We start from the raw sequence: 72,089 nt of genomic DNA on the forward strand, positions 1-72,089 counted from the left end.
CCTCCTCGTATGAAAATCCTTCACAGAAAACCCAAAGGGATCAAAATTAATAGAGACAAAGTTATCAGTGGTAAATTTGCGAACGAACACCAAATTTTTAACTAAGTGAGGGGCATGAAGTACATTGTTTAAGTGTAAAGGAGGACACAGGGAAGACAATGTCGTGTGACCATAGCCATGAATTAGAATTGATTGACCATTACCAATAATTATACCACGTTTATTGCTCTTATTAAAATAAGATGTGAGGTTACCTTGTTTGGATGTCATGCGAGAAATGGCACCGGTGTCCATGTACCAATTTGCATCTAGAGGAGTGATCCCAAAAGTATGCATCACAGGTTCAATTTTTGTAGGAGTAGGCCTTCTGAGGTCGAGGGCCAAGAACACCCGCTCGTGATGGATGTTGTTGTCCATAATTGGGTCGGAACCAAGAAGTTGAAGGATATGAACACGGTGGTATAGCCCAAGGAACCCATGATTCCATCCACGGCCAATGTTTCCCCGCTGACTGCTGCCTAGTGTGGCGGTTGTTGCCGCCTCCTAGCTGACCACCACATCCTGTATTACCATCGCTGCTGGCAGCTTCTTTGCCGCCTCCACGACCACCATTATTGTCGTGATACTTTCTGCCATTATTGCTTCGGTTGTGGTTTCTCTTCCCACCATTAGTATTGCAGTTGGAAGAGGAATTATCAGGAACATCAGGAGGAACCTCAGACGAGCGAACAACTAAGACAGCGGAGGAGCTTTGGGCCGCTTTCTTAGCACGGCCAGCCTCCTCAAGAGTGAGCATCGAACGGGCTTAATAAAATTGAGGCAAAGGGTCACATTGGCGAATAAGAGTGACCACACCTTAGTAGGGCTCGGTAAGGCCAGAGACCAGTTGAAATACTAGTCGATCGTTAGCGACTGAAGAGTCGACATTCTTGAGTTGATCCGCCAGAGATTTGAGATGTTGACAATAGGCAGAGACATTCAGAAAATCTGTCATCTCTACATGAGTGAAGTCGTACTCAAGGGTGACAGCACGAGAGTGTTTATTATCTTGAAATATGTCACGTAAGTGATTCCAAGCCTCCATCGTCGTGGTGTCGAGTTCAAGAATTGTATGCAAAAGATCATGAGATATGGTAGAATAGAGCCATTAGAGAACGGTGGCGTCAAGGGTGGACCACAACTCTTTGTCCTCCTCTTGTTAAGGTCGTTTCTCCATGCCCGCTGCCGGAGGAATAATATGATCAATTACCCCGATGGATCTTGCATAAATTTTAAAGAGTTTCGCCCATGTGGAATATTGTACGTTCTCCATCTCAAGAGTGATGGGAACATGCATGGTTCTTGATGTTGGATACAGCAAGAGTAGGATGAAAGGAAGATTTGGAGTTAGACATGGTGATTTAGAAGAGAGGAAGAGGGAGAGGAGATGGGCGGCGGCAGTCGGAATCCGAGAAAAATGAAGAAGGTCGGATCGTGCCCTAGATAGCTGATACCATGAAAGAGATTAATCCCTTGATTTATTTCATTAACCTCATCAGTTTATATACACAAAATACAAGAGTATAATTAGGCTATAATTAAGAAAATTAAATATCTATATATTAGGAACTAAATTTATACAATCTCTTACGATCTGTCAAAATATATTTTCATTTATTCTAACAAATTAGTTAAGTAAAGGAGTTCTAAAAGTCTACTAACAAGATCTTCTATGTGCACATGTAGTTCTTGTTCCTCTGTTTTCTGTCATTGATTATGCGCACTTGATAACCAAGTAACAAAATTTATCATATCAAAAAAGGCAATACCTTCAATTTAGAGTTTTGTGTTGCAACTTCATTGAATTTTCTCCTTTCATTATTGACACTCCGACCTTGATCTTCAGGATCAAGTGCAACAGATTTCTCCTTTTTGATCTCCTCTAACTGTCTCCTTGTCAGATGCTTCTTTGACCCCTTCTCCTTTTGTCGATCAACATCACTAATGGCTAAACACTAACACTTTGAATGTTACAATGTTTTGATTCAGACACATGTAATGGAGACAACAAACGCCAATTTGGCTCTCCAACAGGTGTTAACATCTCAACAACTTCATCGCACAGGTTCATTTCAGTTGTTGAATCTTGCTTCGTCATTTTTCAAAATACTGCGAATCAAAAAAGTCAATGCACATCACTAACAACTAAAATAGCATCAACTGACGAATATGCATTAGCAAAAAAATTGTTCTCTTATTGAAAAAATTAGAAAAAAAATGTTTAGAATTCTGTAATATACAGAGACAATGATTTAAGATTATCCTTTTCACCTTAATCCCTTAAATTAAGGTAAAAATATAATTAGTTATGGCATTAAATAATAAATTATAACTATCTACTTAAATTATTTAAAACTGCTACATATGTCAAAAAAACATTCATATTTGTAAAATTCAAAAAAAAGTCTTTAAGAATGGTCTTTTCAAGTAAATTTCTCCTTAAAGGGGGTGGTCTTTTCTTTTTTCTTTTTTTTTTGGTGTGTTCCTTGATAGATAAACTTTAAGTTTAAAATTTTTTATCTCATGAACAATATTTTTGACTTTTGACCTTAAAATTTCTCCCATTAAATAAATCAAAATCAAAAATTTAAGATCATCCATCTTTAAAGTCATTTCCTATTTGAAGGGGTCTCTCAAATGACATTTCCTCTGATTGTCATTAACCAAAATATCTAAGAAAAAGGGTTTAAAATGCTCTTAAATTATGTGAAATGAAAAATGCCCTCCGTTTATATTTTGATCCAAATATGCCCCTATCATCAATATTTTAGTTTTAAAATATCTTTTTTATTAATAGTTTGGTTCAAAAATACTTCTATTATTACTAAATGGGCCAAAAATATTCTTTTCGAATAAATATATTATTAATTTTCTTTTTAAACACATATTATTCCTAAAAAGAACAATACTTTTAAGGAATCTTATGCTTGTTTTCTTTCTTTTAAAATTACTTTAACTAATAAAAATATAGGAAATAATTTTTTTCTTCTCAATATAATTTTATCAATTAAAATAAAATGACTTTATGTACCTTTTTAATGAATAATATATGTTATATATATAACATCATAATTCATTGTAAACTCATCATTAATTTTTATTAGATAGTAATAAAAAAATAATTATAATAAAATAAGAAATATTTTAATTATATTTTTTAAAATTAAAGTAGGATAAATATTTGCCGAGAAAAAATATTATTAGAAAATAAATGTCTTCAAAAATTAAATAAATAATATATTTATTTGGAAAAAGGACATGTTTGGCCATTAAGTAACAATAAGGACATTTTTGGACCAAAGTATTGACGACAAGGGTATTTTTAGACCAACATATAAATGAAGGACATTTTTCTTCATTTCACATAGCTTAAGGGCATTTTTTTACCAGAAATATCTATTTCCTTTTACCCCTATAAAGTTATTTTGCTGTTAAAAGAAGTTCAAATTAAAATATGGACAAATAACATAAATCTCATTAGTTTAGGAGTAAATTGTTTTCCTTTACATGAATTTTCAATATTACAAATCTTATCAGAATTCAGACTATTGATAATTGGATCAAAATTAGATGTAATTTATTCTAGATACGCTGTATCCGACTGGATTCACATATATCTGACTCTGTCGCTCGCCTCTCTACTATCTCGGTCGCCACTCTCCTTTCTCGCTCGCTTCTCTCTCTATCTTGCTAGTCTCTCTCTCTCTCTATTTGTATCTGTATTTCAAATTGTATCTGGAATTTATCTAGTATTCCGAATACATGTATCTAATGTGATTCGCATGTATCTGAGATACACAAACTCTCCCGCTCACTTCTCTCCTATCTCACTAGCCTCTCTCTTTATGAATTTGTATTTTTAGAGTGTATTTGATAGCAAAAATACATATATATAGGTGTATCTTATTTGAAATCTGACATAAAATTATTTATTAGTGAGATAATATGTAATTTTTTAAATCTATAAAAAGAATTAATAAATATGATAGGAATATTTGTGTAATTAAGCAATTTTCCTTAAAAATTTTGAGGCTTTTCACTTGTAGAGAGTTAATTAAGACAACTTTTACTAACTTTTCAAAGTTTATAAACAAATGCTATTTATTCTATTTTAAAGGAGAAATTATATTTTTGATCTGCTTAGCATATAAAATTAGAAATCTCCTATTATTCAAAAACTCTTATTTTAAAAAGTTTAAATCGGCACTTTAGTGTTTGGAATGAGTCTTTTTATTAATAAAAATAAGCACTTTTAGTTTCTCCACAGCTTGTCCGAACTAACAGGCTAAAAAGTATAAGCTAAAAATTTATTTAGATAATTGCCAAAGTATACGAATACCTTAGATGTCTAAGCAAATTAAAATCATAATGGAAATTCACTTAAAGTACTCTCTTCCTCTATTGCCTATGTCAAAAGTATGTGTCGAGTATTACTAATACAATTTTAGGAGGGGGGGGGGGGGGGATGAAAATTCTTAAACTAGTAGAGCACAAAATGATTCTGAACTAAGAAAAAATAGCGACTAATTGAATCATTTCTTCTAATAAGAAGAATAGTAAAAGAAAATTTTCATTTTCCTCATAGTAAACTTTATCAATTACATACCAAAATTGAAGGCATGATCCACATGTCTCTATGCCCAATATATAGTACTTACCTCTTATTTTCAGTTTTTATTTAGTAATTCTATTAAGATCTTGAGTAACATTATGTAACCCTTCTTTGCCCTCCAACATCTTGTGAGGAGGGAAAAGATGAAAATTCAAGGGACCATCTCCACTAACATAAACAACCTTAAACACATCATATTTCAAATCTAGTGAAAACCCATCAAAATAAGGAAGAACACTCCTAGAATCTTGATTCAATATGTAATTGTAGCAACATTGTAAGGATTTCCACACGAAAACCGCGGCTACTTTAGGTAGTTGATGGCACTTCAAGCAAACCCCAGATACCGCGCCATCCATCTTGTGGAACCGGTCCTTGAAAATGGCTAAGCACGCGTATGTAAAATCTTCGAGTGACATTTCGTGAAGGGAGAAAGAGGCAGAGTTCATGGAAACTATATCCCCTGTGTAGAATTTCGCGGCGGGTGAATGATCCTTTGATTCTCCAGCATATGCATCAAAGAAGCCATGTTCTAGTAGAATTGCCATGCTTGATACACTTGTTAACATGGAAAGCTGATCAATGGAAATGGAGCAACATTAATTAGTAATGTAACAAGTTGATTTTCATGTCGAATAATAGCTTAAAATAAAGACTAGTAAGGTCATGCCATTTCCACATAATAATATAGAGTAGCTCCACCCAATAAGAAAGGAAAAAATCCAATACAATTAAAGGTTAGGGTAGAACTTAAATTTATAAGTTATTTAATTGATTACTCGTTTCAGAATCTCATTAAATTGGAATCTTCCTAGGTTAAAGATCATGAATACTCTAATTTAAATGATTATTTGCTGACTCTAATCTTATTTTTACCACAATACCCTGAATGTAAGGAAAAGAAACAGAAATAAAGGTTTTTCTTATTCAGAATTAATAGAAAATTTGTATTATTATAAAATATGATTTTTTCCATGTTATTTCCACTTAACCAGCTTATAGGGATAATGCATGGTGAGAAACTGATTCTCATTGAAATATTGAAAATAGCCACTAAATATTTTTCAATGGAAAAATAGTGAGTTTTTAGTAGTGAAAGAAAAGAGAGATTAGAATAAAAAAGTGAAAACTTATAAGGGGGAAAACACTTTATATCTGGAAAAAAAAATATATTGATTGAGTTTAAATTTTGTGCACCGATAATTCTATTATTATTGTCATGCTTTAACATATTTGTTAACATTGATAGTTGATGAAAGAAAATGGATGAGCATTGGCAATTTAACAAGTGTGTATGGCATCAACAAATTACCACTCATGACTCACTCAATAAAAGAACCTTAAAGTAATATTTGTGCTTTATTTGAAACTAGTGAATGAAAGGAAATTTAAAATATTTATCTTTGCTTGATTGGCATAAAAGATGAAAAGAATGGCAAGAGGTAAAGTTCTTCATATTTGAACAAAAAGGTTTTCAAATTAACTTTTTAAGTTTTGTGCGCTAATATTATATAATTTTTCACCTCATCGGATTTTTTAATTTTATATTCATTAGGTTTTGAGACACTGATTAATTAATTTAGATTTGCGTCACGTAAGACCTAGAGAAAATATTCCTAGCAAGATTTTTTTTATTCTCCGGACTCAAATCCGAAATCTCTAATTAAGGAAGGATCCTGTTCATTCAACCTTTTATGATCAATGCATGAAGTTACATTGATAACAACAACTGAAATGATGAAAATTAAACTATTCTTTATTCTATTCAGGCTATTCCTTTCCGACAAATGATATTCATGAGCTAAGTTTTTTCCCTTTCATAAGCGCATATTATCCTATAATAAAATTAAACTTACAAGAGTTGCAGCCAGTGAGTCCTTATTCTCACTAGATCTCTTTATCCATGCTCCATACCATACCATCTGCACTCCCAAATATACATTATTAACAATCAAGCTAGAAAAAAATATACATAGCTACATGATCAAAAAGGTGCTATTAAATTCTCTTTGTCAAATAATTATACAATGTATATAATATAAAAATAATTTTTTTTGGTATATGTAAAGGATTATTGAACCCCCTTTAACATAAGAAAACTAGAAAAGGAAACTTCTAGTGTAGCAAATGTGGTTCACAAGCTGCTTTAGGTTGTAATAGTTTCGAATTTTAGGCATAATATTCCCACATATTTTATGTTGAATTCCTTCACAAAAGGCATGGTATATTTTTCCCCTTTTTTCTGAATCAGTACCTTTTAAAAATTTTGACTTCATCGTGCTCTTTCAATTTATCTCAAAAAAAAGTCTTCAATGAAAAAACTAGGTGGGAAAAATTGCAATTTATTTTTCAAATTTTGATTTTTTTTTTTTTAATCGCAAGCACGATTATATAGCCAAAGGCAATAGGTCGCGCCCAAAATCATCCCAAGTACTAAACTATTTTCTTGGAAAGATCCTACTAAGAAGAGAAACTAATAAAGCTACTAGTACCAGGTGAACTCATATTGACCAAAGTAAAAAAGAAGAAAATGGTAAAAAGATTCGCATGGTGCTCACCGAACCTCCGTAATATTTAACAAGTCGAGTCTTATGCCGGTCATATAAAAAAAAAGACTGAAAAAACAAGTCCATGACTCGACATTGATAGAATGCAACCTCCAACTCCCTACATGTTCGATTGATCCAAAGATTTGTCCTTCTAGCCATAGTACGTCGATTACCCATAACCGTACAAGGTAGTTACCATATTTTCCAAATTTTTCAGAACTTAAAAAAACAATTTGAGTAAAACTATTCAACAAATAAAACTCAATACTCAATAGGGTGATTGTTTACTGAAATCACAAATGACCTAAATTCCACAAAGTAAGAGAATTTTTTTTTTTTAAAAAAAAGGAACAAATTAAAGTTGATTAATTATGCATACATACCATATTCCCATGAATGCTTCTAAAAATAGCACTATGTACACATCCAAGACTTTGAGTAGAAAAAGAGAAATGCTTGAGAGCTTCCAAAAGATCATCCACAATCACAATTGTTGGCCTGAATATGAAGAAACTTGTATCCAAGTTTCTGCTATTATATGGGAAAAAACAAGCCATAATTAATATTCTATTTTCTTCTTGTTGTTCTTTTTCTTGATTTAACTTGATTTCTTTATTTGATCTTCCTCTCTTATTTTGTCTTTAACTCTTCTAATCATGAATTAATTGCATTTGTACAAGAAAAAAGAAAAGGGCATAGGAAATTTGGATTTTGTTGGACTGATTAATCAAACAAGGCATGCAATGAGTCATATATTAATATTTTCTTTGGTTGGCCAATGTAGTATTTTAAAGAATTTTAGTACTGCCAGACAAACATGTTGGAAGGATCCCATTTGGTCTTACACTTTGACTAGAATCATAATTAAGAGTGACTAGTTTGAATAATTTGTTCTCAATTTGATCACTTCTAACAATTTAATATTGGGTTTATATATGTTTTGTGCATCCTCCTGATGTAAAAAAACATGTCATTATCAAGGTGTATTTATTAATTATGACATGTAATTGTAATATTAATATGATAATCTTAAATAATAAAGTAATAGAATGATTATATTCAATTAAGTCACCTAGAAGAGGTAAAAATAATTCACTGTCTGCATATAATATAACTCAATCTGTTTTAATAATAACGAATTTAGCTTATGTAGATTGACATTGCATGTCAGAATTTTTATACTATCAAGTTGTTTAAAAAAATAGTTTCATGTAAATATTCAAAATAGTCAAAGATTATTATGTTGAAACTATGAATCGATATATCGATAACCTGGTCAAGTAAATTAAAATACATTTAAAAAATAAAATATGTGTATACGAGGATAAAAATCCAACTCCAAATGATTCGCTTAAACAAATAAAAACAGTCAAAATTGTTAGCAACTTTTGTTGAACATTCCCGCAGCCCAACTTGGACTAGCAATTTGTAATTTCTGTTCAATTTAATGGGAACGTGATAGACTAATATGAATTTAAAATCTTTCATATTTCACCAAAATAAATAAATAATAGTTGAATGATCAACTTGCGCATCTCAATTGTTCTTTGGAAAAATTATCACATATTTATAAGCTTTTGTAGTGCGTATTAGAATTAAATATTGTTTCATTAATCATATTCTGGATTTTCAAGGTGCTTAGCAATCATGTATTTGGTTTAATAACCACAATAAAAATTAGCAAGGGAATTTTTATTGCGTATGCAAATTTTCTAAAATTTAAAATTTTGCACATAATTTTAAATTTTGCAAAGCAAGGAAAAAAGAACTCATATTGATTGCAAAAGTAATTATCCAAGCTTACTTTACCAATCAAAATTATTAAAAAAAAAACACCTTCCATAAAACAATCGCTTGGTTGTCCAGACCCAAAAAACAACTCTTTCTCCAAATGGCTACACCAGGTGCTCAATTCATATTTGGTAAAAATTTTGATAGTTTTTGAAATTCATTATGTCCAAATTAAATTTTATTTTTAATCAACCTCTACTAAAATTAATAATTTTAAGTTTGGGTCTAAACACCATTTTACAAAACCAAGACTTTTTTTATATTGGAGTACATAATAGTTGAGTAATCAAACAGAGAAATGAAGAAGAGAGAAGCAGATCAATTAGAGCTGTAAAGGAGTATGGGCTGTGCATATTGAGTATGGGCTGTGTCAATTAGAGTTGTGCAGGAGCATGGGCTGTGCACATTCAAGAATCTAATTAATTATACATTTTCATTTATTTTATGTACAAAACTTGTATAAAGCAGCAAGAGTGCAAAGAAATAAATACAAAAAATTTGCTCAAAAATCTCTCATCTTCAAATTTCTTACATAGTATCAGAGCAATAGAATTTTTTTTTCTGATCTAGTATTTTCATCATCTTCCAGTTCTTCCTTCATTGTTACAATAGGATACAACACCATTGTTACACAAAATGAAACTCAATCTGGAAATGAGAATCAAATTGATGCCAGTCACCCCTTGTATTTTCATTTCTTAGATTCACCAGGCATAAGCTTAGTGAACTTCACCTTTGACGGAAGAGGTTTTCTGGAATGGAGAAGAACCATCCTCATAGCTCTGTCAGCCAAAAATAAGTTGGGGTTTATAGATGGTACCTGCAAAATTCCAGAACCAAATTCATCACAATATCAAGCATGGAGTAGATATAATGATATGGTGACTTCATGGCTACTGAACTCTCTGTTCAAGGAAATAACTGATAATGTTATTTACTCAAAAACTGCAAAGAATCTTTATACAGATTTGGAACAAAGGTTTGGACAGTCAAATGGAACTAAACTTTTTCATTTGCAAATGGAATATAGTGATCTTGTTCAAGCTAACACTGATGTTGCAAGTTACTACACAAAAATGAAGAGATTATGGGATGATTTGGACTCTCTCAATTCAGATAATAAGTGTAACTGTAACTACATATGTGGAGGAAAACAAAAGTTAACTAAATCTCTAGAAGATGAAAGGCTAATCAAGTTTATCATGGAGTTAAATGAAGCTTATGTCCCAGCAAGGAGTAACATTATAATGATTAAACCCTCCCTAACCTTAATCATGCATATTCCCTTCTCTTGCAGGATGAAAATCAAAGAAAAATCCATGTTAATGAAAATGCTATAACTGGTTCATCTTCTTTTATGGTAAGAAGATAGGGAACTGAAATTATTCAATCTCATGTAAATAACCAAGGATATGTTGCTAATTCTAAAAACCAGAAATTTCAGTCACGCAATCAAAGAACTTGGGAAAATAGATTACCACAAAGATTTTCAGATAATAGAATCAACTTGTTCTGCACTCACTGTAAGAAAACCAACCATATCAGGGAAAATTGTTACAGGTTGATTGGTTTTCCACCCGATTTCAAATTCACTAATACCAAACCAAAGAACTTTCAACCCGCAATCAAAAGCAATGTTGTCTCAACTGAGGAGGTAAAGGGAGCTAACTACTACAACTCAAATATGGGGCAATTCTTGACTAAAGAGAAATATGCTCAGGCAGTCCAATATTACAAAGAAAACAAGACAGCAAAATTATCAGGTTCAACAATACCAACTGATATCAATGCTACTGGAAATGCCAATACTGAAACTGGTATTACTTATCACATGCTTTTACTTGTCTTGCCACTAAGAATTCTAGTTCTTGGATTATAGATTCAGGGGCATCTGAGAATATGTGTTTCAACCCTAAAGTTTTCAATTTTTTGACTTCTTTTTCTTCTCCTATGTTCATTATTCTCCCTAATCTGTCTCAAGTCATTATTACACAGAGAGGAAGTATTTCCTTCTTTGCAGATGTCATTCTTGAAAATTTTCTACTTGTGCCATCCTTTAGATATAATCTATTGTCAGTGGACAAATTTATTAAATAATTTCAGTCGATTCTTCTATTCACTTCTATTGGATGTCTTTTGTAGGCCCCTTTTATGAAGAGGGCTCAAGCTTTTGGTGAGGCTAAAGATGGACTCTTCTTACTTCAACCTAGTAGTACTACTCATAGCTATTATTTTAGGCAATCAAAGGATATCTTATTTCCAAACAAATGTCCTAAATTTCTTTCAGTTTCTTTCTGTTTCAATTAAGTCAAAATCCGATGTAATACTGTGGCACAAACGATTGGGGCATTTTCCTTTTCATTCAATGAAAAACATCAGTTTCATTAATTTTTCTTCTCTTTCTGAATGCACTTGTGATGCTTGTCCCTTGGCAAGACAATCTAGATTATCCTTTCCTATTAGTCATATCAAGTCTAATAGAATTTTCGAGCTTATTCACATAGATATTTGGGGTCCTTATAAAGAACCTACACATGATGGTTTTAAATATTTTCTTACTATTGTTGATGATTTAGTAGGGGAACTTGGATTTATTTGCTGAAAACTAAGAATGATGCTTTTCATGTACTAAAGAATTTTCTGTCAATGGTGCAAAGGCAAATCAGTGTTAAGGTGAAGATGATAAGTTCTGACAATGCTCTTGAATTGGAAAAAAGCAATGAGTCAGTAGCTTTTCTATTTTCTGAAGGGATAGTTCACCAAATATTTTGTGCTTTAACTCCACAACAAAATAGAGTTGTGAAGAGGAAAAATAGACATTTGTTGGAGGTTTCTAGAGATTTACTTTTTCAGTCAAAACTTCCTATTCATTATTGGGGTGAATGCATCCTCATTGCCACTCATCTTATAAACAGAATACCCTCCGAAGTTTTAAATGAAAAAACACCTTATGAAGTAATATTTAATAAGAGACCAGATTATGAAAGACTAAGGGTATTTGGTTGTTTGACATATGTTTCTACTCTATCTTATAACAGAGAAAAATTTGATCCTAGGGACAAACCTTGTGTCTTTTTAGGTTATTCCGATACTGAAAAAGGATACAAGTATTTGGACTTAGAGACTAGAAAAATTGTTATTTCAAGAGACGTACATTTTCTTGAGGAAATTTTTCCTTTCACTTCATGTTCAAATGATCAGGAATCTGTTTTCCCCATTTCACCTCAATCTTTCAACACTGATGAATCAACTGATGGTAATTTGTATATCTCAAATGGTGAAATCACAAACAATTTCTTTCCTAATTCTAGTTATGTCATTCCATCCAGACCACCTAATATATCTAGAACTCTCTCTACTAGTCAACATTCTCCCTCTTCTCCTGTTCCTACTTCTCGTATTCACCTTCAGTTTTCAAGTTCTTTCTCACCTCCTCCACCTACAAGAAAAACAGCAAGAGTCTCTAGAAAACCAGCCTATCTTGATAACTATATTTTAGTAATTTGATCCTGATAAATGTGACTAAGGCATGTTTTACTACACCAATACATTCTTCTACCTTCTCCTTTTCATCTTTATCACTTCAAAATCAACATATCCTTCGGTCCTTATCTTAAATTTCAGAACCTAGTAATTATGCAAAGGTTGCTAATCATCCTGGTTGGAGGGACGCTATGAGTAAGGAAATTGAGGCACTGGAAAGGAACAAAACTTGGGAAATAGTTTTATTGCCACAAGGTAAGAAGGCATTACATTGTAAATGGGTCTACAAAGTCAAACATTTATCAGGCGGGACTGTGGAAAGGTTAAGGTCTCGACTTGTTATCAGAGGAGATGTTCAAAGAGAAGGAATCGATGACAACGAAACTTTCTCCCCTGTTGTCAAGATGACTACTGTTAGGTGTCTTCTTGTTGCGGCAGTAAAGAAAAGTTGGCCTCTTTATCAGCTAGATGTAAACAATGTTTTCTTACATGGTGATTTGAACAAAGAGATGAATGTGAAATTTCTTGCTAAATTAGTTTCACCTAGTCCTCAACATGTTTGAAAGCTCAGAAAATCCCTTTATGGTTTAAAACAAGCTCACGGCAATGGTATGCTTGACTTGTAGGGGAACTCAGTTTTAAAGGTTATTTATCTTCCTAAATGACTATTCCTTATTTTTCAAACAGTCGAGGGACTCTATCACTTTAATGGTTGTTTGTGTGGATGACATAGTCATCACCGGCAACAATTCAACAGAAATTTCAGATATCAAAGCATTTTTACATTATGAGTCAACGAAAGTTCACCCTTGATCTCCTCTCTGAATATGATTGTTCCCATATCACCAAGGTTTCCTCACCTTTGGATCCCTCAATCAAGTTAGGGATTGATTCTAGACATCTCCTCGATGATCCCACTACTTACAGGCGACTCGTGGGCAAGTTGAACTACTTGAAATATACTCGCCCTAATCTTTCTTTCGCGGTATTGATACTTAGCCAGCATATGTAAAGTCCTAGACTTGCCCATTTTTCAGATGCTTTTCGTGTTCTTCGTTACCTCAAAGAAAATCCCAATCAAGGTCTTCTCATAAACTCATCTCCTTCACTTTCTCTTCTTGCTTTTTGCGATGCTGATTGGGTATCTTTTCCCGACTCGTCATTCTGTTAGTGATTTTTTCATAAGCTTGGGAGGGTCCCCTATCTCTTGGAAGTCAAAGAAATAAGTTTTCATATCCCTATCTTCCGCAGAGGCGGAATATAGATCTATTCGATGAGTCACTACTGAAATCACTTGGTTGACTCGCCTTCTCACTGGCCTTTCAGTTGCACCACCTTTGCCAGTCCCGATTCATTTCGACAGTCAAGCAGCACTGCACATTGCTCGGAATTCCATTTTTCATGAATGTACTAAACAACCCATGCTCAATGTGCACAGTCCATGCTCCTTCACAGCTCTAATTGACACGGCCCATGCTCCTTCACAGCTCTAATTAATCTAATTCTCTCTTCTTCTCTATTTCAGCATCTTCTTTATTTCTCTGTTTGATTACTCGACCATTCTCTACTCCAATATTCTAAAGATAAGGTAACATGTAATGAAGGGAATTTTTAACTCAATAAGCTGAAAAAACATACTCCTATATTATATATATATATATTATAAAAGCATGAATATAAATGTTGATTGACCAAAATATCCACTAAAAGTTGATTTACTTATTTGTTTTTTTAAGTTAAAATTTTCTCCATCTAAAAAATTACTAATGGGTATAAATGTAATTTTGCAATAAGACTAAATAAAACATATTTCTATTAGAACTAAGTTTATTGTAGAATACATATTATCCTATTAATACTAGAAACTTAACATTAAATCTATTTCAAATAAACTATGGGTACAGAATTTCTACACGTTTAATAATATTGGTCAATCAAAATATTCATTAAATATTGAACGACTTGTATATCCTTAAGGAGTAATATTTAATAGTTATAACTTTAATTAATTTCAAAGTCCTACATATTTGCATAATAATTAAATAATAATTATTTAAAGAAAATAGTAAATGACAATTTTGTCTATTGTAGAAAAATAGTAAATGATAATTTTATCTATTATAGAGTCTTTCAATAAAGGCAATGTTCAATCAACAATTCAATGAGATACAACCTTCTGTCATTAACCTTTTTTTCCTAAATTCAATATGATTCGAGACCCAACTCCTGGATTTCGGGTCGGATCGAGGTTGGATCCCGAGTCAGAAATTGAGGTAAGATTTTGGGGTATCAGGGTTGGGTCTCGAGTTAGGTGTTAGGGTGGGGTTTTGTGTCAGATTTTGGATTCGGGTTTCAAATCGAGAGTCAAGGTCGAGTTCCAAGTCAAATATCAAAGTGGGTCCTTAATCGATCGTCGAGGTTGAGTTTTAGGAATTAGATACCGGTTCAAAAGTTGAATCTCATGGTCGGGTCATGATTCGAAAGTCGGATCCCAAATCAAAAGTTTGAGTTGGGTCCTATGTTAGAAGTCGAGATGGGGTCCTAGGTCAGATCCAGTTCACAAGTCAAATCCAGGGTATGATGTCGGGGTTGAATCTTGAGTCGAAAGTCGGGCCGAGTCAGGAGTCGAAAGTCAAGGTTGGTCTCATGTCGTATGTTGGGGTTGGTTGGGGTCGATTCAGATCTTGATTCAAAAGTCGGGTACAGGGTTGAATCTTAGGTCAAAAGCTGTGTCCCGATTCGGGATTCGAATCAGGTCCTAGGTAGAAAGTTGGTGTCGGAAGTATGATCCCAAATTAGTGTTGGGTGTCAAGTGTCGAGGTCAAATGTCGGGGTTGAGTTTCGAGTCTGGTCTAGAGTCGAATATCGAGATTGGATCTCAAGTTAGAACTCGGGTCTCGGGTCGAGTCTTAGAACAAGTGTTGGGTTGGGAGTCAGGGTCAAATCTTGGTTAGAAAGCAAAATTCCAATTCAGGTGTCAGGTGTCGAGGTCGGATGTCGGGGTCAAGTCCCGAGTTGGGTGTCGGGATGGAACTCCGAAGTAGTCATCTGAATTCTCTTTTGTATGATAATTGATAAGGAATAACGTGCAAAGCACGTTCATAAACACTAGTATATATATATATATATATATAATTGAATATCTTTAACATGAAAAAATATAAATTTTAAATTTTAGATTTTCTTTTAAAAATAAATAAATATTTTTTTGTCTTCCAACTCAACCACGGAGTGTAACCAATAATATAGGGTGGATATAAGTTTTTCCAATCGGCATTTCACGGTACACCGTTGTATTGAAATTTTATTAAATATGCATATAGAGCCAATGAGCAAATTAAAAATATGGATTATAATTATATAAATGACTTCAATATAAAAACTTATTATTTTGTTCACATTTTTAATTATTGAGCTTACAATTTTTTTTTGCGTAGGCCACTTACGAGAGATATGATGAAAATTAGTACCGTGACCTGGGTGTGTTTTGTATATATTATATTATATATATCCCTGTCAATTGAAGAATATTGAACGCAAACCAGTTTGTAACATAGAAGTCAAATATACGTTAGAAAGATGAAAATTATTAAAGGCAACAAGTTTGTCACTTAGTGCCATAGATTTTCTCAGTCACTATCAATCACTTCACCATGTATATGAAAAATATCCAACCTCATTCATTGAACCTCTCTACTCTTTCCTTCTATATAAGTAAAAGTATTAATTTATGAATAGTCAAGAATAGAATCTACAACTCCTAGTTCAAATTGAATATTATCATGTTCTATGTATATATTTTTTGTCACTTTCATCCTTCATTTCATTTTATGTGGCATCGTTTGACTAAACATGATATTTAAAAAAAAGACTTTTAAAATTTATGATCTATAACAATTCTTAGATATTTATGTCGTATATCATTTCATTAAGCGTAAAAAGGGAATTTTAAAATTAAATTATTTCTGATTATAATAAAATAATTGTTAGAATATATGAAAATATATTCTGACAGATTGTAACAAATTGCATATATTTAATTTTTAATATAGAGATATTTAATTTATTTAGTTTCTAATATAGAAATATTTAGTTTCCTTAATTATAGCTTAATTATACTCTTGTATTTGTGTATATAAACTATTGAGGATAATGAAATAAATCAAGAGATTAATCTCTTTCATGATATAAGATTTCTAGGGCATGATCCAACCTTCTTCTTCTTCTCGGATTCCTGCTACCGCCGCCCCCCTCCTCTCCCTCTTCCTCTCTTCTCAATCACCATGTCTAACTCCAAATCTTCCTTTCATCCTGCTCTTATTGTATCCAACATCAAGAGCCATGTTCCCATCACTCTTGAAATAGAGAACGTACTATATTCCACTTAGGCAGAACTCTTTAAGATTCATGCAAGATCACATCGGATGATTGATCATATTATTCCTCCGACAGCGGGCACGGAGAAACGACCTCAACAAGAGGAAGACAAAGAACTGTGGTCCACCCTGGACGTCGCCGTTCTCCAATGGCTCTATTCTACTATCTCTCATAATCTTTTGCATACAATTTTTGAACCCGACACCACGGTGATGGAGGCTTAGAATCGCTCGCGTGAGATATTCCAAGATAACAAACACTCTAGTGCTGTCACCCTAGAGTACGACTTCACTCATGTCGACATGAAAGATTTTTCGACGTCTCTGCCTATTGTCAACATCTCAAATCTCTGGCGGATTAATTCAAGAATGTTGGCTCCCCGGTCGCTAACGATCGACTAGTTCTTCAACTAGTCTCTAGCCTTACCGAGCCCTACCAAGGTGTGGCCACTCTTATTCGCCAACATGACCCGTTGCCTCAAATTTATTAAGCCTGTTCCATGCTAAGAAAGCGGCCCAAATCTCATTCACTGCCTTAGTTGCTCGCTCATTCGAGGGTCCTCCTGATGTTCCTGATAATTCATCTTCCAACCGCAATTCTAATGGTGGGAAGAAGAACCACAAGCGAAGCAATAATGGGGAAATATATCGCGGCAACATAGTGGTTGTGGAGGCAGCAAAGGAGCTACCAGCAACGGCGGTAATGCAAGCCGTGGTGGTCAGTTGGGAGGCAGCAACAGCCGCGGCACTGGGCAGCAGTCAGCGGGGCAGAACCCTCCGTGCTCTTCTCTATGGCCTGGCGGACAGCAGTGGCCGTGGATGGCATCATGGGGTCCTTGGGCTATACCACCGTGTCCATATCCTTCAAATTCTTGGTCCTGACCCAATTATGGACTACAACATCCACCACGAGCGGGTGTTCTTGGGCCTCGACCTCAATAGGCCTACACGACAGCTCCTAGTCCTACGGACATTGAAGCCGCCATGCATACTCTTGGAATCACTCCACCGGATGGAAATTGGTACATGGACACTGGTGTCATTTCTCACATGACATCCACGTAAGGTAACCTCACATCTTATTTTAATAAGAACAATAAACGTGGTATAATTATTGGTAATGGTCAATCAATTCCAATTCATGGCTATGGTTACACAACTTTTTCTTCCCCGTGTCCTCCCTTGAACTTAAACAATGTCCTTCATGCCTCTCACCTAGTTAAAAATTTGGTGTTCGTCCGCAAAATTACCAGTGATAACTCTGTCTCTATTAATTTGGATCCCTTTGGGTTTTCTGTGAAGGATTTTCAGACGGAGAGGCTGGTAATGAGGTGTAACAGTCGAAAAGAGCTTTATCCAATCACAAATCTAGTCACTTCACCATCTACTTTTGCTGCTTTGGCACCATCTCTTTGGCATGTTCGTTTGAGTCACTCGGGAGCACCTGTGTTAAATTCCAATTGATTGATTGTAATTCAAGTAGAGATGTTCGTATTTTTCATTCTTGTGATCTTAGAAAATATGTTAAGTTGTCATTTTATGCTTCGAATTCTAGCTCTCTTATGCCACTTGATATTATACATAGTGATCTTTGGACAGCACCTGTTTTGAGTTCCTCAGGCCATCGATATTATGTCTTGTTTATGGATGATTATTCTAAATTCTTGTGGACGTTTCCTTTATCGCACAAATCACAAACCTTTTCCACATTTTTAACTTTTAAGATATTTATTCGAACTCACTTTGAGCGGGACATCAAGAATATTCAATGTGATAATGGCAAAGAATTTAATAATGGCCCCTTTTGGGACTTCTGTAGAGCCAATGGTCTGTCGTTTCGATTGTGATTCATGTCCTCATACATCTTCTCAAAACGGATAAATCGAAAGACAAATCCGTATGATTAATAACATAGTTCATACCTTATTGGCCCATGCTTCCCTTCCTCCTTACTTTTGGCATCATGCTTTGCAAATGACAACTTATCTTCTCAACATCCTTCCTCATAAACTGGTAAACTATCAATCCCCTGTTCACATTTTTTATCGAAAGGATTCCTCTTATTTCCATATTCGTGTATTTGGGTGTTTATGTTATCTTCTCATTCCCCCGACACTCATAAACAAACTTCAACCCCGTGTGTTTTTTTGGGATATCCGTCATCATCGTAGGTATAAATATTTTGATTTGTCATCTCAAAAAATCATCATTAGCCATCACATAATATTTGATGAGACACAATTTCCTTTTGTCAAGTTACATACTCCTCAAAATCACACATACCAATTTTTAGACGATAGACCATCTCCCTATGTGGTTCGTTATCTCACTACCTCCACAAATCCGTCGGATCACCATCTTTCTCCCAAACCGCTGCCCATCCCGCCGTGCCCAACCAGTGGATCTGCCCCCTCACCTGGGCAGATTGTTCATTCGTTGCCTGCTGGGTCAGCTCCAACGTCTTCTTCCGCTCTCACACCTAACTCTCCTCCTCCATCCACTCCTGTCTCTCCCTCTAGTCTGCCTACCGGTCCTGTTACTAGGAGTCAGCATGGGATCTATAAGCCTAAGAGGTCCTTCAATCTTCTTATATCCGTCTTGAAGTCCCCTCTACCCCGTAACCCTGTGTCTGCTCTTCATGATCCAAATTGGAAAATAGCTATGGATGATGAATATAATGCTCTTATTCAAAATAAGATGTAGGAGTTGGTGCCCCGTCCTCCAAATGTTAATGTTATTCGGTGTATGTGGATTTTTGCTCATAAAAACAAATCTGATGGTTCGTTTGAGCGACATAAAGCTTGTCTCATAGGTGATGGTAAAACCCAACAGGTTGGCATGGATTGTGGTGAGACATTTAGTCCAGTTGTCAAACCGGCGACTATTCATGCGGTTCTTAGTTTAACTCTCTCCAAGGCATGACCGATTCATCAACTTGACGTCAAAAATGCTTTCTTACATGGTGAACTCAAGGAGACTGTTTACATGTATCAACCTTTGGGTTATTGGGATCCTGATAGACCTAATCATATGTGTTTGCTGAAGAAATCTCTTCATGGGCTGAAACAAGCTCCGCGGGCTTGGTATAAGCGATTTGTTGATTATGTCCGTACCCTTAGGTTTTCTCACAGTAAGACCGATCATTCCTTATTTTTTTATCTTCAAGATACTTCTATGGCTTATCTTTTATTGTATGTCGATGATATTATTTTAACTGCTTCCTCTGATGCGTTCCGCCGGTATATCATATCGCTTCTTAGCTCTAAATTTGCTATGAAGGATTTTGGCCAGTTGAGTTATTTCTTGGGCATTGTTGTCACTCGTCATGCAGGTGGTTTATTTTTATCTCAAAGGAAGTATGTAGCCGAGATCATTAATCGAGATGGCATGTCATCGTGTAAGCCATCTCCTACTTTGGTTTCTCCAAAATCGAAGCTCGGGGCTACTACGAGCATATTGTTTGAGGACCCATCTCTTTATCGGAGTCTTGCAGGGGCACTGCAATATCTCACATTCACGAGACCGAATATTACTTATGTTGTGCAACAGGTATGCTTATTCATGCATGACCCACGACAGGAGCACATGAACACTCTCAAGCACATCATGGCTACCTACAAGGTACTTTGGGTTATGGTCTTCACTTTTATTCCTCTTCCACAACCACTCTTTTCTCGTATACTGATGCTGATTTGGGTGGGTGCCCCGATACACGACGTTCGACTTTGGGTTGTTGTGTCTTTATAGGTGATAACTTGATCTCATGATCCGCCAAACGTCAAGCTGCTTTGTCCAGTTCGAGTGCAGAGGCAGAATACCGAGGGGTTGCCAATGTGGTTTTTGAGTCGTGTTGGTTGCGAAACTTGCTTTTGGAACTTCATTGTCCTATTCCACGGGCCACTTTGGTTTACTGTTATAATGTTAGTGCCATTTATCTGGTTGGTAATCCTGTTCAACATCAACGCACTAAGCACATTGAGATAGATATACATTTTGTACGGAAAAAGGTGGCTCGTGGCCAGGTTCGACTGTTACATGTCCCTTCTCGTTATTAGATTGTAGATATCTTCACCAAAGGTCTTCCGTTGGTGTTATTTGAAGATTTTCGGGACAGTCTTAGCATTCGGCGACCTCCCGCTTCGACTGCGGGGGTGTGTTAGAATATATTCTGATAAATTGTAATAAATTGTATATATTTAGTTCCTAATATAGAGATATTTAGTTTATTTAATTCCTAATATAGAGATATTTAGTTTCCTTAATTATAGCCTAATTATACTCTTGTATTTGTGTATATAAACTATTGGTTAATGAAATAAATCAAGGGATTAATCTCTTTCATTAACATCTTATTTTTAAACGAATTAAAAAAAGAAAGAGTATCACGTAAAATAAAAAGAGAGTACTAAATTCGTCCCTCAGGTGTGTGATTTCTCGGAGGAGTGATCGAAATTTATTGTTAAAGTCCATGAAGAGCCGTGTTGAAGTTTTGCAGTGCTAATGTGGCAATTTACTCCAATTTATCTGGTTGTCCACAAAAAGAATGACCTTTACAACCTGTTTGGATATTGTATTACGTTGTTAGTTTAAAATATAATATTTATTTTAATTATTATTTAAATTTTATTATATCATATGCTGAATTCATTATTAAATATTGATGAAAAAAATCATTTTGTTTAATGATCTATTTAATATGATCGCATCGTTATTTTGTTCTTTTCTTATTTTTGTCTTTACTTATTATTTTATAATTTTATTTATCATTTATCCTACATTTTCTATAATAACTCTACCTCATATGCTAATTTTCTTATAGGTTATCTTTTAAATTGTTGATGTGTGATATTATGCAACAACGATAAACGATACAATCTATTCAAATGTTATATTCATTAAAACAATACAGTATAATACAATATAATATAACACATTATAAAACAATACAATACAACATAACACATTATGAAACGCACATATAACAACCATCCAATCAGAGTGTTAGTGGTCAACCATTTAGAATACCTCAACCCCACATGTCAAGGAAATAAAGATAAAACCTTTTCTTTTTCTTTGCGATAATCACCTAGTTCCCCAAAATCTCAATCTCGAGTTTGTAAGTTGAATTTTGAGATAACAGCAAGTAATTGAGCCACTTATCTACAAGATTAATCAGCTAAATCAATGGCAAATTGCCAACTTCCCTTGAACGTAAGCACCCTCCCACTAGGTATATATTGCAAACTCAAAATTCATATCTCGATACAATTCTTAATTCAGGAACTAAAAATGATATTAAGCAATTGAAGTTAGATGTATGCGCATATTTGCTAGTCTTTTATACTCAAAGTGGACCTTCAAATACATGGAGGAGCTGTCCTAAAATTATTAGAGCTGCCAAAATGGATTGGTCCAACCCAATTTAACTCCACCATTGAAAGACTAATGACTTAAAAGGGACAAGGTCAAGAGCTAGGCTAGCGCGTTTTGACAGCTCCAGCTATCATTATTTCCAGAGCAGAGTACTATTTCTGTCCTTGAAACTTCAAGTCTCAGATTCAGGAAATGAAATTGCCATTAAAAAAGCTTCATTTTTTAAATGCTTTAACAAATGATTAGTATTCAACTCGATACACCTTGTATTCAAGAAAATGACAAGATTACAAGAACGTACAAAAGTAAAATATGGTGAACGTCGACAACAATGTTATATCATGTCCCAACTATTTCCATGTATATAATCTACTTGCAGTAACAGATCAAAAGGATGCTCTCAGAGCCTTAAGTCAGTCTTTAGGCATTCTCTTTGTCCATAGAGCAATATCATCTGATTGAGATTATGAGTTAGTCACTATAATATGAAATATTCTGTATATATATATATATATATTTTACAAAAGAAATCTATTTCATCAATAATTTGGATATAAAAGGTAGTAACTGTAAAAGTTGTGAAAATGCAGGTTAGCATATGGTAACTAACAGTTGATACTAGTTCCAAGTAGCAAAAACTGATACAATACTAAATAGTTGGAGTTAAAAAGTTGAATGTTGTAGGAATAAGGCGCTAAAGAAAACTAATTCTCATCCTAAAACGACATAGGTACTAGTTTAGATCACTAAACTCGAGAAACGATTATTTTTTATAAAGAAAACATTTTTGTCATGCCAAACACAGCAATCTTTGACCAATCAGATTTCATCTAGAATAGTGTATGTAATAACAAGGCGGAAGAAGCTTCTACATCAAGGCCTATAATTTGACATTCCGTGAAAGACTATCATTAAGCTTGTCCTTCTATATCATGTGACTAGCTGTTTAATCAGCGATCACTGAGGTCATGATTGAATACTTTTGGTCATACCGACAGAAATACTATTGATGATTAGCATTTTCAAATGATGTCTAAATTCACTTGTTTCGGAGTGCATAGAATGAGAACATTGAAATCAATTAGATTCTTACTAAAATCCACTACACCATTGAAGAGCTAATTTGTATACCACAATTATTGAGAAGTACATGCTTCTTGGTTTATAGTCATCTATTATGACTCCTAATATTCTCTAATGAAAATCGATAGTTTAAGGAAGTTCTATCATAGAAGACGCGTTCGAGATATTATCATACCTCTTTATAGGTTAACAGGGACCCTCAATCCATCATGTGCAAGTTGAACTGGTATACCTTCTCTGCAAGCAAATAATCTTGTAAAGTTCCAGAGAATCTGCTAAATCATAAAATCTGCAATCCCCCCTTCCTCTATAGAAACACTAAGGATATACCTTCTAGACCATTCCACAAGGAATTCATTATCTTTGTGGTGGTCAAATTCATGAGTCATTCCAATAAGTAGAGCCCTCTTTGGGCATAGCATCTTCAACGCCTCGAGAGTCTGGAAAATTAAATATTTTCAGATGTTAAAATAGGGCATGAATAACACAAAGGTCAAATAGAGAGTTCCTCTAAAGTAAACACACCTGAGTAAGGCAAAGGTGAACATTGTGGGAACCGTTCTGCACATATTGAACACAAAAAAGCATACAATTTAAGAATATAAATCAAGAAAAAGGAAGAATAAGACCTAACTAGCCTAAATAAAAAGAACCCTCCCCAGAATCCTTAACAATGGCATATCTTGCATATATCAATCCTAGATGGAAAATATACCCCCAAAAAAGGAGAAAAAGAGAGAAGCAATTTTAAAATTGTTGAATGAGCTGAGAATTAAGGTTTATCAGGGTCCAGCAACCATTTATAGCCGGGTGCATCAGCGCAAAAACAAGTATGTACTTTTCTTAAAAGGATAATACATAAATATCGCCATCGACTTGTCCCTGAAATTCAACTACAGTGAACACCATTTTTCAATAAGAAGTTCTCTCCATTTTTGGTGGCGACCTTATATATTAGGAAAGATGGAAGTGAAGTGGGCAAAAAAAAAAAAGGGGGGGGGGGGGGTAAATGACACGTGGCAGCTCACTTATAGACCACCATGTTCTCATCTTATTATGGTTATATACTTCTCAGGATGGCAGGAGATGCAGTTCAAACAATGACAAGAAGTAATAGGTCTCCTGCAAAGTTTAAAGGTGTAGTTGGATCTTCAGAACAAGTTGAAAGGGATCCTTGTGTATTATCCCTTTCTTAAATCGGCTGAAAATTCCATTTCTACTACTGTTAAAAAAAAATCTGCCCCATGCAGCACTTTCAACTATCCCTTAACTAGTTCTAACCATGAATACCACTTCATATGGAATTCCTACAATTCCTCCTTTCTAGTTTCTAATATCAAATTTCCCAAACATATTTTGTCAACCAATAGAAGCTTGGTGCATAACATTTATTCATAGCATGAGTAGCGCTTGGATGGTAGGACACAAATAGCTAGTAGGAGATCTGTTATATTCTGAATAGATGGGGTATTTATAATTAGGATGGAACTCAATGGGTAATCCATTTTACCCAATTTTCCACCACGAGAGTCCAGACTTGTGATTTAATGGTTAATAGATGATGGTATAATCCACAAATTTATTGACAAGGGATGATTGTATGCAAAACGATACTGCATCTTTTGAACACTAATCAACAATGTTAAAGTTTAATGACTGCAGAAATGCAGAGGTTCATAGTCAAAGAGAGAGAGAGAGAGAGAGAAGAATTATGCTCCTAATAGTTGATAAGAGAGAAGAGTTATGGTGGGAGATGGATGGTATCAGAGGGGTATGTGAAGGGGCTTGGGTGATTTGTGGGGACTTCAACATCACTAGATATGCCACAGAAAAGAAGAATAACAGGGGGTTTCTAGGGCAATGCGAGAATTCTCAGAAACCATAGAAGATTTTGAGCTTGTCAATCCTCCTTTACTTGGAGGAAAATATACTTGGGCAAAAGAAAATCTTCACGAGAGTTCTTCAAGATTAGATAGATTTCTCTTCTCACTGATGGGATGAGGATGAGGAATTCAATTGCGTGCCTGTCCTTTTAAAGTGTGGGGAATGGGATTTTACAAAGTCCTATATCAAATTTGAAAATTGGTGGATGGAGGTGAAAGGATTTGAGAGAGTAGAGGGGTGGTGGAAATCCTTTTGAAATATCAGGAAGGCCTGATTTTATCTTGGCTAGCAAACTTAAATTATTAATAACCAAGTTGAAGGAATGGAACATTGCTTATGAAGGGAACATGAAGAAGAAGAAGATCACGCTTCTTAATCAAATTAACAGTTTTGATGTTTTGCAGGAACGAAGAGCTCTAAATGAAAACGAGTTGCTGGAACGGGCGTCACTACATATGGAATTCCAGGATATGGCAAAAAAAAAAAAAAACAGAAGAGATCTCACGGAGGTAGAGGTCCAAAACTTTATGGTTGAAGCAAGGAGATAAAAACATCAAGGTTTTGTTTGGAGAGCCACTTGGTAATTGGAATTAATGTAATTACTAGGGTAATAATTATCAACCTAGTAATTACTAATTAAACAACCTAGTAATTACGCTAACGTGTTTGCTTGCCACAATGTAATTACAGTGTAATTACAAGTTTACTATTTGGTTGCATAAGTGCAATCATAAAATTATATTAAATTTTAAGAATAAAAGTTAATTATCTAAAATTAAAATTTATATTAGACAAATAAGGGCCTTTATAATTGATATTAAATTAAATATTTAAGATATATATTGTCTTTTGAAAATATATTAATTAATAAACATATGTTCTTAACTAGTATTATAGTTTTCAAATTAGTATATTTTAATTAAAATAATCATAAAAACTAAAAGTACAAGATTTCTATGAACATCATGAAATGTATGTTTGACAAAAAAAGATTAATATTATAAATATAATGTCATAAAATTATATTTGACAAAAAGATAATCTATCAAGTATAATTAAAAATCGGAAAAGGGTCAAAATTACCTTCGAACTATTCGAAATAGCTCAAATATACCCTTCAACTATTTTTGGGATCAAATATACCATCGCCATTACTAAAAGAGACCACAAATACCCTTCCACTTAGCGGTTGACCATTAAAGTTGACTTGACAGTGCCACATGGAAAACAATATCCACATGGACGGCCACGTCAACTTCTCTCCCTCTTCCTCTTTCGTTTATGGGTATTTTTTACCCCTTTTCTATAATTTTAATTTTTCTAAATTTCCTACACCACCACATACTCCTGAAATAAAGAAGAAGAGGGAGAGAGGCTGATGTGGTCGTTCATGTGGATATTTTTTTTCATGTGACACTGTCACGTCAGCTTTAACGGTCAACCGTTAAGTAGAAGGGTATTTGTGGTATCTTTTGATAACGGTGAGGGTATATTTGATCCCAAAAATAGTTGAAGGGTATATTTGAGCTATTTCGAATAGTTCGAGGGTAATTTTGACCCTTTTTGCATTAAAAAATAAATAGCTTGCAATGTGAAATATCAAGTCAAATATTCCTAAAACAAATGAAACTGAAAATATAGCATAAGTTCTATATTCAAAACGAAAAACTTAACATAATACTCTTATGTCAAATTTCAACATAACGTACATAAATATGATTTAAAAGTAAAGGAAAACGTAAGTCTATAATCTTGTTCAACAATGAATTTTACTTTAATTTAAAAATTATGCTAATGAAAAAAAAAACTAAAATAGAATAAATAAATAAATAAATAATACGAAAAAATTGTGTGGAATCACATGAAGTAAAGGTTGGAATAAGAAGAAAATGAATATTAATAATATAAAATATATTTTTAGAAAATATTAGACTAATAAAAATATTTTAAAAAAAAATAGAAATAAAAAATAAATTAAAACAAAAAAAATAAAAATAGAAATAAAAGGAAGAAAGAATTTTAAAAAGTTTTATGTAATTACATGGTGTAATTACACCCAATTCATTAATCTCCCTTGGGAATTGAGGAGTATAATCACTCTCTTTCAATTACACCCGATTCCTCTCTTACCAAGTAATTACTTGGTCTACTAAACATGCCAAAGAGTTTATTTATTACACCTAATTACACCAAATCTCAATTCCATTGTGGCTTTCCAAACAGGCCCCAAGTCTTTTTAGAAAATAAATTCTCCCGGAAGATCCAATCATATAGATAAGTTGGAGGTACGGGGGAACCTAAACACTGATTTAGTAGGGATTAGGAATGAATTGTGGCCCATCATAATCTCTCTACTAAAGAAAGAAAGTTGGAGACCTCAATTCTCCTATCTGTTGGGTTTTGGGTCTTTTTCCCTTCCTATGTGGATAAATAAAAGTCTAATTTGGTCCAACCTACTTTTGTCCATAAGTCCAATACTATGGAGCATATGTAAGACCTCTCTACGTCTTATTTCTATTTTTCACAAGAGAAAAGATTAGCAGCCACAAATGAGAGAAAAAGAGACTGCCGATTTTCGTCCAAAACTTTCAGCCTTAGTAGCCAACTTCAAATCGCGATTCCCGCTTCGTTTCTTGTCTGATTGAACTGATTTTTGGATAGCTTATTCCTTTCAACTTAGTCTTTGATTGAGAACTAAAAGAGGTGAATTCGGAGTCTTATAGCACCAGATTTCAGGTCGTGAACAGTAGCTGCATTTTTGGTGATTTCACTCCTTTTTTCTCTAGTTCTTTGGTGCTATCTTGCAGTTATTGTTGCTCATCGTTTGGCACTTCTTTGGTGGACATTTTGAAGAACATATTGTAACTCTTGTTGATTATAGAGGAGCTTTGGTCCCGTGGTTTTACTCTTCACTCCAAAGAGGTTTTCCACATAAAATTTGGTGTCTCGTTTGGTTGATTTAGTTGTCTTGCCATATTTATTTTTGTTGACATACTTGCTGCCAAAAAATTGTTTGAGCTTGAATTTGTTTGTCTCATCTTGGTTCAAATAAAAGGAAAAGTTTAGACTTGGGTACTCTTCCGCTATAGCCTTGTCGTGCATATTTGTTAGTGCTTGTCTTTCCCCAACAAAGTGGTATCAGAGCTTGAGGTTATTGTTGATTATTTGAATGATGGAGGCAAATATGAGCAAGATCTCATCTCTTCATTTAAGACATCACTCTTAGCATATTCCATAGTTCCAATACCACTGGGAGTAGAATTAGTCAAGGAAACCCAAAGAGTTTCCCAAGAGTCTGGCAAAGTGCTAAAGAGCTAGAGTCCCTGTATTTTTTTATCAAATTTTACACCCATTCCGGATAGCTGGTCAAGGACACCCTGAAAATTATTTATATGATCAGAAATAGGATTGCCCTCTTTATATCTGATATTCACCAATTGTTTTAGCAGGAATAACTTGTTATTGCCAGTTTTCGAAGCACAAAGTGGTATCAGAGCTTGAGGTTATTGTTGATTGTTTATTTGAATGATGTAGACAAATATGAGCAAGATGGTGTGTTTTGAATGATAGTAATTATCATATTTGAAAAGACAAGATGAAAGATCTTCTATTTGTCAAGAAAATGCATTTACCCGTGTTTGCTTCTAATAAACCTCAGTCTATGAATGATGAGGAATGCGAATTTGAGCACCTACAGGTTTGCGGCTATATTAGACAATGGGTTGAAAATAATGACAGAAGTCATATTGTGAATGAGACACATGTTAGAAGTCTATTGGATAAGCTCGAGACACTTTATGCTTCGAGACTGGCAATAACAAGTTATTCCTACTAAAACAATAGATGAATACCAGATATAAAGAGGGCAATCCTATTTCTGATCATATATATGATTTTCAGGGTGTCCTTGACCAGCTGTCCATAATGGGTGTAAAGTTTGATAAAGAAATATAGGGACTCTGGCTTCCTAACACTCTACCAGAGTCTCTTGGGAAAGTCTTTGGGTTTCCTTGAGTAATTATGCTCGCAGTGGTGTTGTAACTATGGAATATGCTAAGAGTGGTGTCTTAAATGAAGAGACGAGAAGAAAATCTCAAGGCACATCTTCTTTAATTTCACACTTCGATGTTTTGGTTAATGAAGACAGGGGGAGAAGCAAGTTTAGAGGTCACAATGACAGAGATAAAATTAGAAGTAAGTCAAAATCTAAATACAAGAATTTTACATGTAACTATTGCCACAAGAATGGGCACACGAAGAAACATTGCTACAGGTACAAGAGACATGAGACAACAAAAGAAAGATGGCGATAATGAAATCCGTGTTGCTATTATTGCTAAAGATGTTCTTCTTGTTGCTTGTGGTGAAAGTGTCATTAATCTTATTTGTGATGAGTCTAGATTGTTTGTGGATTCTGGTGTTACTTCTCATGTCACGCCAAAGAAGAGATTATTTTCTTCTTATACTTCAAGTAATTTTAGAATGTTGAAAATGGGCAATGATGATGAGGTTGAGGTACTTGGCATTGACACAGTTTGCTTGGAAAGTAACAATGGTTCGAGATTGGTTCTCAACAATGTCAAATGCTCCAGATGTTCGCTTAAATTTGATTTATGTAGGAAATCTTGATGATGAGGGTTATTTCAACACCATTGGTGCTAGCCAGTGGAAGCTCACTAAAGGTTCAATGGTTGTGGCTCGAGGTGACAAGTTGTCTAACTTGTATGTATTCCAGGGCTCCATTTCTAGAGACTCAGTAAACTTGGTAGAGAATGATACTTCATCAGAGTTACGGCATCAAAGGCTAAGTCATATGAGTGAGAGGAGGATTGATATTTTGGCTAATAAGAATTTGCTTTTTGGAGTGAAACAAGCAAAGTTGAAGAAATGTGTTCATTGCTTAGCCGGTAACTAAAAAAGAGTTTCCTTTTAGAGTCACCAGCTTTCAAGAAAGCTTGATTTGCTGGAGTTGGTACATTCTGATTTGTGTGGTCCTTTTAAGGTAAGGTTTCATGGTGATGCAGTTACTTTGTAACTTTTATTAATGATCATTCTCGCAAACTCTGAGTATTTTCTTTGAAGTCCAAAGATCAAATACTTGATGTGTTCAAGAATTTTCAGGCCTTGGTTAAGAGACAAACAAAGAAGAAACCGAAATGCATTCTCTCAGATAATGGTGGTGAATGTATTGGTCCTTTTGAAAAATATTGCAGAGAACAGGGTATTCGGCATCAGAAAACTCCTCCAAAGATTCCTCGGTTAAATGGTTTATCAAACAGGATGAACAACACTCTAATTGAGAGGGTTAGATGTTCGCTTTCAGATGCTAAGCCGCCAGATTCTTTTTGGGCAGAAGCACTTAATACTACTGTTTATATTATCAATGTAATTCCTACTATTGCTTTGAATGTTGATGTCCCTGACAGAGTTTGGTCTGGTAAGAATGTCTCTTATGATCATCTTATATTATTTGGGTGCAAATACTTTGTGCATGTTCCTAAGAATGAGAGATCAAAATTGGATGTTAAAACTAGGCAGTGTATCTTTGTTGGTTATGGTCAAAATGAATTGGCTACTCTTTCTATGATCCAGTTGGGAAGAAACTTGTTAGAAGCTGTGATGTTGTGTTCTTTGAATACCAACCAATTGAAGATCTTGACAAAGCTGAGAAAGTTGATCCTCAGAGCAGTGAGAGCTTAGTTAATTTAATCCAGTTCCTTTGTCTATTGCACCTAGGGCTACGTATCAGTTGTTTTGGTTCGATTTTGAAGTTTATCAGTTTGACTTATCGATTATCGATTTGTAGACATGCTAAATCATTATAGAACCATAAAGATATTGGTTTATTAGTTATCAGTTTACTGGTTATTGATCATATCGATTTGGTTATCGGTTTAAACGTTAAGATATGACACACAAAAAAAATCATTGAAAATCACTTAGAAACAAGGTAACAAACCAAGTGAATCATGCACATGAATTGATAGATTGCATCTTGCTCAAAAGCAAATACTGTCACATTGTAGAATAATCGAGAGTCTGAAACAACCAAAATAAGAGTATGAAACTAAAGCCTAAGTCAAGGACTTTATATACCGAACGGTATAAATATAATTTATCAATTTATTATCGGATTATTAGTTAACCCATTAAGAAAAAAATCATTAAAAGTTGATAATCCGATAATAAAAATATCAAAATTGTTATCAAAACTGCTAAACCAATAACCCATACCGATGAATCAATAACTTTTTTTCGGTTCAGTTTTGAACGACCCTAATTGCACCAGTAGAAAATCATCAAAATAATGAAAATCAAGTTGATAATAAAGATGGTGATCATATTCGGAATGAACAGTATGATGTTGATGCTCCAGTACAAAATGATGTGGTTGGTCGGCAACGAGCTGTTATTGATGCCCTAGAGAGTTCTCTTAAAAGATCTACTAGAGAGAAAATACCTTTATCTCGTTATTCTCCCAATGAATATGTACACTTGGCCGATGGGGGAGAACTTGAGAGTCTTGACGAGGCCATGGAAAGTGAAGAAAAAGAAAAGTGGTTTGATGTCATGAGAATCATAACTTTTATTTGTTTAAGCTACCTAAAGACAAAAAAGCTTTGAAAAACAAGTGGGTTTTCAGGGTGAAACATGAAGATGGTAACCTAATTCCCAGTACAATGCTAGATTAGTTGTAAAGGGATTTAACTAGGAAAAGGAAGTTGATTTTGATGAGATATTTTCTCTATTTGTGAAAATGTCATCCATTCGCATGGTTCTAGGCTTAGCTGCAAGTCTGGATTAAGAGGTTGAGCAAATGGATGTTAAATCTGCTTTTTTACATGGTGACTTAGATGAAGAAATTTATATGGAGCAACCCGATGGCTTTGAAGTCAAGGGAACAAAAAATTATGTTTGCAAACTGAAGAAGAGCTTGTATGGTCTAAAAGAAGCTCCCAGGCAATGGTACAAGAAGTTTGGTTTTTTAAGAGTCGACAGGTCTTCAAGAAGACTTCTTCGGACCATTGAATTTTTGTGCAAAAATTCTTTGATAGTGACTTTATCATTGTTTTGCTTTATGTTGATGACATGCTTGTTGGTCATAATGTTTGCAGGATTCAAAAGTTGAAGCAAGAGTTGAATAAGTGTTTTGCTATGAAAGACTTAGAACCAGCAAGGCAGATTCTTGGCATGCAGATTGTCTATGATAGAGAGGCCAAGAAGTTGTAGTTATCACAAGAGAAATACATTCAAAAAGTACTTCATAGGTTTAACATTGACAAAGCTAAGGTTGGTAGTACACCTTTAGCTATGCGCGTCAAATTGAGCACGAAGCATTGTCCTTCCAATGATGGTAAGAAGAAAGATATGAAGAAAGTTCCTTATGCTTCAGTCGTTGGTAGTTTGATGAATGCAATGGTGTGTACAAGACCAGATATTGCTCATATTGTTGGCATTGTTAACCGTTTTCTTTCTAATCTAGGAAGAGGGCATTGGAATGCTGTGAAGTGGATTATGAGATATCTTTGTGGCACTATATAGCCCGTGATGTTAATACTCATAAGTTTACTTCAGGCTACTTGATTACTTTTGTAGGGGGAGTTGTGTCTTGGCAATCTAGGTTCCAAAAATGTGTTGCTCTATCTACTACAGAAGCTGAGTTTATTGTTGCTGTTGAAGCTTGTAAAGAGTTGCACTGGACGAAGATATCTTTGGGGGAACTTGATTGTACTCAGGAGAGGTATGTGCTTTATTGTGACAGTCAAAGTGTTATTCACCTTGGTAGGAATTCTATATTTCATGATCGGTCTAAACACATTGAATACTAAAAGAGTTTCCAAATTATTATTTTTTTAAAAAAATCTGAACCATGTGTCAAAGACTCAAATCATGGTTTACCATATGCAGTGCCCAAATCTGAAGTATGAAAATTAACATTAGAAAAGCGTACATTTAGACTGTAAAGAGAGAGAAAGAGAGAGAGAGAGAGAGTTTCCTTTTCTCCCTATTTTCTTTTTGTGTGGGGTCAACTCGCACACACTTGAGCTCATTGAATATACTTAACTAATTCATCGGCTAAATTATTACGGTTTACAAGCCAAACACAGGTGTCATGTATACCTACTCAACAAAGGAGCAATGGGCTAACATTGATTGTTGTAGCTAGGAAACAGAAATGGGTCTCCAAGTTATTACTCCCTACTCCTCAACCACTCAAGCCATACCCCTTTAAGACTACATTTCATTTTTTCTAAATAGCAAGTTGTGCAATCTCTAAGCTGGTAGTTCATGTTTTGAGGATCATTTGAGGAAAAACTATACTATCTCTAACACCCAAGGATGTGTCTTAGTGATCAATAAAGCAGGAATGGACCATGGGATGCCGAGGTTCAAATCCCAGAAGACGCAAAGACCAGCTTATTCTCTTTCCATCTGTTTTAACTTTGATGGACAGAGTTATCCAGTATTTGTACTTGTGGGAGGTAGCTGGTGCTAAGTAGATTAGCCAAGGCGTGCACATATAAACCCAAATACCATAGCTATCCAAAAAAAAAAAAAAATATATATATATATAGTACAACATATATGCAAATGGAAGACATTTAGTAACCATGCTATTAAAGTGAGATCTGGAAGAATAACCAACAATGAGAATGCACAGACGTAATACTCTGCTATGCATCCTAGTTAACAACCAAAGCATGTTCATGTGGTCATATACCACATAGATTATGCAAGTGGTGACCACTGCTTTTAAATTTAATCCATAGAAACGCATTAGAATGAATAACAGGCTCTTTATGGGCTTCAACGGCAAGATGTAGTCAAATAATTGAAATTTTATAATGCCTAAACTGACCTTATAGAGTGTGTCCAAAATAAGCAGATCTAATTGTTGACCACTATCTTTTGAAATGTCTGCAAAAGAGAATTCTTCCTTAACAAGACTCAACCTTCAATTATCAAGAATATACACATTTCCATCCAATGAGAACTAGGCCAGGAGGCTTCAACTATCCTCAAGTCCAGTGACTGGATGAAATATTAAGTTCCTTAGGTGAAAGGGTAAGATCCACAATGATCAAATTCAAACTCCACACATCAGAGGGTAAGATCCACAATGATCAAATTCAAACTCCACACATCAGAGGGATAGAGATAATACTCACAGGATACAGTAGTTGGAAGAAAGCGTGAAACATCAGATATATATGCAACTCTGAATTTTTTACCAAAAAGAAACCCTAAGCACACGTAATCTTCGCCATGCATTACCTACATCCAAACTCTACAAGTTAAAACAAGAAAAGACACAAGGAAATATAGAGTACATTCAAATAAAAGAATGTATGGTGAAACTCACTGGCAACGGAACAAATTCTAGTCCTGATGCAACAAACGTCTTTTCACAATCATTTTCAATAATCTGCCAATCAAGTTGTGCTACACGTCTAATTTCCTGGCCTTCCTTAAGTTTCTTCTGGACTAAGTAAGGAAATTTCTGAACAAGGCTGTTTCAGAAAAAGAATTAAAGGAGAATCAAGAAAATTGCACGAGAAGCAAATGGTGCATAAGTGAAACATGATTATATATAAAATCCAAAGATGATACAGAAGAGCGTGCCATGTTTAGTACACATGCACATATTTTCAATGTTATTACTTTGCTGTCAATGCAATAATTATTTGTTAGGGGAAATCTGGAGAATAGGTACTTTTTATTAATGAATCAAGGAAAAAAAGGAAATTGTATGGCAGAAGTAACAACAGAAATGAATAGTAGGAACCCAATAAATTACAACTTTTACATCCTTTCATGCAAGTAAGAAGTTTTATCCGTAGCTTTGAAGAAGAAAAAAACTTTATTTAAGTCAACGAAAACTTGTATCACAGACTTCAACAGTAAAACCACTAAATTAGTTAAAACAATGTACAGTCATGGAACTAATAATAAACGCACAAAGTCCAAATCATGACAGGATGTTCAACTAGATGTTAAGTGTATCTTCCAAATTGGGGAGGAATTGACACATAGACTTACAATCCATCTTTTCCTTCATCGTCATTCTTTCTTTCTCTCGTTATTGATTTTTGGTTGCCATGGAGGAGATGGTCCTTATTAGAGGGATTAGCTTCAAGTCCACCAGGCAATTTTGTTGAAATGCAATACTAAACTCCATAACATTTATAGAATTATAGATTGACTACTACTGACGGATTGGAAAGACTGTGGTTATCACCGCTAGACATATAAAAGCAGCAAAATTTTCAAAAAAGTACCTATCCATTGAATATTGAGTCAGGTACACTGGTGTCGGATCAATATCATTTGTCGGGCTAAAGGGTTGCACTGCACGGATATCATCCAAGCCGAGAGTTGCATCAGCATGCTCATGAGTCAAAATAATCTGATAATATCACAACCCTTGGCTAAGTATACTGTGTTCCAAATAGACAGCTCTATATAGAATAGCAAAAAAAAATTGAAAGACCTTTCTATCTCAAAAATCAGCGAGCTACTTCAATCATATACCCATCTCTTATCACAGTTCTCTAGATTTTTTACATCTTCTTTTAATGGAGAACACCATCATTTAGTTAAATTTAGTCCAAACAATAAGAGAAGTATGGTAATGACTAATATTTTTAGTGATTTCTGATCAATAACAAAGCAGAAGTCCAAACAATTAGAGAAATATGGTAATGACTAATATTTTTAGCGCTTTCTGATCAATAACAAAGCAGATGGTTGAACTGGATCTCCATCTGCTATGTAGCTGATACCCAAAAGTAAAATAACAACAACAACAACAACAACCACCCAGTGGAATCCCACTAAGTGGGGTCTGGAGAGGGTAGAGTGTACGCGGATCTTACCACTACCTCGAGGAGGTAGAGAGGTTGTTTCCGAAAGACCAAACCCAGGTAACAGAATAATAAATAGTAAATACAACATAGCGTTAATAGGAAAGTCTATAATGAAGAAACAACTCTCAGCAAAAAAGTGATAATACGACACACTACACACACAAAACGCTGATCCTCTACTAATTTCCTCCCTCTACTAACCTTCTACCCTAATACATGTTCTCCACTCCTTCCTATCTAGGGTCAAGTCCTCAATAATATGGAGTTGTGCCAAATCTTGGTAAATCGCTTCTCCCCAATACTTCTTCTGCCTACCTCTACCCCTCTGACTCCCCCCTACAACCATCCTCTCACACTTCCTCACTGGGGCGTCAACGCACCTTCTTTGCACATGTCCAAACCATTTCAGTCCCGTTTCCCTCATCTTATCCGCCACAGAGGCCACTCCTACCTTCTCTCGAATAACCTCATTCCTAATCATGTCGCTCCTAGTATGACCACACATCCATCTCAACATCCTCATCTCCGTAACATTCATCTTCTGAACGTGAGAGTTCTTCACTGGTCAACATTCCACCCCATACAATAAGGACGGTCTAACCATCACTCTATAAAACTTCCCTTTAAGTTTGGGCGGTACCTTCTTATCGCACAAGACTCCAGACGCAAGCCTCCATTTCGTCCATGCTACCCAAATGCGGTGTGTGACATCACTGTTGATGTCCCCACTACCCTGGATTACGGACCCAAGATACTTAAAGTATTCTCTCTTGGGAATAGGTTGTGTGGCAAGCCTCACTTCTGCGTCTGCTTCATCTACCACACCACCGAATTTGCACTCTAAATACTCTGTTTTGGTCCTGCTCAACCTAAATCCTTCGGATTCCAGAGTCTATCTCCAAACCTCCAACCTAACATTAACTTTGTCCCGCGTCTTATCAACCAATAATATGTCGTCTGCAAAGAAAATAAAAAATCTTTTATTTTGTATATTGAAATATGTTACTCCCTCCGTCCCAATTTATATGACTTAGTTTGACTTGGTACGGAGTTTCAGAAAAAAAGGAAGACTTTTGAAATTGTGGTCGAAAATAAGTCATAGATGTTTGTGTGGCTGTAAATCATTTCATTAAGGGTGAAATGGGCATTTTAAAGTTAAATTATTACTAAATGTAGAAATGTGTCATTCTTTTTGTGTCTGACTAAAAAGAAAAGCGAGTCATATAAACTGGGACACAAGGAGTAATAAATTTCGTTCACATCGATATTTGTTTTCAAATAGAGAGGCAAACTAAGGCCATTAGATGTCAGATTTGTTTCTCGTGAACAAAAACTAGGAAATTTTGTGTTCGCTCAAATAGGGAAAATTTGTGTTCTCTTTTTATTTTCTGTACCTAGAATTCTGGTTCGAAAATATTCGACCTTTGTTATTGAGGTTTCCATTTTTAGCAAGTTGAGTCGAGCTGGTGCAGACCATGAAAGACTGTGAAAGCAAATTCAAGATGCCCTACATATGCAGCCTCGTAATAAATTTTATTCCAAACATAAGTTGAAGGAAAAATATTGAACTAATGAATGTCCTACAAACCTTTATGTGTTAAATTGGATTTTTCCTATATTTATTCCTTTCCCAAACATTTGAGCAACAAGGTTAAAATACAAAAGTACAAGAAGTTATCTAAATTTCTACTATATTAAAATCACTGACAAGTCTAAAGGACCGACTAAAAACATATTCCCAATTACCAGTCAATTTAAGATGAATCCTTTGAAACTCTTGATCAAGAATTCTGGAGAATAAGCTTAGTGTTGTATGTCGACTTATAGTTTTGGTGATTTAAAGGATGTTTTGGTCCTAAAAGCTGGTCAAACTTGCTTTTGAGCAATTTTTTAACTTAATTTGGTGTTTGCTTGACATTTAAAATGCCTTTAAGTTAGGTGTTTTGAAGCCAAAATAAGCTAAAAGGTGTAAGTTGGTCACCCTCAACTTATTAAGTACTTTTTTACTTAACAACTTTTTTAGTTTGACCAAAAAAATTACTTTATTATCCCTTAAGTATTTTATAAACTCCAAAATACCCTTTCCTTATAGAAACCCTACGTAGGACTCTTTTCAAACCAGAATTCTTGAGCCATCTTTCTCCAAGACTCTTTCCTCAAGAGACTTTCTCAAGAGGAAGTAACTTTCTTTAAATACATCGTAATCTCTTTCTTGTCTTCGAGATAGAAGTAAGCGTGCAGTAAAGAAAACTTAAAGTCTTCCATTGATTTTTTTTCTCGGGTATTTGAACTCATAGTCCAAATTCATGTAATTTATATATGATTTTTTTATAGTATTGGAGTATATTTTTTTTATTTACAAACTTAAATCAAATTATAACATAATAGTTATTAAATAAAATAATTTACATTTATTCAAAGCAATCTTATCAAAGCAATTTATAACTTAAAAGTGAATTGAGACACAAATTAATTTGTTTTTGAGTTAATTTAAAGTTAAAAGCATTGAAATAACAATTATTATTACTATAAACAGATTTAAAAACAGACTTAAGGGTATTTCAGTCAATTAAGCAGAAAAAGAGATTTTCAGAACATTTTTACCAAACACATCAACTGCTTATTTTCGGTTCCAGCGATTTTATCCAAACGCGTAACTTCTTAATCATAAATTCAGCTCCAGCATGTAGAAATTGCTTTTAAACTCTTATTACTTAAAAAGTTGCTTAAATTCAGCTAAGCCAAACAGGATCTATTTTTGTTAAGCAGTGGCTTTGGATGTAGCACAGTTCATTTCCTCACTTAGAAATCCTCATCAAAATTCAGAAACTTTTGATGCCTATCAATTCTGTCAGAAGGCTTCTACCTCTTTTTTCCATTTTCTGCAATTTAAACCCTCTGGATGTCCATTTTGGCATATATCATCGTCTTCCTAGTTTCCTAATATCCCTATCAATAAGCCAAAGGTGCAAAGCACTTAAAGGAAACTCAATCAACTTATTTGGTACACTTCCCAGAGATGCCGAAACAGCTATATCTTCCATTTTTTTTAGCTCTAATAACATAGCATCCTTGAGGTCTCATAATCCAATACCTAGAATGCTTATAACCAGATACATAAGGCCCCAAATACCACCTCTCAGATTTCCCAAATCCTCATGAATTGTTTGATTTAGCCTGATGAAACATCATACTTGTCATATCACAAAGTGAGTTTTGTTTGAAAAGTTCTATCAACTCGCTATCTCAGCTTATTTGCACCCCTAGCTTGGAAATGTACAAGTTCCTTTACTATTAGAAAGTTAGTGAATTACAATTCCCAAGTGAAAGAGCAACATACTACGAATTTCTCTCAAAACACAGGTTTTGTGATAAGACCTGAAGTATCTAGACTCTCATCAAGTTACATATAATGATTGACGTCTTTTCTTTTAGCAAGGTAAAAGTGATATACTTAGCAATTTGGAGCTTGGTTAACTCAATATAAGCTGCATATTCTGCAAACACAACAAACAACAAGATACCTAGTGTGATCCCACAAGTGGAGTAAGGGGAAGGAGAAGTGTACGCAGACCTTACCCTAACACAAGCATTATTGAAATAAAAGAAACTCTGCCCAGAATAGTCTAGGGAAAAAATGGGGAAATTGTGTTTATAGTTATGTACCAAGAAACATAGAGAGCATCACCTTGCCTTAGGATATGAACTTTCTGTGATGGGAAACTAAATATAACCAATAGTGCACTTATGATGCTAATGTAATGTGGCTTTTGGACATTAATGTAAGAAAACAAAAAGACAATGAAGTAGACCTCTGACCCATTAACGGTTATTCTGGACAATTAAGAAAATAGAGGATATTTAAAGATTGGTTTTAAGTGTGAAGTCATATAGAAGTTATTAGTGCCAGGGCATTCTTGTGCTTGTTCCAATCTAAAAGTATTTGGGGAATATTCAAGACACAATAATGAAATGAGTCAGCAATATTTACCTTGTTTGAAGGCAATGTTGAATCGTCATCAATAATTGAAGACAGATGAAACGCAGAACAAAATAAAATTTGAAGACAGATGAAAAGAAGCATAGCTAGAAAAATGTGATGCTTCCAAGTAGCAAATATTACAAGTATATTAACATATAGAAATGAAGGATGAGTGACAAGTAATATAAAGATAAACATGTTTCACATGCGAAAAATGGATTACCATTTCTAAAAGATCCTAAAAATAAACATATTATCCTTTATTCTTTCATTCATATCCTTTACATGCATTCTTGTTTCTTAGTTACAGATAACCATGTAATTATGAATGAATAAAAGAAGCAAATCAATGCTAAGGCATGTAATAGAAACATGTGTAGCAGAAGGAGATAGAAAGTAAAATGGAAAAAAGAAACAAAAGAAAATCATATATGTAGAAATATCTTAATATAATAGCTTTCAAAGGATACATAGGTATAAACGTATAGGTAAGTTAAGCTTGGAAATAATAGTACCACCACATGAATAAACTTTTAATTCTGCGTGGTTGCATTCGTTTCACCTAATAGCATGGTCGAGGGTCTAATGGAAACAGTCTCTCTGCCCTGCAAAGGCAAAGGTAAAGTCTATGGGCATCCTACCCTCCTCAAACTCAACTGTGGAATTACACCGCGTATGTGTTGTTGTAATTACTAATAGCTTGGAAATCTAAGTTGTATACACAAGCCAGATGGTTCAAGCTATTCCTCAAATTAACTTTTTGTGCACATTTGATAAGTTTCTCATTAACCGTGTTATACAACCTCAATCTACTAATAGTGCAACTGGAGAAATTAAGTTAATAAACTTAAAATGAACTCACAGAATCAACTTGAGGAATTCTATAACGAGTGAACCACCGAAGTACTTGCTCCCTAAATGTCTTCCCAACATCAATTAATATGTACTTGTGTTCACCATTGTCCTTACAATAATCAATAAGAAGAGATGTATTACACCTGCAGGCCATTACACAACTGTTATTACCAGTCACTACCTCATAACTTTAAGATCAACTAAACAATTCTCAGAGTGCACAAGTGTACTCATCATCAACCATACTACTCAATTGTTGCTGTATAGCTGATACTTATCTAACATGTTGCAGACCTAGTATAAGAATTATACATTTCCTTTCTCTAACAGCTTAGACTTGTATCTTTATCCAACTCATCCCATTCTTCTTTTCTTTACAGTAATAGTACTGATAAAAAGGAAGCAGTTCTGGTAAGATTTGTAATATGAGACAGTCACATAATTCAATGTGGAACCACATCAAATAGAGGTTCTGGATTCGAGTCTCACCACCACCAATCAACAATGATACAATTAATGCCAATAATTATAAGTAAATAAATGTATCTAGCTAACAACTTGAGCTTTTATATGAGATCTCACAGAATTCAGCATAAATAATCCTCAAAAGACTTCTACTGTAATAATTAAACGTACAATGAAAAGCATGAATATGTACTTGCTTCCTGAGCTTCTTCTCAATTTCTAATTATGGATCAATCTGTACTTGCTCTGATCACCAATAATCAATTCGCATTGATTTATCATAAGCAACTACTCCATATAATTGGATAAGCTGCAATTAAACAGTTCTCAATACAGAAAATGTAACAATTACTTATCAAACACATTGCTTAACATGTTGCTAGATTCGACAAAAATGTACCTAAATCAGAACATACATATTATACACACAGATCAACAATTCAAAAACCATCAAAATGCAATAAAATCAAAAGGAAGATAATGGAGAAATGACCTGTAATTAGGGTTTTGTTCAGGTGGCAGGGTAAGTGACTGGGAACAGACTGTACATGGAGGATCGGAGGGGCGGATCAGGCACAATGCATTGGGAACGGCACTGGAACAACCGGTGCCGAGGAAGATCAACGCTGATTGCGGCTGCGCGCTGCCGTTCTCGACGGCGGCCATTTACGATCGGAGAAGAGATGTGCGTCGTGTAATTTGACTGAGGAGAATGTTCCGGTATATATTCGAAATGGCGACACAAGGGACCAACAGAAGAAAACATGGTCTATTGTTTTTTTCTTCATTTTTCGGTTGGTATTTTTCTCACACTATAAAGAATTTTATTTTTTATTTTTGGGTGTGAGTGGGGATAATTTTTTAAAGAGTAACTTACCTAAATAGATATAGTTATAAGGTTATTGAATTTGAATAGCTATAAGTATGTTATTTACTAAAAATGACTATAGTTTATCTCTATAACCAGTTGCATATTTGTACAAATACAGTAAAACCTCGATAAATTAATATTCAATAAAGTAATAATTTCGCTAAATGAATAGTTTTCTTCGTCCCAACTTATGCCAGTTATATTAAAGTAATATTCTCGCTAAATGCATTAGATAATAATTAAAAATAAAGTATTAAAGGCCTAAAAAAATATAATGTAATAATTACTAGAATACATCAAGATTTTATATATATTTAATCAGTCAATAATACTAGACCAATAACTATTTCTTTTTAAAATATGAATCTATAGTTGATTGTTTTTTCTTCCCACCAAAACCAAAATTAATCTCATCTTATTGGTTAAAGATGATTTTTGTACGCCTTTTAAATGATGAGAAGATATTATACTTGGATTATGATTTTTAAATATCTAGCTTTTTCCTTTTATATTTAACATAAAATCTCTTCATAATCTATATACATGAATACAATTAGAAACATTAAACTTCACTAAATTCGTTTAGCTTTCTTAAATTTAAATAATAAATATGCAAAAACTACACTTTTTAGTTTTCTACATTTAAACTTTTGAAATTCTTAACTCAAATATTTTTTTCTTTCTTATGGCACATACTGTAAAATACTCTCTAAAATAATAAATATTTATTTATCAATAAATAAATATTTTATGTATTTATCGATAAACTAATAATCTCGATAAATGAATATTTTTTTTCGGTCCCAAACATATGCATTTATAGAGGTTTTACTGTATGTCTTTTTTATTTATTTATACAGTAATACGGTCATAAATATAATGCACTAAATAAGATAAAATTTGTTATTGTAATTGACACCCCTTTATTTACGTTCCTAAAACTCTCAACTTTTCATTATTAAATTAACAACTACTATTGAAGGCACATCCGATTGGAACCTAAACAAATTAACGAAAAATTTGGGATACATCTCTTCTTCTATCGTCTCCGTTGTTCTTATTAAAATTTGACATATCCAATTAAAATATCAAAGATGCAACTCATTATAGAAACTTAATGTATTAATATATCAAGCAGGGTAGTATATCATGTTAGCATACAACGTGACAATTTAAATACCCTAAAGAATACAACAATACAATGTACATATGAATATCCTGATATTAAACAAAAATATGATACATTGGACACCCAAAAAAAATAGAACATAACACAAAATAGTATCCAATTGTATTCAAATATACTAACATATGAATACTTTGATTTTAAATGAATACAAGTATTTATATAATTTAATGTATTAGTCTAGCATATAAACACAACAATTTAAATAAATCAACCTTATGAATACACCTATATCATATACATGTGAATACCCCTGTTGTTAAATAAAAATTTGATACATTGGACAACCCAACGAATTTAAATGCATAATTGATTAGGTGTGCATTAATTATTCTGCTATTAAATATTTGCTTAATTATGTATACAATTAAAAAGAAATGATTATTTGTGTATAATTAACTTTGCTATTTAATATTTAATTATATCCATGTAATATTAAAAAAGGGTAAACTATAGCTATTTATATTAAATATATATTGGTGTTTGTTATATCCTGTAGTTTTTTCTTTTTTTAAATCCCTCTGAAAGAAATTAAACTTTAAACATTTATTTTGATTCGGCCTCCTTTTGGTCTACTAGAAAGAATATCCAGAATACCAATTAAGATTTTAGAATACTAATAAATTACATAATATTTTTGATTAATTTTATTTAAAGAAAATAGTCAAATGTGTCACGCCCCAAAACTGGGAGAGGGCGCGACTGGCCTAAATATTGACTAAATCAAGAAGCCGACTATATAACATCTGAAACTGTAACACTTAGGCCAATCAGGCCACCTATCAAAACAACCTGGACCGATAAGGTTATAACTACATAAAATTTGAAAAACAACATAAGATCAGCTAGGCCATAATACAACTGAACTGAGCAACGAAAGCCGACAAGACCAAAAAATTAATTTGAACTAAACTGTACATACTTTCCACAAAAGCCTCTAAAGAATAACAAATATAGTGCACAGGACAGGGCCCAGGCCTTACCATACGAAAGATCAAAACATAATACTGTCAAACTAGAACATAGCTCCTGAAAAAAAAGAGCATACCAACTCTCAGCTAAAGTTGCACTCCTGCTGCAACTGACGACCAGGGCCTCTACCTGCACTTACATCACGAATACAAAGTCCCTAGACAAAAGAACGTCAGTCCGAATAACATGTACCAGTATGTAAGGCTGAAACCTGTAAAGATAAGTCTATTAAAAATATAAAGAGATAGGGATAACAAAAACCTGTGACTCCGGGGAGATGAAATTTTATAACAACGTAACCTTTCTAGTTGAATACCACTAAGCAAGCATATATACAAATTATATGGCCCTAATGGTGAACTATATGATGATCCCGTCATAATGGGGACCCTGCCCAATCGAGTGGCCATCTTGATAGTATAGTAACTGAATAAACATCTGCACACCAGACATGCCCTTTGTGGGGGTGTAATAACTGGGTAAACATCTACTCATCAGACATACATGTCGTGGTGGTGTAGTGAACTATAGCTGCAGATATCATGATATCTGCTTACCCACATTACCCCATAGGTAGTCCAACATAAATTCATAACCATTATTACTTACTGAGTCGACCGTGCTCATATCGAGTATATTTAATAAATATAGCACATATGCAAGTTGACTCTAAGACTGGCCTCAATAGGACTCTTCAAGACTCTTGAATTACAACTATGTACATGTAACGTATAACTTTTAAATATCATATAAGTACACATAATCAATACTTAAACGACCTTAAAAAGATTTAGATGTTTTAAGGAATCTAGTTGGCTTATGAGTGATGTATTAAAGATTTTTCTGCCGCCTTAGCGTATAGATTTAACAAGAGCACGTGTATTTATATTTTTATATAATCCACTAACATTTAGGATCTGCATATATGCATATATATCCTGCTTATAAGGTGCTTCCTTTACACATGTCGACAATTATACAATTGAAATTTCATTATTAACTTATCGTGTCAATAATCACAAATAATTCTTGATTCTTTGGCCTTACTCACACGAAAATATGGAACTCATAAAATGACTACTTCTTAAAAAACACATATAGAACCAGCTCATAGTGCCCATGATAAGGGGTCTCCAAACTCAATTTTCAACTGCGATAACAATTGTATATATATCGTCATTTGCATTCATATATCATAAATATTTAAACAACTATATATCATCACCATGTCTTTCCAACCTTTTAATAGAACCATACCATACCTTGATACGAGTTTTAAACATAAGAGCATTAATCCTATCAACAACGTAGATTCGTGCTTGAAAATGAAGGAAAGGGGCGTCTTTACATATCTTGAATTTGGTCCTTTAATATACTACATATGTTAAATTGTCCCTTGATCCTTCAATATAAATCAAAAGCCAATGATAATTTGACTTTGAGCAATTACACAAAACATTCAAGTTATGTCATCAATTTAACAAACACATGATGGCATAAATTCAAAAACATTCAAATTAATTGGTGTTGTTGATATTCAATCCTCCGCATTACAAACAACAATACACTACACTTTAATGACTCCAACACAATAACCAACAGCTACGAAATTACTCCACAAACTCTCTCCTCGCCAAATACATCAATATATATGGGTGAAGTTTGGACTTACAGCTTCCTCTTGTTGTCCCATGAGTCCTACCCGTAGAATATAACTAAAACATCAATAACATCACATACATGAGAGTAGGGAACTTGGTCATACCTTAATTGGAGAAAATATAGTCCCTATTCGATTTCTATGCTATTTTCTAAAATCTATTCTTTTTCCATTCTCTCCTAATTCACCTCCATTCTTGTTCATGAACTGAGGTCATTGTGCATTTTTGATGATTAAAGTTTTCTTGGAAAGGCTATTTCTCTGAATAAAGATTAGTTCTTTACTAACTGAAGGCTATTTTCATTCTGTTTAATTTTAGTTCTGATGGTAGTGTTTGATTAGGATTTTTTTCCTTATTACTGTTCATTCGAAATATGTATAACAACACTATGTGCAACAATATGTGTGTCTTAGTATCATGGTATTTCATGGTTCAATTTATATCATATTATGTTCATATTTTCATGAAATCATGTCTTTTCTTTCTTGTGTAATGTTACGGTCACGACTCAAAAATCAAAGTTATATTAACACACACTCTAATACAACCTCGTATGTAAGCCGAACAAATCTAACTCAAAAGTTATCTCAAAAGTTGCAAAAAAGAAGAAGAGAAAATTGCATATGAGACTCCACGGCTATAATTGATGGAAAACAAAACACAAAACAAGAAAATGTCCAAAATCTGGTATCATAAGCGTAAAGAACATCTATTACATCACTAGAAACTGCAATACATCTCAAATCTTTGAAACAAAGTAAAGATTGTAAATGATAGATGAAGTCTATGGCAATCTGTAAAGAAGGATCTCACCACGACTCCAAATAGACTCAATCAACTAGATCCGATCAACCACCACGAGAAATATCCTAACTAGGATCTGTTAAAAAGGACAATAAAAGTAGGGGTGAGGACAATCTATATGTACTCAGTAGGATTGGCTGACTGAGTATAAAATAGCTAATCAAAACTTACAAAATAAACTACGAAATGCTTTCACCTATATACAAAAAAAGTCTCATTTTGATATTAGTGCCGCCTGTTTATATATGAATGGTGCGAATAAAGTAAACACTTAAGGCTACATACAAATTTCCATATCATAAGGTTAATTACATAACAAACAAATTTGACTAATACAATGCAATGCAATGATGTGGTGGAATCAAGGTTGTCACACAACCTGTCGTATACACCTTGCCGAGCTTTGACTCCCAAGACAAAGACCCATGGGGGACTCGTAGTCCATCTACCAAATCTCATGAACTCAATATCTCATCAACTTATCACGTAGCTCATGGTCAAGAATATGTAAGGTGTTCCTTTTTCTTCCTAAAAAAGTACTTCTACATTTCTCAGATTCTCATGAACAATAATATGATGAATGAGGGTGAATGCATCACAACACATACAACACAGAGACATAATCAATGTAACATAAGTCTAAAAGATTCCAAAGTCCCAAATCGCAATGAATCATGATATACACCTTCATATGGCAAAAGTAATGGAAGAATTCATTTGAAATAAGCATTTTCCATTTGGAAAACATTCCTTTCATTTTAAGAAGTGATAAAAACAAACTCAAGACCCTAACTTGGGCATTTGAAGTCAAACATGCTAGAATAATCAATCCAAACCTCTTTCTCGGATAATCTCAAGGAACACATTCTCTCAAAGTGAATAATATCACATAAGACCCCCAAACGAGCTAAGCATCACAAATAATCCCCTATACGGGTGAAATAGAAACAATAAGCTCCACATGGGCGAAACAATACTATCCATAATTTCCAACATCTCATTCTCATACTACGATCTTATCCCATAGTTTAGTTTATAAGAATGATTAACTACCCAATCGGTCTAAAGAAAAATAAACAAACCTAACTCGAAGGCCGAAGCTTCACGTAGACCACTCTATCGGTGCTTTTCCTTTATCAAAAACTCCAGAATGATCCTCCACTATGAAGAAGTCCTAACAATACCCATTTTGCTATGGTTTGGAACTGGAGTTAAAATCGTCCAAAATCTCATCAAAATCAAAAAGGTTAAGATTCGAATTTTATTTAAAAAGCATGTTCTATAAGTAAAAAAGAGTTTATGGTTGAAATGCATTAAAAATGATAAGAATCGAGTCTAAAATCAAATAATTATAAATTTTCCAATTTGGGGGAAAAACGAAAAAACCCTCATTTGAAATCTTGATTTAGAAGTGTTTTAGAAGATAATAATTGAAGAAATTTATAAGTAATTGTTAAAGGAACTTAACAAAATGAAATTTTCTCAAAGATACACTTTAAAATCACCTCTCCTAAGCTCCAATTGATTGAAAATGGTGGGATCTAAAAAATGGGAAAGAATCTATAATTAAGTTCTGCCCTGATATATTTTGCTCATTGCGACCTTGGGATCCTGACTTCTGCAATCGTGGAGTACACTAGAAGAACGCATCATGAAAGTGGGCTCACTATCGTGATTATAAAGCACACGGGGAGCTCATTCTTCATGAACGGGGGCTCGCCTTCCGCGAACGCGAAACACAAGCCCAGAGTAAATGATATGTCCAAACTTACACTCAAATTAAGAAATATGAAGCAGTCGCTGTCAAATATAGAACCCAACTAGGTTGGGTTCAAACTCACAGGGAATGTGGAGGAAATAAGTCTACTCGCACTTATATTCAGTTGTAGTCACTATTTCCTGAAAGTAAAAAATGCATAAAGTAAATTGGGTTTTTATTTGTTTAATCAGTAACACGCATCAATGATCATAGTGAAGAGTAAAATAGACTTATGGTGTTGAACAATATGAGAAGTTAGTTAGGACTGTGTTTCCATGACATGTAACTTGGTAGATGTCTCGTATTGGTGATATCTTCTCAATGCATCACATGTAAAATCTAGCAAGTTATGTACATTTAAATGCCTTTTGGACCTATTAGATTTCATTCTTTACATTCCGGTCTCTAAATGTATATCTAACTAACCCTTGATTTTGACCTCAGAAAACTATCCCTCCCAGGCTCAAGTTCTTAGACGAAGGTTTGTAACTTTGAATCTCATTGTAGTTTTTTTCCTAATCACTAGCCTCTCCCGAGCAAGTAATAAATACATGCGAGTTTTAATTCATGAACTTGTTAAAAGAAAAACAAGATGAAGAAATCTATAATGCATGCTAGAAGAATGAACGAAAATCACCTATACATATGCCTACTTTTTTATTCCGTCATGTTCTCACAACCCTAGTTATGGGATTTACCTACTCATATTCGTAAGCAAAGTATTAAGAATTTGTGTAGAATTCATTAAAACAATACTTACATTTATACGTTATCAAATTTTGGATCAAACAATGAATGATGAATCAACAACGAATGAAATATTCTATTACCATTTGATTCTTGAAAGTAAGTCGAAACTAAACTTCACACAATGTTCAATGCTCAAAAATGTGAATTTTGTAACTCTGAAAATAAAATATGTGCAGGTATTTATTGAATACAAAACCAAGTCCTAAACAAAATAGGATAACTTAAGTTGAGCTAGGTTCACGAAGACTTTTCACGAGCCATGGTGCTGTCCACTTCCCATGGAGATCTGTCGTGGTCTTTGACTTAGCTTCACAGCTTCTGAGTGCATCAGTTCACAACCAAGTTTCACAGCCCATTAGAATATCACGACCCATTCAGGGCTCCATGTAGTTTGCCTTGAATTATTCCTGGACCTTCTAAATATGATCTCACGGTTGTTGTTGATGACCCATTAAGCTTTGCACGAAATATGGTGGGCTTTGTGGGACTTGACTTGAATTTTTGCACCAGCTTTATTATTTCACTTTTACGCTCTTGTTTTACAAGCCTTGATGACTTCCATGATGCATTAAGGGTCTCGTGGGATTTCACTTGGGTAAACTTTTGAACTCATTTTATCGCCTTCTCTATTAACGGCTTATATTCACGAGTCGTATAGGGTTTCATAACCAGTGGAGGGACTTGTGAAGCCATAGCTCCAGTCATCTTCAGTCATAAAATCAACACTTTAGTTTGACCTTGCGCATGGCTTAGTTTTCCTGCAAAATAAACATAAAAGCACAGCATATTTACAATTACATACTTGAAACCCACACTAATTCACCATTTTAAGTGTTGAAAGTGTCATAAATATGTGATACATTAACACCCTCAACGTAGAACCATTGGTTATCCTCAAGCAATGACATAACACAAAACACAATGAGACGCAAATACAAATGACTAAAAGAAGATATACAACAACCCAAACACAAAGTACATGATCCGCTCTTTTAACCAACTCAACTATGAATGCACCAATATTCCAACTAACTCACAAGGATCAATTTACGATATTATACTACTCACAGTCAACCAAATCAATGAAAACAACAATGTACCAGTCAAATTAGCAACCAAACAATGCAATTATGGCGCCCTTACCCCAAAGAAGTCTCTCACACAATATATATAAGAAAAATAGAGATTGAAACGATATCACTCATGCTCTCAAACAACGTTCAATCAATGCACATATACAGACCATAGGCTTGCCTTTATTTTCTACACATTAACTTTTGAATAACTCTTTTAGGATCACAATAAGACTTTCTTTGCTTGTAACGTAGGCTCGGACTTGGTAGGATACGTTTAGGATATAAGTGACTATTTTGTCCCTCCAAGACGATACATTGACTTGGCTACACATTTTCCAACCCCAAACTTGTGTTACCCTTACTTTTTTCCTCTATTTATATCAGGTGTAGTTTGCTCTTTGCTTTCTTTTTCTAATTGTGTTCTCATTACATTTGTTTTTCTGCTATTCTCCTCTTATTTTTCATCTTCCTTGCAACCACAACCTAATTATTTTTTCCCCCTCTCATTACAACCTTTTTTCATACCCCTATTTTTTCTGCTTTTCTCTATAGTAGGCATCCTCAACTTAGGATCTTAGCTTGATTTGAGGTGCATATCATCTAGGAGGGACCAAGGTCAAGATAAATATCTATCATCAGACAGGGAGGGTGAATTGTATTATTTCAAAGAAAAGTTCTTTTTTAGGCTCAAACATTTGGTTCAAAAAGTACAATTTCATTTGTTTGGCTGTTTTTAGGCTAAGTGACTACTTTCAACAACGGCCTATGATCTTGTCCTAATCAAACTATTCAATCATTTAAGTGAGACCAACCAGGAAAGTTCTAGCTTATATATGCATCATTTAAACTAGGGAATTCAGCTTATACACACATGACACATATCTTATACTATTTAGCACCAATCAACACAGTTATGTTCTATCTAGAATTTGATCGACAAGTCAATAAATACAATGTCCTATAGATATCCTAACAATTCAATCTACAGTTAAGATATAATCACATAAGAATTTTCAAAATTTAGACAATCATTTTTATTCGAATCAAAGTATCAAACTTCATAGGCTACTGCATACTTCTACAGACTTTTGTATTTACAAAAGAACAACCTAAACATGTCAGTTCTACTAGATATTATGCTTGAGAGAAAATAAATATGACAACAAAACTCTCAAGCGACCAAGATGGCCCACCCTATCAAAAAATTGTGCATTATCCCTAATACACGTCAAAACTATAAAAGTAAATATAAGAAAGGTGATCATACCTATGACGCACTAGGAGTCAGTCGAAGTCTTAGACATGACACCAATGGTGACCGATACGCTCAATGATGTGGGCTGATCCTAAAGGTTTATCGCCCATAGTAGGAGTGAGTGTGCCTGAAGGTACCTTACTGCTAGCAGTCTCAGGGACTGGAATCTCAAAAATCTGGTCTAGATCAACTCTACTTGTCGAAGCTCTAACTCTCACAACCTCAACTTGCTGCCGCTGCCGCTCCTCTTTCTCTCTTACTTCCCATTTAGAAGCCCGTGCTGCTATCTGAAGGCACTTAGCCTCAGCCTTCTCAACTTTTGCTGAGTCATGTAGGGACTGGACCTATCGTGATGCTTCTTTCCCTTTACCTTTTTATCTAGCTCGGATGCCTGAACCTTGACCTTTACCTCAACTAATCGAGTGGTCTCAGGAGGGTCAAAAAAAATTGCATTAAGGCATCAGTGGTTATCGAAGGTGAAACAGTGGAAGACTTCTTTTTCAGCATAGCCAAGTCCTGATATAGGGAATCCCATTGTGCCTGCATGGAATCGGCCTCCATAGAACCCAAGCTATCAATTCATGCTATGAGGTGGGACTCTAGTCCATCTACGCGACCCTGTAATACAATAATCTCCTGCCTGAGGTCGGTGTGAAGTTATGCCTTTGCTGTTATACTTGAGTCTGAACCAACTGTGGGAGACGCTTAATGACTTGGTCCAGTAGCATCCTTGTATGATGCTGATCAGCTATTAACCTAGAAATAAACTTGTATGGTACAATCACCATCATCCCAGTTCTTACTACTATAGAAGGAGACCATATCTCAACCTTGGGCTGCTCTGAAGCCTCGATGATAGGTGGGGTAATAGGGACCCCCTCTAAGGATAGAGTGGTCGGTAGTGGATCCAGCGTGATAGTGACTGGAATGGTAGTTTGGGATGTCCTAACCTTATAAAGCTAGTTATTGACATCCTGTATCATTGCAATGTTTGTGGATTTGGTGACTCTAGTGCGCTTATCTATGAACTGGCAAATAAGAACTCTAGTATATGTGCATAAACTCTGAATCAAGCAAGGAAAAGGAAGCCTGTCTTTTTCTTTGAGGTCTCAATCTCGAATTTTAGTCTCAATCAAACAACCACATTTAAAGCATATCGAGCCATGATACAAGCAACCAGGGATGCCTGAGATTAGATGAGGGTATTATCACTAACTGTCGATCTCAAGTAGGTACGAACCACTATACACTAGAAATTTACCGTGAAAGTCAGGGACGCCTTTATAATCAACTGTCTTAGGTTTGTCACCAAGTTGCCTCGGTGCCTTCGATATCATTTGTTGTGTTATCTATCCCAGAATGTTGTCCTAGGAGATATAATCCTCTATCTGCTCCTCATACATCACCTAGTGGTGTCTGTGTTCATATAGCCCTGTTAGATGTGGAGCATACTCTAGACCATGAAAGAACCAAATGATAGTGTCCTCTAAAATGTCCACCCGGGCACTCTTTATTTGGATCTCCTCCAAGGGTAGTATCTTTAAAGGTAACTCATTTTTCTTCTGTGATAATTCTCCAATAATAGAGTTTAATAGGGTAGAAGCATAGGTGGAGTAGAATTCTTATGTAAGCCACTCACCGTAATAGCCCTGTGGTCTACTTATCCATTCAAACTGGTGGTTATCGAACACTGCTTTGATCTCGCCTACTGATGCTAGGTTGTTGGTGAAAACCCTAATCTCTAGAACTATAGCCCATGTGCTGAGGCCACTAGAACATTTGGACAGGCTATTGTTAAAGATATGTTGGGACCCCGGCACAATCTACCTAATCCTCAAGAAATTAATAAGCGCTCTTTAGGAGACCTGATCAGACTACTAGTGGATGCAAACCTCTCAATATTATGTCCTCTCTTAGCTTCATCCTTACCATTGACAAAGCCATTAGAATCATCAGTGGACCACTCTTCCTTAATATTTTCCTCATTTCTAAAACCTGCTACCTCCTTTTCAGACTAGGAGTGGGCAGTTTTGGCCTCGAAAACATATTTAGCTCTGGTGGTACATGGTGAGTGAGAGGAGATAGTCATGGTGCATCATATTACAGAGCCACTAGATGCCTCATTCTCTAACTTGTGATCCAAATTGTTAGCCATTCCTCAGATGGCGTGTCATGTAGTCATGACGGAAGTGTCTTGCATTTGGGTCCCATTCTACTTGTAGAGGCGACAAACAATTAGTCTTTACATAAGAGAGTGTGATGAATTGAATGGGTACTTAGACTTCCTCGTAATTGTGTAAACATGTTAATGTGACTTAATAATGACGTCGCTTAATCCATCATAGGGCAATCACACAAAAAATCAGAATTAAAAACTTATTTTTGGTGTTTTTTAAGTTTTCCAATTTTTCTATATTTTTTTCATCTTTTTCTTAACGAGAGGTTATCACGGTCCGGTAAGAGTTACACAACTCATGGATAATAACGTGAAGGGGTTCCAGTGTTCAGGTGTAGAGAACTTGTTTGAAAGTTTCCTAAATGTTGGATCACAGATGCCTTAATGATCCGTGAAGAGGTTCATGTCCCGTGAAGCCTCTTGTGGTCCTTCACTGAGCAAATTTTCTCACTGAGGGAACAACGAACATATTCATGATTTGTCAAGTGCAATATAGATCGTGAACATGCCTTCATCCCCAGGCATGTCAGTCAACATGGAATGTTCTTCCTACGTTTATAATCAACACAATAGACACAATTTAGGCACTATAAAAGCAATTACACTCAAACCTAGTTCCATTAACTATGATTTAATGAACACAAATGAGAACAATTAATACACACACCTAATTTCATCAATATGTAGTGAGTTCAAAGAGACATTTACTTTCACACTTCAAAAAGGATCAAAGTACAAAGGCATAGGGATTGGGTGTCGGGGGGAGATCTATTTTGATGCCTTTGTTGTGTTAGAATCACTTGACAGTGACTATCAAGGGTGTTTTGGTGGTTTAGAATCTGAAGGAAAGGTTCGTGTATGGGAGGGAATTTGAATTGAACCATTTTGGGTGAACATCTGGGTAAAAACCCATTCACAATTTGGGAATTAGGGTTAATATAAGTTGACCGACTTAGCTTCCATAGCTCGTGTAAAGCACCACAGGCCGTTGTCCCTTTCATGGTATATGACTTAGATAAAATTGCAAAAAGCTTGACGGTTCATGGAAGGCTAAACGGTCCCTGAAAAGTTTCATAGGCCATAAACCCAACCGTGAACTTGAAGCCTTATAATCATGTTGCCTACACGCCCACACGCCTCTGGCCATCACTACAAGATCTATATAGTGGCCCATGGTGAAGTGACTTGGGTCAGTTTTTTGAGTTTTCTCCTTTGTTGGATTCCTGCACTTACAGAACACACTGTTACACTATAAAAACTTCAGAAAACATAATTAAACCTATTACAAGTGCAATCCTTGGGTTGCCTCCCAAATAACGCTTGATTTAACATTGTGGTAGGATGCGGGTCACTTGACTACTCAGAATTCATCAAGTTTCTCGAAGGGTTTCCTGATGTACCATAGATGTACAGTGCTTTTAATACTTTAAACTTGAGAATTTTCATGTCTTTTAAGTGTTTGTTAGCATATTTGATGTTAGTTGTGTTTATTTTGCAGGAAACCAAGTTTGAGAATTAGTTGAGGAATCACGACACTGATGTCAGGAGATTTTGGAGTTTATGAGTTTATCCTATGACTCGTAGTTACTTCTATGGCTCTTAGGTATCAATTGCCAAAACAGAAGAGAGGAATGATGTTAAAGCTAAAGGTTACGAGTCAATTCTATGACTCATTCTATTCTTACGAGTCATTAGTTGAATTCATCAAAATAAAGTGAAGAATGAAGGCAAAAGTGAAGATTTTTATGAGTCACGTCTACGACATAAATCACACTCATAGAAGAAGCTGTAGGATATGAAACCAAGTCTATTTTTATGACTCAAGTTTACGAGTCATCCCAAAAGTTATGAGTTGTATAAGGCTTACTTGAAGAAGAAGAATTTATCAGTGCAAGGTGCTAGATTACAAGTTGGGTCTATGACTCGTCAACCCAATAACGATTCTTAGAAATGAGTCGTAGGACCCAAGCCAACTTAAAGTTGCTTGATTTTTCCAAATTCATATTTATTTAGGATTAGTTGTCTATAAATATACTCTTTAGGTTTATTTTTACTTTATGCAGATTTTTGGATTTGAGAATATAGCTTGAACTACTTTTGGGCTTGTATTCTTGAATCCGGTTTTTGTTATTTGATATTTTCGTTCGGATTTTATTTAAAGATTTTAGATTCTCACAATTAGTATTGTAAGTTCATGATTTCTTTTACACCAAATATTCTTGATTGTGATCACATAATTATGAGTAGCTAATTTCACAACTAGGGTTGTGGGAACAATGAAGAATAAATGACGTAGACTTAATAAAAAGTAATTCTTAAATAGTGCGCATGCATGTATTATTTTTCCCTTCGTTTTGATTGCTTTTTAATGGTGGCCAACGTTAGATCTCACATTATCCCTACTTGCCAAATCAAGAAGGTAACGGATGGAAAAAAGAATTAAACAATGAGATTTGGGGCAAATCATTCTCATCTAATTAGCTTGAATAGATTAAGGGATAGCTAAATTTGGGATCATTGGTAAGGGTTGGTAAGTTGCATAGTGAAATTCACTTATTTTCCAGATCAAGGACTTAGGTAAACTTAACTTACCGATTCAACATGGAACACACTAGGAAAGAATTATTAGTAAAAAAGGTCTACATAGTTAAGGATTTGTGAGGAACACATATACTCTAGTTTCATTTAATATTGATTTAAACCACATTAAATTGTTACTTTGTTAATTGGTGCTTGTTATTTGATTTGTTAATTAGTTTTTTATAAAAATTCCCCCTTTCTTTACAGAAATAAATTGATTACTAAAACAAATAATGAATGCTTAATCTAAATCTAAACCATATTTTTGGTGGGATCGATCCTAACCTTTGTTAGGTTCTATGTTTGATCAACGATCGCTTTATACTTCCTTAGGGAGGTGTAATTTGAGCGTATCAAATTTTGGTGCCAGTGCCGAGCAATTTGTCTTTTAGATTAGATTAATTTTTTTTATTTGATTTGTAGTCATTATTTTCTTATTTTACATTGTTTTTCTTTTTGTTTGTGCTGAAACAAGTTTTGATTCCTAGTTCATCTCAAATATGAGAAGTCAAGGCATTCCCTTGATTCTCTTTAATCCCAAAATTGAAAGAGCACCACACAAGATGGCGAACTACAATAATAACAACGATGGACACGAACTTGGTGATGACGCAGAGCATATTAGAGGGCAACACACAAATGTACCATAACATCAACCACAAAACGTTCTTAACAATTCACCAGTAGCAACACAACATCCTCCCCCCAGACAACAACCTAAATTCAACATATGGAATAACTATGGGGTCAACCCTGACGCCATTGGAACTACTGGTGCCATTGTATTACCTCCATTGCCGCCTAGAACTAAGTTTAGCATCATATGAGGATTGATTCAAATGTTTCATAGTAGAGGACTATTTGCTGGCTTGCCATCTGAGGATCCACACACCCATCTCAATAATGTGGTGTACATTTACAAAAGTAGTGTCGGCGACCTAGGGCTAACCATGGATGTTATCAGACTATATGTTTTTCCATTATTCCTTACTGGTGAAGCTACAATTTGGTTGTTCGAGCTTCCATACAACTCCATCACAACTTGGGGCGAATTACATGTGGCATTCATTGAGAAGTATTTCCCATTGTCAAAGAAGTTGAAACTAATAGACCGAATCAACAATTTTCAATAGATGTCGAGAGAGTTAATTAGTGGATCCTAGGAGAGATTTATAAAGTGTCTATAAAGTGTGCCAAATCATAAAATAGAAGATGAGTCACTTCTTGAGCTATTCTACTGTGCACTAGATGATAATGGAAAAGCTGTCGCAGACACCATCACTGGCAGAGCAATTTTGACCAACATTTTTCAATGCCATCGATCATCAAGGTAGAGTGCCAAGTCATGATGATTATAGATATGAGGAATATGCATACTATGTGAATGATCAAACAAGGGTTTTTCGGACTAATGCCCAAGCATCCAATCAGGATGTTTGGCACCAAGGTCAAGAAAACCAAGGTCGAAACTATAATAACTTCAATTGATAGGACCATTAGAACCATGACAATAACTATAATCATGAAGGGAACTATAATCACGAGAAAAACTATAATCAGAATGGATACAATAATCGCAACCTTGGATAAGACAGAGAAGGCCATTGGGGAAGGAAGGATAACAACAAGAGTGGTGCATAAATCCTACCCGAAAATCGAGATGGGGGATCCAGACTTGCAAGAATCAAAGACATGATGGCAAAGATAATGAAAAAGTATGACACAATGGAGGATAATCTTAAGGAGATACGCGTTGATCTTTTCGGAATGAATCAAAAAGTTGAGTCACATTCTACATCCATAAAACTTATCGAGCAACAATTGCGGTAGATTTTGTCATCTTTGAATCCATGCCAGAAAGGAACTCTCCCAAGTAATACAATTCAAAATCCAAAGAATGACGGACAATGTATGGATGTGACCACTTGAAGTGGCATTCAAATAGTGGATCTACCAATTCCATAAATTGAGGATGATGCATACGAATCAGCTATTAGTGAGGATGAAACATAGAGAAAAAATGAGGAAGATGCAGTGGGAAAAAAGCTAAGCACCAACAACCTAAAAAAGGAGATAAAAATCAGAATGAGAACTCAAGCAATGTGAAAGATTCTAGTCTAACTCCAATTCCAATGCAACAACCTCCTCCACCTTTTCCACAAAGATTGGAAAAGAAGGCTGAAGACGAAAAGTTTCTTAAGTTTATTTCCATGTTGAAATAGATTTCGGTGAATGTTCCTTTGGTAGAGGCCCTAGAACAAATGCTTGGATATGCCAACTTTATAAAGGATATTTTCACAAAGAAGAGAACGGTGAGCTTTAAATCGATTGATAACTTGCATCATTGTAGAAAAATAGCTACTCGCTCACTTGTATAGAAATATGAAGATTCTAAAGCATTCACCATAAGGGTATTCAACTTTGCAAAGGCATTATGGGACTTGGTTGCTAGCATTAACTTGATGCCGCTAACAGTATTTCAACAACTGGGCTTGGGAGCCCCCAAATTGATGTCAATGAGGCTCTTGATGGTAGATCGTATTGTGAAAAAGCCTGTGGACATTATTTATGATGTTTTAGTGAAGGTCAAGTCATTTATCTTCCCCACAAACTTCATCATTCTTGATTGCAAAATAGATTTTGATGTTCCTATCATTCTGGGTAGACCATTCTTACCAACTGGACGTGCTTTGGTGGACATGGAAATATGTCTGCTAAAGTTTTGACTAAATAATGAAGAAGTGGTATTCAACGTATGTCGAGTAATGAAGCATCATAATAAGTTGTGAGTAGTGTCTGTGATTGATGTTGTTGATGATATACAATCGATAATACCTACTGAGGAGAGATTGGGTGTTGAAGCTCTAGTTGATATCATCATGAACTTTGATAAAGATCATATCGGGGAGATAGTTTATGCACTAAATTGCCATGGGATTTTTAACCACGTACAAAAGAGACTCGACTTAGACTTGAAAAATAAAGCAACTCCTCTTATGAAACCATCCATTGAGGAACCTCCAAATTTGGAACTCAAAGCGCTGCTATCTCACTTATAATATGTATTCTTGGGGCCCAACAACACACTGCCAGCCATAATAGCTGCCGATCTTCACCTAAAGCAAATGAAAGCTCTTATATCTGTCTTGTGATATTTTAAAAGAGCAATATGATAGTCCATAGACGACATCATAGGTATCCCACCGGGTATATGTACTCACAAAATCCAACTTATACCAGACTTCAAACCAAGCATTGAACATCAAAGGCATCTTAACCCACCTATGCAAGAGGTAGTTAAAAAAGAGATCATTAAGTGATTAAATGCTAGAGTTGTTTATCCAATCACAGATAGTAATTGGGTAAGTCCTATCCAAATGTGCCAAAAAGGGTGGTATTACTATGGTGCCAAACGCAATGAATGAGCTCATCCCAATGAGGCCTGCCACTAGTTGGAGGGTATGCATGGATTTTTGCAAGTTGATCTCATGGATAAAAAAAGATCACTTTCCAATGCCTTTCATGGATCAGATATTGGACCGTCTCGCTGACAAATGATGGTACTATTTTCTTGATGGTTATTCGAGGTATAATAAGATTTCTATAGCACCCGAAGACCAAGAAAATACCACCTTCACATGTCTATATTGGATATTTACTTTCAAAAGGATGCCATTCAAATTGTGTAATGCACCGATGACTTTTTAACATTGTATGATGTCTATATTTCTAGATATGGTGGAGGATACAATCGAAGTCTTCATGGATAAATTTTCCATAGTTAGTGAGTCATTTGACAATTACTTGGCTTATCTCCAAGATGTACTAAAAAAGTGTGAAGAGTGCAACCGTGTGCTTAATTAGGAGAAGTGTCACTTTATGGTGAAAGAGGGCATAATGCTAGGTCACAAGATTTCAAGCAAATACATAGAGGTAGATCGAGCAAAGATTGAGGTAATTGCAAAGTTACCTCCTCCCATTTCCATCAAAGGCATTCAAAGCCTTTTGAGACACGCCAGATTTTATCATCGCTTTATCAAAGACTTCTCCAAAATAGCTCATCCTTTATGCAAACTACTAGAGAAAGAGATGAAGTTTATTTTTGATAAGGCCTGTTTAAAATCATTCGAGGAGTTAAAGAAAAGGTTAGTATCAGCTCCAATCATCATTTCACCATATTGGGAGCAGTCGTTTGAGGTCATGTGTGATGCAAGTGGAGTAGCACTTGGCGTAGTATTAGGACAAAGACGCGATAAGATTCTACATCCAATATACTATGCTAGCAAAGCCTTAATTTTTCTCAAAGAAACTAGACCGTGACCGAACAAGAGTTGCTTGTGGTAGTAATCACTTTCGAGAAGTTTTCATCCTACTTGCTTGGCACCAAAGTCATTGTACATACCGACCATGCAATATTAAGATATGTCATGGCAAAGAAGGATGCTGAGCTGAGACATGTTCGTTGGGTATTATTATTATAAGAGTTTGACTTTGAAGTGAAAGACCAAAAAAGAAATGAAAAACAAGTTGCTAACCATCTTTCTAGGCTTGAAGAAGAGGCAGTGTTAAAGTTGGAAGATGGAGTTGAAATTGATGACATCTTTTCAGATGAACAAGTATTGGTAGCATCACATGACTTAATTCCATGGTTTCCCGATATTTCTAACTACTTGGTAAGTGATATAATGCTGTCCGAATTGAATGTTCACCAATGCTGCAAGTTCATGTTCGATGTGAAGAAGTTTTTTTGGGAAGAACCTTACTTGTTCCATGTTTATGCCAATGGTATTAGTCGTCGCTCCGTACTTGAAGTTAAGATGATGAGTATTTTGGAGGCATGTCATTCATCGCATGTTGAAGGTCATCATAGTGATATCCATACAACCTACAAAATTCTACAATGTGGGTACTACTGGCCAATAATTCATCAAAATGCTCATGATTTTGCCAAGTCTTATGATCATTCTCAAAGGGAAGGAGGAATTTTAAGGAAATATGAACTCCTACTCACTTCTATTCTAGTCATTAAACTGTTCGACGTATGGGGAATTGACTTCATTGGTTCTTTTGTGAGTTCGAGTGGAATGAAGTACATCCTTGTGGTGGTAGACTATGTATCTAAATGGGTAGAAGCTGATGCAGTTCCCAACAATTAATCAAGGAGTGTCACCACCTTCCTCAAGTGAAATATCTTCTCAAGATTGGGTAACCAAGGGCAATAATCAGCGATGGAGGTTCCCACTTTTGCAATCGATTCTTCAAAGCAGTACTGAAGAATTATGGGGTTCGATATAGTGTAGAAACTTCTTATCAGCCACAAACTAGGGACAAGTTGAGGTAATCAATTGTGAAATTAAGCAAATACTTGCAAAGACAGTGAATGCAAATAGAAAGGATTGGTCAAGGAAGCTTGGTGATGCTTTATGGGCTTACCGCACTATATTCAAGACTCTCATAGGTATGTCACCTTATCAATTTATCTTTGGGAAATCTTGCCATCTGCCTGTAGAGTTGGAACACAAAGCTATGTGGGCGTTGAAGAAGTTGAATATGGATTGGTATGCCTCATCAAAGCAAAGGATGAATCAAATAAATGACCAATACCGGCAATTATGTTTCTCCGGATCAAGCCATGGTCATTGCTTTTTTGATGGTGGGATATAAGTTTGATTTTATCAAGATCATCATCGCCAAAATATATGAGTGGGCCATTCGGTAGAACACCTCAATCTTCTTTCTTTTTCTTGTATTTGTATTGTGTCGCAAGTCCATAGTCTCATTGATTGTAGGGGTTGAACCATTGACTAGAGTGAGTAGGACATAATATATTGGGCTCATTCGAGATGATACAAACCCCTTTAGAAAGCAGCGTGATCTATACCCGGAGGTGAGGCTACCTGACTTTGAGAACATCCAATAGCCTGCCCAAGCTAATTCGGAAGCTGGTCCAAACCATGAGACACCCTTCATGGAGCCATCTAAGGCTACCCCGACTACCTCTATAGTCCCATCTACTAGCACACCGCATCCTCAGACCATAGGCTTAGTCACTATCTCGATTGAAGCACTCCAGACCTTGATACAGCGATAGAGGCTAAACTTGGACACTTGATTCAGCAACTCAAACCATGGGTCTGAAAAGATATCACTAAATCAGAGAAGAGCATAGAAGATAAGTTCGAGGTTGCCTTGGCTGAGTGGGAATGATAGATTCATGCATACATTGATTCCTTTGAGCTTAGAGTGAATAAGAGGCTGTAGTCTTCTTCGAGTCTGACAATACTGCTGTCCGGATAAAGGTTGGATTACTATGTGCCGAGGTCGCATCTTTAGCCACACCAGCTCCTATATCATTTATTGTGCCTGTTGTCCAGCCAACGATATTGTTTGATTTTTTTGAGAATGATTAGTCAGAGGTGTCAAGATATAAAATACCTCATATTGATGATGATACTCAGGAAATGGCTGAGGCTAGGAAGAGGTAGAAGAAGGAGCTCCATGATTTAGAGAAGGCCACACGGGTATCTAGAGTGACCAAGGAGCTGCGATGAGAGAAATGGCAGTGTACTATTGGAGCTTCGATCTCATGAGTTGATACTTGCTACTGCACCGGGATCCACACCGATGGACCCAGATGCTCCTATATATACTGTGACGCTTATGCACCACATGTTCTTATCTTCTCTCCCTTACATTTTACTTATTATTATAATGAATTGAGGATAATGCAAGGTTTTTCACGTTGGGGTGGGGTGGTTATTAGTGAACGAGTATCTTGGCGAAGTCTGAGTACCCTAGACACTCGATTAAATCCTTAGGGTATTCTTTCATGTTTTCTTTTTTCCTATAGGACCCTTTTTATTTATATTGAACTCACATGTTTTGGATGTAAATGTGAGATAAGAGTAGGGATCTATGGCATGATGGCTAGAAGGTTTTAAACGAAAAAATAGATCCCTCCAAAATTGACTTGAAATAGTGTGACTATTTCTTTGATATATTGACTATGTAGGATCTTTGTGTGACTTAATATAAACTGATATGATAACACATGACTTAGACGGAAATATGAACCAAATATTGATAATTGATAATGAAACTTGATGCCAAGTGTTTGTGAGGAATTTTGTGTGTTCTGACCATTTATCTCAATCTAGAACTTGCCCCGTTGGTCGTACTATGATAATTGAGATATTGATTAGGAAAGGATCATAGGTCATTTTTGAATCAATCCACTTAGCCTTAAAATAAACAACCAAATACCGTTTTACCCTTTTAACTAAAGATTTGAGCCTCTTAAAAGACCTTTTTATTTCAAAAACGCATACTTCAAATGTCCCTATCCCTAATTATAATCCTTTGTTTTGGCCCTGTTCCATCCAAGGGCAATGTGCACCTCAACTCTGGCTAAAATCCTAAGTTGAGGGTGTCTACTATGAGAGGAAAGCAAGAAGAGAAGGGGTATGAGAAAAGAAAAGCAAGAAAATAAAAGGTGTGAAAAGTGAGGTGTGATAAAGAAAAGCGAAAAGAAGAAAAAGGGGTGAGGGGCCGAGTTGAACAAATAACTTAGCAAGTATAAATAATGAAAAGCATGAATCATAAGAAAAGTGCTGAGAAACGATCAAACAAAAGCCACACCCAAAGCAAAAGTGAAATGCAAAAAGTAAGAGTAAAATGAGTTGTAGGTTCCAAGACGTGGCAACAAAGTTTAAACTAGTGATTGAGGAAGGCCAAAAGTCACTAAAATCCAAATACGCCACACCTATACCCGAGCCTACTTTACAAGCCAAAAAAGTCCTATAGTGATCCTAATTCAAACTGTTCAAGTCTAAGTATTGAAAATAAGGGCAAGCCTATGGTATTGTGCATGAATGTCTGAATTTCTTTTGTGAGCGTGAGTGTTTTTCACATCCCTGAGTTCTAAAGAAAGATTAAAATATGTGTAAAGAAAGGGATTTATTTTTGGTGAGGGCACAAGTGACAATGTTGAAATAATCATGAAAATGGTGAACGTTATTTTTTCATGTGAGTTTGTCTAGAAAGGGATTTATTTTTGGTGAGAGCACAAGTGACAGTGTTGAAATAATCATGAAAATGGTGAACGTTATTTTTTCATGTGAGTTTGTCTTTTGTTGTTGAAGTGTCTAATATTGATCCACATAAGTTAGTTTGATTTAAAATAATGGTTGCAACGATATCATGAATGAAAACTGGAAGGGGTCGAGAATCAATAGCCTTGTGATTGCTGTAAATTCTTGATCTTATATTGCATTATGTCATTTTAGTATAGTAGTGTCACTTGAGGACATGCAACCATTTTAAGTTGAGGGTGTTGATGTACCATGGATTTACAGTACATTTAATAATTTAAACTTGAGAATTTGCATGTCTTTTAAGTTTTTTAGCATATTTGATGTTAGTTGTGTTTATTTTGCAGAAAACTAAATCAGAGAGTTAGTTGAGGAATCACAGCATTGATGTCAGGAGATTTTGGAGTTTATGAGTTTATCCTATGACTCATAGTTAATTCTACGGCTCATAGGTATTAATCGTTAAAACAGAAGAGAGGAATGAAGTTAAAGCTAAAGGTTATGAGTCAAGTCTATGACTCGTTCTCATTATTACGAGTCATCGGTTGAATTCCTCAAAATGAAGTGAAGAATGAAAGCAAACGTGAAGAGTATGAGTCATGTCTACGGCTCGTTCACATTCTTACGAGTTGTAAATAACACTTGTAGAAGAAACTCCAGGAGATGAAACTAAGACTGTGTTTATGACTCAAGTTTGTGAGTCGTCCTAAAAGTTATGAGTCGTAGAAGGCTGTCATGAAGAGGAAGAGTTTATTAGTGGAAGGTGATAGATTATGAGTTGGATCTATGACTCGTCAACCCAATGACGATTCATAGAAATGAGTCGTAGGACCAAAACCGACTTAAAGTTTCCTGATTTTTCCAAATTCATATTTATTTAGGATTAGTTATCTATAAATAAACTCTTTAGGTTTATTTTTACTTTATGCACGTTTTTGGGTTTGAGAATATAACTTGAATTACTTTTGGGCTTGTATTCTTGAATTCTGATTTTTTTATCGATATTTACATTTGGATTTTATTTGAAGATTTTGGATTCTCACAATTATTATTGTAAGTGCATGATTTTTTATACCAAATATTTTTTATTGTGATCACATAATTATGAGTAGCTAATTCCACAAATAGGGTTATGGGAACCATGAAGAATTAATGGCGTAGACTTAATAAAAAGTATTTCTTGTATAGTATGCATGCATGTATTGTTTTTCCCTTTGTTTTGATTTCTTTTAAATGGTGGCCAACGTTAGAACTCGCCTTATCCCTACTTGACGAAACAAGGAGGTAACAAATGGGAAAATGAATTAAAAAATAAGATTTGGGACTAATTATCCTCATCTTAGTAGCTTGAACGGATTAAGGGACAGCTAAATATGGGACTATTAGTAAGGGTTAGTAAAGCATACACTCGTAGACAGATCAAGTTGCATAGTGAAATTCACTTATTTGCCGGATCAAGGACTTAGCTTAACTTAACTGACTAATTCTACATGTAACACACCAGGAAAGGATTACTAATAAAAAAGGTCAAGGTCTACATAGTTAAGGATTCGTGAGGAATGCATAAATCCTAGTTTCAATTCATATCGATTTAAACCACATTAAACTTTTACTTTGTTAATTGGTTCTTGTTATTTAATTTTTATAAAAATCCCCCCTTTCTTTATGGAAATAAATTGATTACTAAAGTAAATAATAAATGCTTAATCTAAATATAAACCATATTCTTTGTGGGATCAACCCTAACCTTTGTTAGGTTCTATATTTGATCAACGATTACTTTATAGTTCTTTAGGGAGGTGTAATTTGAGCGTATCATTGACTTCCATGAAGCACCTGATTTAACATTGCGGCACCAGACAGGTTCCTTGATTAATCAAACTCCATCAAAGTGGAGCTCTTCGACTATCTTTGCTTCTTTCTTTGCTCCTAAATACAACTTGACACGCTGACCATTCACTTTAAACTAGTGCCCATCTTGTTTCTCGAGTGCTATTGCACCATGTGGAAATACTCATGCTTTGGTGAAAGGGACAGACCATTTTGACTTTAACTTTCCCAAAAAGAGTCTGGCTCTAGAGTTGAACACCACCACCAAGTCACCAGGGCAGAACTCTCTTTTCTCAATACGTCGATTGTGGTATAAATTCATTCCTTCTTTGTATAGAGCTTCTCTCTCATATGACCTTAGACGGACCTCATCTATCTCATTGATATTCTCTAACCTCATATTGTCGGCTTTGCTCTAACTCAAATTTAACTTCTTAAGTGCCCACAACGCCTTGTGCTCTAACTCTATAGGAAAATGACATGCCTTTCCAAACACTAATTGATATGGTGACATACCAATTGGTGGTTTAAAATCTATCTGGTATGCCTATAATGCATCATCAAACTTCCTCGACCAGTTAGTTCTATTTGCATTCATGGACTTGGCCAATATCTCCTTGATTTCCCTATTGGACACTTCAACTTGCCCGCTTGATTGAGGGTGATATGGGGTAGATACTTTGTGTTGTTTCACCCCGTATTTATCCAATTGAGTCCGGAGGATCATGTTGCAAAAATGGGACCTCCATCACTGATGATTTCTCTAGGAGTGCGAAACTTGGAAAATATATTCTTCTTTTGAAAACCAACTTCACTCTTACTCTTATTATCCACCAAGGCTACTGCTTCAACCCATTTGGAGACGTAGTCAACTACAACTAGAATATATACTACATCCCATACAAACTCACAAATGGCCCAATGAAGTTGATTTCCTAGACATCAAAAAGCTCAACCTCTCGGATTGGAGTCATAGGCAATTCTTGGCGCCTTGATATTGCACTTTGTCTTTGGCATTTGTCATAAAATTTTGCCATATCATATGCATCTCTATAGATGGTGGTCTGGTAATAACCACATTAAAGTTAGTTTTAAGTTGTTTGGGCTCCACTATGATGTCCACCCACTAGAGAAGATTGACAAGCCTCAAGAATACTCAGCATCTCAGCTTCCGGCACACACTACCTGATCAGATTGTCAACATACATTCTAAACAAGTAAGGATTATCCCAGAAATACCCGTTCACATCATGTAAGAACTTCTTCCTCTACTGGAATGTCAGATCCTATGTCATTATATCACTAACCAAATACTTGGCAAAGCCAGCATACCAAGGAATGAGGTCAAGAGTAGCGATTAATACCTACTCATCTGAGAATGAGTCATCAATCTCAATCTCGCTCCCATCTCTTTTCTCATTTTTTACCCTCGACAATTAGTCTGTTATTTGATTTTCACAACCCTTTCTGTCCTAGACTTCAAAGTCAAACTCCTGTAGCAAAAGGACCTATTTGATCAACCATGGATTTACATCTTTCTTTTCCATTAAGTATCTTAGAATTGCATGGTCAGTGTGCACTATCACTTTTGTAGCCAAAAGGCACACTCTGAATTTCTCAAAGGCATAAACAATTGCTAGCAACTCTTGCTCAGTAATAGTATATTTCTTACGGGCTACATTTAGTGCCTTGCTTGAATAGTATATGGGGTGAAATATCTTTTTATGCTTTTTCCCTAGCACAACCCCCAAAGTGACACCACTAGCATCACACTTGATCTCGAATAGTTCAGACCATTCTGGAGAAACAATCACTGGAGCTGAAATTAGTTTCTCTTTCAGACACTTGGATGCCTTCATGCATGCCTCATCAAAATAAAACTTTACCTCCTTCTCTAATAACTTGCACAAGGGATATGAGAAGTCCTTCATGAATCGCCTGTAGAAGCCTGCATGTCCCAAGAAACTTTGAATACCTTCGCAGAGATAGGAGGGGGGGACTTCTCAATAACATCTATTTTCTCTTTGTCCACCTCCCGACCTTTCTCAGAAATCTTGTGTCCCAGTGCTATACCTTTTTTGACCATGAAATAGTACTTTTCCTAGTTAGGAACTAGGTTGTTCTCTTCATATCTCTGCAATGCCCTGCTAAGATTGTACAACAGGTATCGAAAGTGTAACATATCACAGAAAAGTCATCCATGAATATCTCTAAAGTATCCTCCACTATATCTGAGAAGATAGACATCATACACCTCTGGAATGTGGGAGGAACATTACATCGTCTAAAAGGCATGAGGTTGAACACAAAAGTTCCATATGGACATGTAAAAGTATTTTTTTCTTGATCCTCTAGCACTATAGAAATCTGATTATAGCTAGAGTACCCATCTAGGAAGCAATAACAACCTCTACCTGCCAGCCTATCTAGCATCTGGTCTATGAAAGGCATTGGAAATAGTATTTCAAGGTCCATTTATTTAGTTTTATTTAATCCATGCAGAATTGCCATCCTATGATCGGTCTACGTAGAACCAACTCATTTTTGTAGTTCTCTACAACTGTCATACCCCATTTTTAAGGACACACTAGACCGGGCTTGCCCAACTATTGTCTGAGATTGGATAAACCATGCCTGCATCAAGCCACTTTACAATATCCTTCTTCACCACCTCTCATAGGTAGGTTTACTCAATTTGAGGGATATAATCCTCTTCCAACTGAATTTTATGAGTGCAAATGCCTGAGGGTGTATCTATGATGTCACTAATGGTCCAACTAATTACTTTCTTATACCTCTGCAAGACCTTGACAAGTGCTCTAGCCTGCTCCTTATTCAAATCTGCATCAATAATGATTGGCAAAGTATTATCCTCGCCCAAAAACACATAGCTCAGATGAAATGGCAACTCTTTTAGTTCAAGTATAAGCATCTGGATAGTTTGGCAGGAGGAGTTGGTCTGTTCTTCAAATCAAGATCTAGCTTCTTAGGAGCATAAGCGTGTGATACCATGCCTTACAAAGAAATTACAATTTCATCATTTTCCTCAAAACCATCACCCTCAAAGCTTATGATCATAACAACCAAAGTCTCAATAGTGAATCTCTCCTTAGTGGACACCTCAATAACCGCATCATTAGCTACATCTATCACGGATATCACATACCTGTCACTCGCCTGCTTTATTGATTTACACATGTTGAACTTAACTTCTTCATTATTGAGCTTGAAGGTGAGCTCACCATTTTCTATATCTACCAAGGCTCTACATGTGGGAAAAAATAGCCTTTCAAAAATTATGGGAACCTCAAAGTCTAAGATGACAAAATCTGCAGGGAGTGTAAAATGGTCAACTCTAATGAGCACATCACATAAAATTCCCACAGGCTTCTTCATTAATCGGTTAGCCATCAACAACCTCATTGTAGTCAGTTTAGGGGCTTACAAGACCAACTATCTGTAGATCACTAGTGGCATGAGATTTATGCTTGCTCCTAAGTCGCACCATGCTATTGAAAAGTTGAATGTGCCAATGCCTAAATCCTCCTTTTTCTCACCAACGACCTTGTAGCAACAGAACTATAATGGTCTAGGTTATCAGCTAGCTCAATAGAAACTGTCTTCTTCTTTGTGACTATGTCCTTCATGAATTTCACATAACCTGACATTTTTTCCAATGCTCCCACCAATGGAATATTCAGATACAGTTTTTTTCAGCATAATAATAAATTTCATGAATTTGCCATCTTCAACCTTCTTCTTTGGTCTCTTAGGGAATGAAGAAGGTAGTTTGTGAATCAGTGTCAATGGGTGTACTACCTCTTTATCAACTTGCTTTTTTCATTTTGCCTTTTTAGTCAGCGTTGGCTCTACTACCAGCTCCTCAACTTTGGCATCATTATCTATGATAACAATATCATTGGCACCACTCTTTGCTTGCTCATTAGTGTCGGATGCAACATTCTTTTCCTGCTCAATACCTACACGTGTTGGTACTTGAATCATCTTACTATTCATAGTTGTCATCGCCATACATTGATCGTCTTTCTTCGGGTTTTGTATAGTTTTGCTAGGAAGTGTGTCATTCTTTCTCTGATTCAATATCGCTGATAGCTGTCCTATCATGCTCCAATAGCTTGAAAGCAGTGGAGTGTGAATCCACCAACTGACCCATGTTTAGCATATTGTCTTTTAAATCATTGACACCAACGTCAGTTGATTCTACTTTTTATAGAACCTTAACCAGCATATCTTCAATCCTCGAATTTCCAAAACCATTCCTACCTCGATCTCTATTCCGAAGAGGCACTTACACACCACTTCAATCTTTTTTAAAGTTTTCTTTGTTTTGCCATCTCCCTTGATCACATTTTCTAGTTCAGGCATAACAGCTATCCTTCTAAAAGTTCCAACCTTAGTTTCCAGTGTTTAAGGACGAAAACCCCCTAGTTGTTCAGATACTTCACCTCCACATCATAATCTATCTTTGTGTCATCATACCTATTTTTACCCCTACTGCATTTACATTATCAGCACCTCCAAATAGTAAGTACTTGGTCAGTAAATCCATTTGGGTTTTAATGTGAGCCATATCCTGGTCTTGCTCCTCTTCTCTCCTTCTCTACTTAGCCGACATCTTTAATGTATAGCCCAAACCTCTTATCTAAGAATCTTTCATGTGCCATGCCATGCTAGTCTTTGAGACCTAGTCCAAGATTGTCAACACTTGCATGAAAGTATTATACATGAAAGATCCACCACAAGCTTGATCAACAACAAGCTTGGTCATAAAATTACAAGATTTGTAGAATAGCTCCGTCAAGTATTTATCTATTAGATTATGATTTATACACTTCTTCAACTTCTGACTAAATCTTAACTATGAGTCATGTAGTGCTTCATGAGGTAGCTAATTGTGTATGTTGATCTCATCTTTGATCTTCAGCTTCTTTGTAGAATAGCTCCGTCAAGTGTTCATCTATTAGATTATAATTTATACACTACTTCAACTTCTGACTAAATCTCAACCATGGGGTAGCTGCTTGTGTGTGTTTATCTCATCTTTGATCTTCAGCTTCCTTGAAGGTGGAAAGAATCCCTCCCAAAATGCCTCCTTTACCTCTCTCCACTTGGTAATCAAATCATGCAGGATCTTATTTAGCCACTTCATTACCTCCCCAAATAGAGACAATGGAAATAATCTCAGACGAATCATTGTTTGGCTAACTCAAGGGATATCAGAAGATTTGCATGTAGCAATAAAGTTCATTAAATGCTAATGTGCATCATCTCTAGCTACTCCTTTAAAAAGTCCTTTCAAGTTCAAGAGCTGTAGCATGGTACTAGCAATGGTGAAATTCACGCCTGGTGGTAGTGGAGAAAAACTATAACCCTAGTGGCTCCAACTCCATCCATATCTAGATCATCATCCTCCAAAGCAAAGTTAATGGGCTATTGTTTCCCTCTAGCTCTTGGCACCAGTTGATGATGCTGAGGTTCCAACCCATCTTCCACATCTTCTTGATTATCCCCCACATTATCATTGTTATTGTCGTTGGCTCTATCTTGAGCCTCCGCAAGTTCTCTCTCCCTTTGGGCCTCGCGATCTTGTCCATTCATCTTTTGAATTGATTTTTGTAGCTTAGGATCGTAGGGGAATAGTGGTTCACCCTTAATTTAGGTATTGGGCATGCACAAACATGTACCCTACATAAACAAA

General features: G+C 35.2%; 2 protein-coding genes and 1 long non-coding RNA gene across 4 annotated transcripts; all 3 read right to left on the reverse strand.

The window, feature by feature from the left end:
- Nucleotides 1–4,596: 4,596 nt before the first annotated feature.
- Nucleotides 4,597–7,933, reverse strand: LOC129890435 (uncharacterized). The gene is made up of 3 exons (XM_055965992.1): nucleotides 7,584–7,933; nucleotides 6,508–6,573; nucleotides 4,597–5,226 (listed from the first exon to the last, which is right to left on the reverse strand). The coding sequence occupies exons 1-3, from the start codon at nucleotides 7,755–7,757 to the stop codon at nucleotides 4,714–4,716; spliced, it is 753 nt and encodes a 250-aa protein (XP_055821967.1). The 5' UTR covers nucleotides 7,758–7,933; the 3' UTR covers nucleotides 4,597–4,713.
- A 1,488-nt stretch (nucleotides 7,934–9,421) lies between these two features.
- LOC129889049 (uncharacterized) lies at nucleotides 9,422–14,103 on the reverse strand. 2 transcript variants are annotated; one of them, XR_008766780.1, is made up of 2 exons: nucleotides 13,282–14,103; nucleotides 9,422–9,896 (listed from the first exon to the last, which is right to left on the reverse strand). It is a non-coding gene; the product is annotated as an uncharacterized LOC129889049 (long non-coding RNA). The 2 variants fall into 2 exon arrangements; XR_008766779.1 differs by having other exon boundaries at nucleotides 13,259–14,103.
- An 8,316-nt stretch (nucleotides 14,104–22,419) lies between these two features.
- On the reverse strand, nucleotides 22,420–42,133 carry LOC129889050 (putative hydrolase C777.06c). Its single transcript, XM_055964162.1, has 10 exons — nucleotides 41,854–42,133; nucleotides 40,903–41,038; nucleotides 35,471–35,598; nucleotides 34,555–34,702; nucleotides 34,361–34,466; nucleotides 34,051–34,109; nucleotides 23,832–23,867; nucleotides 23,637–23,746; nucleotides 23,482–23,543; nucleotides 22,420–22,677 (listed from the first exon to the last, which is right to left on the reverse strand). Exons 1-9 carry the CDS (start codon nucleotides 42,024–42,026, stop codon nucleotides 23,486–23,488), a joined length of 954 nt encoding a protein of 317 aa, XP_055820137.1. The 5' UTR covers nucleotides 42,027–42,133; the 3' UTR covers nucleotides 22,420–22,677; nucleotides 23,482–23,485.
- Nucleotides 42,134–72,089: the final 29,956 nt, after the last annotated feature.

This window comes from Solanum dulcamara, chromosome 5 (assembly GCF_947179165.1).
Source record: "Solanum dulcamara chromosome 5, daSolDulc1.2, whole genome shotgun sequence".
NCBI classification, from domain to species: Eukaryota; Viridiplantae; Streptophyta; class Magnoliopsida; order Solanales; family Solanaceae; genus Solanum; species Solanum dulcamara.

What these genes read in the sequence shown, in the direction of transcription:
- LOC129889050 (XM_055964162.1), bottom strand. Translation starts at nt 42,026, where the DNA reads ATGGCCGCCGTCGAGAACGGCAGCGCGCAGCCGCAATCAGCGTTGATC. An exon ending in ACTCAATATTCAATGGATAG is followed by an intron (nt 34,703 to 35,470) that starts GTACTTTTTTGA and finishes TTTCTGAAACAG; the next exon opens with CCTTGTTCAGAAATTTCCTT. An exon ending in TAGAATTTGTTCCGTTGCCA is followed by an intron (nt 34,467 to 34,554) that starts GTGAGTTTCACC and finishes GTTTGGATGTAG; the next exon opens with GTAATGCATGGCGAAGATTA.
- LOC129890435 (XM_055965992.1), bottom strand. Translation starts at nt 7,757, where the DNA reads ATGGCTTGTTTTTTCCCATATAATAGCAGAAACTTGGATACAAGTTTC. An exon ending in GAAGCATTCATGGGAATATG is followed by an intron (nt 6,574 to 7,583) that starts GTATGTATGCAT and finishes TTGGGAGTGCAG; the next exon opens with ATGGTATGGTATGGAGCATG. An exon ending in ACTCACTGGCTGCAACTCTT is followed by an intron (nt 5,227 to 6,507) that starts GTAAGTTTAATT and finishes TCCATTGATCAG; the next exon opens with CTTTCCATGTTAACAAGTGT.